Source organism: Periplaneta americana, chromosome 8 (genome assembly GCF_040183065.1).
Source record: "Periplaneta americana isolate PAMFEO1 chromosome 8, P.americana_PAMFEO1_priV1, whole genome shotgun sequence".
Classification (NCBI taxonomy): Eukaryota; Metazoa; Arthropoda; class Insecta; order Blattodea; family Blattidae; genus Periplaneta; species Periplaneta americana.
Window position 1 is genome coordinate 150,859,319 of NC_091124.1, and position 72,089 is coordinate 150,931,407.

The following is a 72,089-nucleotide window of genomic DNA, read 5'->3' on the forward strand; positions in this document are numbered from 1 at the left end:
TCTTGCACGCAACCAGAATACACAACGCAACATGCTATGAATTCGTTCATACTGTGCATACCGGTTTGCGACCACCCTCTTGACCTTCAAATCATGTCTGTAATCCTGTGTACTGTGAGTTGTATGTTAGTGTCTTCTGATGAATCATGTGGTTGTGGTGTTGTGAAAAGATGTGGTTGTATATAATGTATAGTATACAAGTTTTGAAGAATAAAAAAAGTGATAATACACTGAAATTAGTTTTGGAAGCGTCTGTAAGAATTATTATTATGTTTGTGCGCAGTCCTAATTTGGGTATTTGAGAGTATTTGCATTTATTTTCACTATTTTAGTTTCTAAAAATGAGACCTATTAATCCAGTTTATATCATATATGTACATTCTAAAGAATCTAGTCGATTAAAAATACAATGAACTATAGGGAAGATGAAGGGCGAATTTGGTCCTAGAGTAAAGCAATTGATAGAGAGGGAAACTCTTTTAATATTGTAGTAAGTGCTAGCTCATCAGGTAACTCTCTAAACTCCATGTAAAAACTTGGTTGAAGAAAGTTTTCATTCCTGTTGAACAGAAAGATACTTTACTACTTTTAGATTGCTGAGTGGACAAACAGATATAAATATATTTACAAATGAAGAAATAATTCGCTTTGTTAGATGGAAAAACTATAAGTATGGAAATTATCTGTAGTAATGTCACGAGAGGTCTGAGATTTGCCGATAAATCTCAGACCTCGAGTGGCATTTATTAGGACTATTTCGTGAATAAAATAAAAATGTAAATAATATATCCATAAAATTCGATCACAAAATGTTAATAATTGTTTATTAACGAATACTTCACCTATTCAGACATTGTGACGTTGAAATACTAGTAGATGAATATCGATTACTGCAGTAAAGAAATTCGACGTTATTATTCAGTAATGCCAATTGTGAAAAGCGAAATACAGGTTTAACAGTGTTAATTACATGTACTGCACCTTTCTCTCATTATTATAACATAAATACATTTTCATTATCTGCTGAAATCATAATTTAATTTAACAGTAACAGTGGGGACAGCTATATAACAAAGCTTATGTATTCACAGCGAGACATGTTGCTACACAGTGAAGCAATCTCTGCATAGATAGGCCTAATTAAAACACGAATTTTATTACGCCATACGGAAGGCAGTTTGATGAAAAGACCTTATTATTACTATGCAAGGTCATTGGGTTTCATATGCGATGATGTTACATAAATTTGAACATCTGACTTTGTATTAAATGTTTCATTCACAAGATACAATTTTATAGGCTACTTATAGGTTATACAGGGACATCATTTTATTTTTACTAACGTTTTTAATATTAACTTGCCTATACCTCTGGATCAACGCCGTTTGCTATCCCCTTCCACGACTGGAGTTCGATGATACTGACGTAATATACAATCAAATCACTTTACTGGGTATAGGAGGGAAGAAAAGTAGTTCATCCATTTACGTAAACTAGGAAATATTGCGCTTTTGAGTTTAATCATTTTCATTAGGATTTTGTTTAATCAAAATACAGTACAGTATTAACAATGAGTGTTTTTACTCACGAACTGAGCTGTCCGTGTGGACGTATTCATTATGCAGTGTACAGTATATTATACTGTCTACAACACATTAGCGTACAATATAGAGAATGAAGTTAAATTGAAAAATAATCACATTATGGATATTTAAACACATTTCGATACAGGCTTCAGTTCTAATGTGCATATTATCGCACTATAGCATATTGTACTTAATTCCAATTACCAGTTCTTCGTACTAGTAACTCATGTTGAAATAATTCTGTACCTACTCTATAAAAGAGTACCTTACGTAGTGTAAATTCAATCTTCACTTCTGCCAGAAAAGATAAAATTACTCAGACATACTATCTACTGTCCGTCCAAGTGGTTATGTCGTAGGGTCGTAGAAAGGAGGGAAATCACGTGACAGTTAATTACTTAACGAGGCCCTTTTATTTAAGTTATTTTAAACAGTTGTATAATATTAAGTAGACGTCCAATTCCTAACAGAAACTAATGTTCTCAGAAAAGAGCTAAGACAGCCCAGCCACTAGCTGGCGAATAAAAGCTGGTTGGGGAAACCGGGATACGACGTAGGCAAATGGACGACAGTAACTGTGCGAAAATGATTCAATATTGAAAGCTCTTTCGTCACTGGAAAATGCGAACATATTTTTGGAACGTACTGTGGCAACTATGACTGTATATGCGGTCTTAGATCTGTGTGGAAGACGGTTGAAGGGGTGGGAGTGAAGTACATTAAAAAACTCAGGTACAATAAAAATTGAAGTAAAAATAAAATGATGTCCCTGTATTACCTGTAGGAGCGGGGCGAGTGTCAGCTGTGTCTTATTTCGACCGTTACAATCAGTGCTACACGAAAGCATTCTTTTATAGCTCGACAAACGCATTCTCGCTGTAGTGTGTAACGGAACTAAAGCTGCATCTACACAGTTCAATATTCCAAACGCGTTTGCGTGCAATCTGGGAAGCATTTTAAAAGAATCAAGTTTAAAATGTATGTTAAATTAAGATGTATGAAGATTTTGTGTCTACATGGTGCGACGTTTTGAATGTCGTCTTCACTGCGTAAATATATTAATTATAAAATATTAAATATAAATTTTGCATTCATTGCTTTAAAGTTGAAAGAAAAGTTTAACCGTGTTGTTCCATCTTAATGTATTCATGATCATCAATTTACGGGGAAACAGTTGGCGACAACGACTAAACAAAAGAACGACCATGCGATAAATTGATAGCGATAAATCTAGCTGCAAAAATTATCGCAAAGTCTGACTATGATTGGTAGGAATTCAAAATTTCATTACACTTCATTGGTCGAAAATGGAATGACGTCATATAAACGAAATAGTCTCACCCAAATCAACGCGTTTATACAGCCATGAGATGTATGTATATATATATATATATATATATATTTAGACTGTAGACCTATAAGCTTGTGATTCGTAGAGTAAAAGACTATTTTAGGTCAAAACTAATTACTTAGGAATCGGCAAAAAATTTACATGATAGAATCTTTATTATAAAAATGCGCTTGTTGTGTATAATCAGTTCTGTTCGTCCGAACTCCGAGACATGCTGGTATATGCTTGGCAGAAATTTGGATATGTGACAGAAAAGGACATAAACGATTTCAGTAATGTTCTCCAAACAATTCTGCGTACTGGAAATAGTATTTGTGAAAAACCTGAATGTGAGGAACCAGCTGTTGTGACATGTTTGTACTGGAAAAGGACCCTCTGCCCTCACCATTTCGTAACAGAGCCACATTATCACAGAGGACAATGATTCGGGTATGTGTAGATAATAAAATTATACTATTGTATGCGGGGTTGATATGTGTGTGTATATATAACAAACAACGTTTCTTAAAATCGTAGTGATTATTTCGATACTGTTTGTACAAGTAATAGATTTTCGAGTGGCGTTGTGTTGCTAGACAGACGAGCAGTCAGCACGGTGGCAGTGTTAGTTGCGTGTAAGAGCGGCGTTTAAGACGTGTAATTAAACACGTTTTATTTCTTTAATGAGGGAAAAGCTACGTGAGTGACTATTATCAGATTATTTACTGACTCAAACTTAGCAATTGTGAGAATTTTGATTGAAATCGCAGTTCATAGGTAGCGAATGTTCCCTTGTGAGATACATATTTTGAATAATAAACTACACAGCAAATTAATATTAAATATTTGTCAATAAGTATAACTAATACTTTAATTAACTTGAGTGATATTAAACTTAAATAAACCAAGTACAACATTTAGTAATTATGATGTAGGTAGGTTAAACATATATTATTGAAGCACATTTGTAATCTACAATGAAAATAGAAAAAGAACTACGTGATCTCTCGTATTGATAGCTATGAGCAGGGAAAGGATTTATATGTAAATACATATTTACTTATAAAGCTAATATAATTTATATTTTGCATTATCTTTATGTTTCACAATGTGTAGGGTTGAAAAATCCTACTTTTATTTTCCATATTTTTCCATATTTTAGAGTTTAGTACATATTTTCGTTAATTTCCATATATTTTCCATATTTCATATAAAACAGTCCATATTATATTAGGTTTAACAATAAAACAAAACAAAATTCCATTAACTTTTAAAAATACATTTCAACAACAGAGATTTAAACACATGTTCAGTAATCCCTTTAACATCAGAGTTATTTGAAAATTAGCAGTCCTATCAACAATGGGAAAGTAAGTTACAAAACTGTATTAATTTAATTTAAAATTTTTAACAGACTTCAGTTGTGCAGCTCAACAGTTAAATGCCAGTCAGAGTACACATAGGTTCAGTTTTGTAAATCATACTATAAAGACGGTAAATATGCCAAAAGTACGTCATTCAGTCAATTTAAAATCAAAACTAACAAGTTACATTTCAGAATTTAAAGAAGATGGTTTATCAACTGACAATAAAATATTATTTTGTAATTTGTGTCAGTGTGCAGTATCATCTACACAAAAGTTCCTGGTGCAACAACACATTACAACTAGTAAACATCAGGCCAACAAACAACTACATTCCAAGCAGAGACAATTGTTTTTAACACAACCAACAACATCGAATGTAAGATCTGAGTTTAACATCGACCTGTGCCGTTCTCTCATCTCTGCTGATATTCCTCTCTACAAACTAAAGAATAAGATCTTCAGGGAATTCCTTGAAAAATATACTCAACATACAATCCCGGATGAGTCAACACTTAGGAAGACGTATGCTCCATCCATCTACGATGAGACAATACAGAAGATAAGAGATGAAATTAAAGATAGTTCAATTTGGGTTTCCATTGATGAGACTCCCGACAAAGAAGGTAGACTTGTTGGTAATGTAGTTATCGGTTTGTTAAGTGAACAATATTCTGAACGAATTCTTTTACATTGTGATGTTCTAGAAAAGTGCAATAACAAAACTATAGTTAAACTGTTCAACGAAGCTATGGGTATCCTGTGGCCAAAGGGTATTATGTACGATAATGTGTTATTCTTTATTAGCGATGCTGCCCCTTATATGGTCAAAGCTGGACAAGCATTATCTGTTGTATATCCTAAATTGACTCATTTTACTTGTGTGGCGCATGCATTTCATCGTGTGGCAGAAGTGGTCAGAGACAATTTCCCTAAAGTAGATTTGTTGATTTCATCAGTGAAAAAAGTATTTCTCAAAGCTCCCAGTAGAGTTAACGTGTTGAAAGAAATGTACCCTGAAATTCCATTGCCACCAAAGCCAATTTTAACTAGATGGGGTACATGGCTAGAAGCAGTTGAATATTATGCCGAACATATAGACTCTATTAACAATGTTCTCCTTGCATTGGACTCTGAAGATGCAGTCTCAATTGATACTGCGAAAACAGTTACCTGTGACATAAGTGTGAAGAATGACTTAGCTCACATTCAGCATACATTTTCATGCATCATAAAAACGCTCAAAAGTCTCCAAAATAGGCACCTTTCACTATCTGAAAGTTTTGAAATTATAAATAGTACTGTGGAACAACTGAATCGTGGTAGAGGTAAAGTTGCAGATGCAGTAAGAGCTAAGGTGGACACTGTACTTTCAAAAAACCCTGGATATGAAGAACTACAAAAGGTTGTTGCTGTGATGAGTGGTGAATCAACAGTGAAGATTAACTTGGACTTATCCCCAGCAGACATTGTGAAATTGAATTATGTACCAGTTACTTCTTGTGACGTCGAACGCTCTTTTAGTCAGTATAAATCTATCCTCAGAGACAATAGAAGAAGATTCACTTTTCAGCACTTGAAAGAAATGTTTGTAACCTATTGTTATGGTAACAGACAATAAAAATTGTGTTTTGTTGAAACTACATTGGAAGATAAGGTACGTCCATTATATTTTTTGTTTAGTTTGATTAAAATGTACCAATATTTAACGTACATAGTCATTTTTTTATAATTTTAAGTCCATATTTAATTCCATATTTTGGTAAAAATCCATATTTAATTCCATATTTTGGTAAAAATAACTACATATATATTTACATATTTCATATATTTTTAGTCCATATAAATCCGTTCCCTGGCTATGAGGTACAGGCCTACAGGGATGGAAGTGCAAATTTTAATAGCCTATTTCTTGTATAGAGTACAACAAAAATGATAATACTGTATTAATCCCAAATGAATAGTTCTCTCAGAAAAAAAGACTATTTTACTCGATAAGTAGTACTACCCATACGATTCTGAGTTTTATTCTTATCATTAGAGAAACTACGTAAAGATTTACTTTTGGCTCTACAGAATTTAACTGTTATGGTAATAATGGTTATTAGAGGAGAAAAATTCGCTACGGTGCGGTGCCGGAAATTCTTCGCTCAACAGGGTATATACAGTGGAATCTCGGCCACCAAGTCACTCAATTGAGTGCACTATTTGTATAATGGAAGTTGACTTGATATAATAGGCCTATGTCAACATATAATGTCGAACAAAGGGAAAAACACTAGAGGAGAGGGATTCGATCAGATGCTGTAGATTGAAGTTCAGTGCTTAGAGCGCTTGGTACGTAGAACCAAGGACTCGGGTTTGATCCCCGGCGCGAGAGCGAATTTTTCTCCTCTAATAACCATTAGAGAACCTGATAAAGTATAATTTGTCCCTCTGCTGTTTTTCTATGAAATGGACGATTTTCTTGCAAATTAAATAAAAAATATTAACACATGTCGTTATTTCTTGTCATTAGAAAATCTGGCAGCCCTACTGGTTTCACTAAGGGACTGAACTCCGCTGTTCAGGTCGAGGGCGTGTTTGCTTTCATACGTGAACCGGGGCGCACTGTTAAACTACAAAGATTTTCGGCATGATTTTCTAATTAACCATGCACTTAATTACAAAAGCATTATAGTTTTTATTTATTTTAATGAATTCTATTGCCACCTTCGATCTGCGCAGTTATATTACTTCTATCCTGTACCTAGGAGTAACTTACTGACCATTTCAGTCATCCATTGCGTCACGCAGTATTACCTGACTTAATGTGCAAGAAACTATTGGTGTTCAATTTAATTTTGATGACAATAAAATGTTAATACCATCTCCTTGTCACCTTCCAGACAGACAGCTGAATATAGTACTATTTTAGTTGTTTCAATCCTAAAATATTTATTCCTTTTTTATGAATACTTTAAAATAAAACGTAATGTATGGAATTCTATGTCACGATACTGAATGAAATCTATGCAGTGCAGAACATCGATATGTAATTACAGGACCTCTGACATCTACTCGTTATATACGAGTACACGATCAATAACGCATCAAGACAACGTACTGATGCTTGTCTATAGACGAGCCTGTTCCAACTAAATAAACGATCATATTTTATAGCAGTTTATCATAACAAGATATCTTCTACAAGTGTTTCAATCGCTATAATAATATTAAAAAAAAAAAAGACATATTGCTGCAATAGGGTTTTGAATCAATATAGGAAAGACGTCATATAATATTATACCATTTTTTTTAATTTTACAACTAGCATACGCAGACACCGAAAGTACAACTTTTCACAGACATAATATTTTTTTAACCTTTGTATCAGTGAGTAACATTTGTTCTATATAGTAATCGAAAAACAGAATAGAGATTTCAGTACCTTTTCTGAAAATTAAAATTAATGCCAAATAAAGGAAGAACTTCGGGAACCTTAGACAGGAGAGATATTAAGCAATCAAAGGACCAAGTTCCGAAAATACGAGTGCAATAGAGCATCGATTATCCGAAACAATTGGGGACGGGGGGTGTTCGGATAACTGATATTTCGGATAACCGATCATTTACGAAAACAAATTGTACCGGTGTCGTGGGAGCAGTATGAAACAAAGAAACACTGATATTAAATACAAAACTGAACACACATATTTTATATCACACGTCTTAGAAATAACACAGAGAACTGACTGGCCTAGTTGACAAGTTCAAAATGGGCATTAAAGTAGACTTTCAGTTTAGGAAAAGAAATCATTTTGTTTTTTTGCTTCAGATCTGAGACTGATTTTTTGCCGCTAAATCTCACAAACAGAGCTAGCGGAACTTCTACATGGCGCGCGCGCAAATTTGAATTTGCCGACTAGAACGCTTTCGGTTAACCGATGTTTCGGATGATCGGTATTCGAATAATCGATGCTCTACTATATAAATATAATTTTCTACTAATGGATAGGATATGCTGATTCTTGTAGTTTGTCAGATGTATTCAGTCATACATTCATACTTTTCTGCCCAAGGAAAGGTATTTCACTGCAAACTCAACATTCTCCAATCTTTCCTAACTTTTCGCCTTCCTCTTACTTTCCGCATGCGATCCAAGTGTCTTAATGTCGTCTATCATCTGATAACTTTCTTCTGCTCCGAACTTTTCTTCCTTCCAGTACACCTTTCAGCAGGCAGTTTTTTCTTAGCTGTTGAACCAGCGAATTTGTTTTTGTCTTTCCGATCAGTTTCAACATTATTCTTTCTTCATCCATTCTTTCTAGCACAGCTTCATCTCTTATTCTGTCTGTCCATTTCATATGCTCCATTCTTCTCCATATTCACATTTCAGATGTTTCTAATTGTTTCTCTTCACTGCGTCTTAATTATCATGTTTCTGATCCATACATTACCACACTTCACACAAAGTACTAGTTCTCTTCCTTAGTTTGTAAGTTATATGTCCTTTTTTGCAAGGTATCGTCCTGTTTCGTTGTCTGCAATGCCGCAATGGGATCGCATCCATTGTAAGAAAATGTTTTTGCCACACTTCTGAACGCAGGATTTGATTTTATTCTCTATAGTGAGTATTGTATTTGAATTTAAGGTGGTGGCTATATGGTGTTCTCAGCATTATTTTATTAAGTAACTATGTTTGGAAACTAACAGAAATATGTCCATGCCTTCACAATAACTAGCTAATAAAGTAATCAGATACAATAGACTTCACATGTTTTCAACTGTGGTGGGGAAAATAGAAACATCTCAATGACAGCTATTGAAGATTAAAAGTTCACATATTGAAAGGAAGGGATCCGTAAGGGAACTAATAATTAATTACTCAAACTAATCAAACTGTAACTACATTTTTTTTAATTTTTTTGTGTTTACAAATTTTCATACGCGCGAGAGAGTGTGCCTAGACTCCTTGTATTTTAGTGAAACAGTTTTGACTTAATTTAATAAACATATTGAACCGACAAATTAAATATTTGTAGCCTACTCGTAATAAAAAGTTTATTTAAAAGATCCTCCAATAACTTGTCATAAGATAATAGTTACATCATTACATTGATGAACTATAATAAGATAAAAAAAAAAAAAAAAAAAAAAAAAATGACGAGCACTTTCGCACCCTCGGGCATCGTCAGGTCTCTCTATGTGTTATATAAATAATCATACATCAATATTTTGCTAATATACTTCATTATCATATATGTCATTAAATATGACGTGGTAAAAAATATCAGAACTAATTATATTACATTATAACATAATATTATAATAGGATTAATACATGTTTTTTCCCCTTTATAATGGCTGCGTACGTTGAAAATAATTTTATGTAAAATTAACAATTAATAGCATTTCAACGAGTTGTTGTTTACCATTTGCATACAGTATGTCATTATGCTGAGTGATTACATTAATCCATGAAATTTTATCTTATTGGATCAGTATATACTGTAAAATGTGAATGGCTTGAATCAAATTTGAAGAGTATTAGCGTATTATGAAGAAAATACGCAGATAATTAAGGGCTTAGATGTGATTAATATAATTAACATCAATAAAATGTTCTTTTTCATATTATTCAAATAGTGACATAGTATTAAAATTCTATGTGGCTGTTAATAGGCCGTTAATATTGACTGCAATTACACTCAGGGACAAAAGAAACCGGACACTTCTATATTTGCTTGTATTTTGTTGCCAGTTATTTCAAAATGAAACAAAACCCATTTAAACAAAATGTTTCATTTAGCACCTTATACGACAACATTTGAAAAAAAAAAAATCTCTGATGAGAAAATTTACAAAAAATTACAAAGGGCGTATAACTATGGCATCGTTTGGTCTGTTTTTTCATTTTATGGTGCCTTAAACATTAAAAACTCTTTCTGGTAACCGGTATTACTCCCTCTGGCTTGAATAACTGCATCCATACGTCTTGGCATGCTCTCAATTTAGTTAGCAATGTCTTCTTGAGGAATAAGTTCCCATTCTTCGCCAAGTGCTCGCCTCAACTCTTGTAACGATTCTGGTCTCGGTCGTCTATTCTTAACACGCCGTCCCAGCATGACCCACACGTGTTCAATTGGGTTCATGTCTGGACTCCTTGCTGGCCATGGAAGAACATGGATTCCCACTTCTTGGAGATAATCTCCGACCGCATGGGCAATATGCGGCCATGCATTATCATGCATTAAAACAAAATTATCGCCTACAAATTGGCCAAATGGCACAACATGATCAGCCAAACATTCATTTATATACCTATCAGCAGTTAGTCCTCCATTTTCAACAAAAACCAACTCTGTACGAGCATCTGTACACACTCCTGCCCAAACCATCACTCCACCACCTCCATACGGCACATTTTCGGAAATGCAACACTGTGAAAATCGTTCTCCCCTCCTTCTCCAAACTCTTTCACGTCCATCAGGTGAGCACAGATTGAAACGGGACTCATCGGTGAACAGAACACAGCTCCACTGTCCATTTCTCCAATCCCTGTGATCATTTACAAAACGCAGTCGTTCAACTCGATGCATCCTGAGAAGTCTGGGACCAGTTGCAGGTCTACTTGATATCAGTCCACTTGCTTTCAACCTCCTTCTAACTGTTTTGGCCGAAATTGGGCGTCCATGCATGTTAACAAATTGCTGGGCTACACTAGTAGCTGGCAGGTTGCGCTCCCTAAGAACTCTCAACACCATATACCTGTCTTCATTTGGATTTGTAGCTCTTGGACGACCCGAACCTGGTCTTCTGGTATATTCTAGGGTCTCTCGATGCCGTTTTATGGGTTGTGCTTCTAGCCATATTCATAACATTTGCAATGTAACGTACACTGCTTCCATCATCGTAAAGGGCTACAGCTCGAGCCACATCTTCAGGTCGCATCTTGTTTTAAGACAAATGTTACAACCCCACTTAAACACAGAAAATGTAAAAATAAAGAACTAACGAATGATAACGATAATGAAGCACAAAACGGTTGAGACAAAATTGTTATAGCTGAGACTCCGAAAGCAAAATTGTAATATTTGGTTGTAATGGCTTGTTTATAGAGCAAAAAACAATCAACAATGTATACACGTCTCCATAACAACAGATGGCTACCATAATATTGTATGAGAAGATAATGTTTTGCAAAATACCAGCAAATATTAAAGTGTCCGGTTTTTTTTTTTGTCCCTGAATGTATATTGGATTGCATAACAGCAATGCATGACGACATATTCCATTGAGAAGTTAGAAAAATATGGTGCAGTCTCTTGTGCATGGTTTGGAAAAGTTTATTGTATGTTTGCTTTGAGTTGAATCCAGCAACGTCTTCCAGTAAAAAAAAAAGAAAGTTTTCTTATTCAGGGTGATTCACGATGAGTTACCGCCACTTGCAGAACATATTTTCGAATACATTCTGAGCAAATAAAGTCCTCTTTAAATAGTTTCAGAGTTAAGGCTGGTTCACAATAAACCGAGAACGAGAACCAGAATGAAAACGAGAAGCAGAGGACGTGAATATGAAAATTTTTGATTCACAATAAACCGAGAAAGTAGACGACTATGCATATCGATATGCATGTTAATAACGATATGTAAAGTCGATATTACACATTCTGATGTAATTTGTGTATAATTGACCAATGGCGTTCTCTTATGAGTACAAGGCAGCCAATATAAACATAGGTTAACCAACTTCGAAATTTCAACTGAAACATTTCATTAGGTACGGTACTATAATATGCCCATGCATCTTTATTATCACAACCTATTTTAAGTCTACAATAACGTAAAATAATTAGAGAAGAAACATATGTAATAGAACAAAAATGATCACAACAGTAGTTATTGAATTGAAGCATGAATATGTAGTGTGTAATACGACCAATACAGTAATAAAATATGATTCACTTACGATCGGTGTTAAAAGATGCAGCTATTGAAAGCCACGTATTCCCCTTCATTTTCTCATCTTTATATGAGGCGTGCCGCTTATCGTTAACGTGAGGATTTTCCTCAACATTCAATATTAGAATCTCATCAAATAAAACTTGCTCCATGATGCACAGCACAGAACAAAATAATGCATAGGTTATGTCACGGTCTTCTTGCTACAAAATATGACGACAAAATAGCTTTTAGATGGCAATTGAATGAATCTAGTGGGCTGTGATCGGAAACGTGAACGCCAAAGTTGAAACTTGGCCAACTCTCCATTCCCGATCCCGGCCTCCGGCAAGCTTTTCGTTAATAGTGAATGCTCACATTTAAATGTACACATTTGAACAATTTTACCGTTTTCGTTTTCGTTCCGATTCTCGTTTCCGGTTTATTGTGAACCAGCCTTTACACTAATTTGAAGTTGTTTGTAAGATATCTTTTTTTTTTCTTTAGTTTTAAGGGCAAAAGAGTATTACAGATAGAGAATGAACTATTCAGAAATATTATTTATTTAATTTGATAGTATTCTGAAGCTAAAAATATGTTGTGAATTTCAGAGTTGCTTCGTACAGAATCTTTTTCTCGATTTTTAACTATAAAATTACATTTTTCTTACGCACTTATCACAACAATAAAATTGTTGCTAATCATTGCACTCTTGTAAACTCTTGAAGCATGTACATTAGGATGCAAAATTTAACTGTAAATAATCAAGTTGCTAGAAGTCGTGTGATTTGTAACAATTGATGTGATAAGTACGTAAGAATGACGTAATTTTTAGTTAACAAAATGTACAAAGCAACTAAGGAATTAACAACACATTTTTTAGCTTTAGAATACTAGCCAATTAAATAAATTATACTTATGAATAGTTTAAAAACTGAGTTCTGATTACTGTACACGATAGTGTTGACGGACGAAATTTTAAATAGCTGAAGCATGTACGTTTATTACGAGATGCCCCAGCCGACTGCAAAATGTACGTCGCGACGTCTCTGCCAGATGTGACGTGTTATATACGGCTGCTTTAATTTTATTTAGCGAGTAGGTCTATATGTTTGGTGCTACTACAATTTTAACATACATTTTATGTAACTCGACAAAAAATCTTCCCTTTTCGTGCGTTCTCTCCACGCTCGATACATAAATATCAAACTTCTAATTCACCCATTCGCAAAGAGCTTTCCTGTGTTTCTTTTCCATTTTAAATATGTCTCAACGCTTCGTATACTTTTGGACAGACACATGAGTGAGAGATTTCTAGCATGTTGGAAAATTCTTTTAACACTTTATTGAATAGAGTGTATTTTATTATATTACGTGTAAAATTTCAGTAAATGAGGCATTTAGTTGCAAAATCAGATACATCACTGAAACATAATTTTTCAGTATGAAGGAAAAGGTTTTGCAAGGAACCAGTGATTTGCAACCAATACTATTTTTCATCATATAAATCCATATGATGTATCTGGCTTTGGAGCATAACAGTGCTATAGCAGTTGTAGAATCATATGAAGATATAAAATATAACATTAACTCATTTTCGAAGAAAAAAATAATGATGTATCTGATTTTGCAATTACACGCCTCATATATTTTATGTATGTATTTATTCACACTGCAAATGGATAAATACCCGGTGGCAGTAGTAACTAATTACACTAAATAATGACAATTAATAATAAACACAATTAATAAAAATGCAATTAATAATAATACTATTACTACTAAATAATAATAATAATAATAATAATAATAATAATAATAATAATAATAATAATAATAATAATGAAGGGCATCCTAAATTAAATGAAGCACGATCACTTAAAATAACATTTAAAGTAAATCTAATTTGTATCTTCACCCTAAGTTCGAACTAAAATCCACGAGTATGATATGTTCATACATACACTAGTACCTTTCAGCACTACACTCATTTCACTGTCAACTCACTCACTGCACTTGAACTACGGTACATTTCACTGATACTATCCTGATTTCACTAACACTTCAAAAACATTTCACTGTTCAAAAACTTGACACTACCACTATAAACTGTAAAACTTCATTGACACAAAACACTTCTTCACTGATATAACACTTCAAATAACAAAACATCAATTAAAGCCTTTAAATATTGGGAACAATAAATGGAAATCACACAGTAAAATGTCGTTTGGATTGAATTCGTTTTATTGGGTTTGCTGGTTGCATAGAGATAAATAAAAATTGTTGCTCGATAAAATTTGTAACTTCTGCGATAGTGATAGTGTGAAGAATTCTATTTTTGAGGTGAGAGCGCGTATAAGGCAGATGTCGTTATTCCCAGTCATAAGATTGTTGATAAAGATGAGTCGAACTTTCACGTAGGAATAAGTAACCAATAAATATTTTCCAAATCACCGGAAATGTGTGAATGGATATTCTCTTCCTAGCAAAGCTGCAGCTAAGAGAAATTTTACTTATTTCTATTCAAAGCGTTAGTTTTTCATGTTGTAAAGGAGATGTAAAGCGAATAGAACCAGCGTTTAATTGAGTAACAGAATTGAAATACGAACGGTTCTACAACAATAATCTTCTGCTTTCCCGCAATATAAATGTTAAATGTTATATGTTATGTTTTATTAAATGCAGAGGTTATATCAGCGTCGTCGGATGTGCCGGAATTTTGTCCCGCAGGAGTTCTTTTACATGCCAGTAAATCTACTGACATGAGCCTGTCGCACTTAAGCACATTTAAATGCCATCGATCTGGCCAGGGATCGAACCCGCAACCTTAGGCATAGAAGGCCAGCGCTATACCAACTCGCCAATCAGGTCGACCCCGCAATATATGTTAGACTGAAGTGTAGGACTATTCTGTTTGGTTCAGGTTATGTTCTTACTTAATTTCGAAACATATTTCGAATGCATCACAGTGGATACAACAGGCAAACACAGCTGATATAGCTATATGTTCTTGTAACCAAGAACAGCAAATATGTAATTTTTTTAATGTGCAATCTTCAGGTTTTAAGCGGAAACTCTAAATCAGTGGTCGTCAGCACCCGCTGAAATGGGTAGAGTGCATGGAGGGTAAGCAAATATGCTCCTTCGTGCACAAGAGATAGAAAGACAGCATACCCGCCAGCAACCACGAATACACGCTAGACAGTATCTTGTCCGCGAGTAAGGGACGCTAGCCCAAGAGTGCAGTGTTCTGATGACCGCTGCTCTAAACCATCAAGTTGGAAAAAAGAACAATGTTATATTATTAGTTGAACTGATGGTTATCACCAGGGAAAGGATTTATTTGTAAATACATATTTACTTATAAAGCTAATATAATTTATATTTTGCATTATCTTTATGTTTCACAATGTGTAGGGTTGAAAAATCCTACTTTTATTTTCCATATTTTTCCATATTTTAGAGTTTAGTACATATTTTCGTTAATTTCCATATATTTTCCATATTTCATATAAAACAGTCCATATTATATTAGGTTTAACAATAAAACAAAACAAAATTCCATTAACTTTTAAAAATACATTTCAACAATAGAGATTTAAACACATGTTCAGTAATCCCTTTAACATCAGAGTTATTTGAAAATTAGCAGTCCTATCAACAATGGGAAAGTAAGTTACAAAACTGTATTAATTTAATTTAAAATTTTTAACAGACTTCAGTTGTGCAGCTCAACAGTTAAATGCCAGTCAGAGTACACATAGGTTCAGTTTTGTAAATCATACTATAAAGACGGTAAATATGCCAAAAGTACGTCATTCAGTCAATTTAAAATCAAAACTAACAAGTTACATTTCAGAATTTAAAGAAGATGGTTTATCAACTGACAATAAAATATTATTTTGTAATTTGTGTCAGTGTGCAGTATCATCTACACAAAAGTTCCTGGTGCAACAACACATTACAACTAGTAAACATCAGGCCAACAAACAACTAAATTCCAAGCAGAGACAATTGTTTTTAACACAACCAACAACATCGAATGTAAGATCTGAGTTTAACATCGACCTGTGCCGTTCTCTCATCTCTGCTGATATTCCTCTCTACAAACTAAAGAATAAGGTCTTCAGGGAATTCCTTGAAAAATATACTCAACATACAATCCCGGATGAGTCAACACTTAGGAAGACGTATGCTCCATCCATCTACGATGAGACAATACAGAAGATAAGAGATGAAATTAAAGATAGTTCAATTTGGGTTTCCATTGATGAGACTCCCGACAAAGAAGGTAGACTTGTTGGTAATGTAGTTATCGGTTTGTTAAGTGAACAATATTCTGAACGAATTCTTTTACATTGTGATGTTCTAGAAAAGTGCAATAACAAAACTATAGTTAAACTGTTCAACGAAGCTATGGGTATCCTGTGGCCAAAGGGTATTATGTACGATAATGTGTTATTCTTTATTAGCGATGCTGCCCCTTATATGGTCAAAGCTGGACAAGCATTATCTGTTGTATATCCTAAATTGACTCATTTTACTTGTGTGGCGCATGCATTTCATCGTGTGGCAGAAGTGGTCAGAGACTATTTCCCTAAAGTAGATTTGTTGATTTCATCAGTGAAAAAAGTATTTCTCAAAGCTCCCAGTAGAGTTAACGTGTTGAAAGAAATGTACCCTGAAATTCCATTGCCACCAAAGCCAATTTTAACTAGATGGGGTACATGGCTAGAAGCAGTTGAATATTATGCCGAACATATAGACTCTATTAACAATGTTCTCCTTGCATTGGACTCTGAAGATGCAGTCTCAATTGATACTGCGAAAACAGTTACCTGTGACATAAGTGTGAAGAATGACTTAGCTCACATTCAGCATACATTTTCATGCATCATAAAAACGCTCAAAAGTCTCCAAAATAGGCACCTTTCACTATCTGAAAGTTTTGAAATTATAAATAGTACTGTGGAACAACTGAATCGTGGTAGAGGTAAAGTTGCAGATGCAGTAAGAGCTAAGGTGGACACTGTACTTTCAAAAAACCCTGGATATGAAGAACTACAAAAGGTTGTTGCTGTGATGAGTGGTGAATCAACAGTGAAGATTAACTTGGACTTATCCCCAGCAGACATTGTGAAATTGAATTATGTACCAGTTACTTCTTGTGACGTCGAACGCTCTTTTAGTCAGTATAAATCTATCCTCAGAGACAATAGAAGAAGATTCACTTTTCAGCACTTGAAAGAAATGTTTGTAACCTATTGTTATGGTAACAGACAATAAAAATTGTGTTTTGTTGAAACTACATTGGAAGATAAGGTACGTCCATTATATTTTTTGTTTAGTTTGATTAAAATGTACCAATATTTAACGTACATAGTCATTTTTTTTATAATTTTAAGTCCATATTTAATTCCATATTTTGGTAAAAATCCATATTTAATTCCATATTTTGGTAAAAATAACTACATATATATTTACATATTTCATATATTTTTAGTCCATATAAATCCGTTCCCTGGTTATCACTTACTACGCAGATGCTTCTTCTGAACTAGACAGAAAAATGGATATCATTAAGCCAAGTACATTTCATTATGCAAAGCGTTTGCCAGGAAATAGAATTCGTTTAGATAAATGCCGTCGATCTTTTACTTTGATACATCGAACGTAACATCCGAGGAAATAAGTGTGTAGGCTACATCTACCCTGGATCGTGTGTGAGAAGGTTTCATGTTCCATAGAACAAAGTGTTGCCAATTCAGCAGTTTTCCCGCTAGATGCAGCGTTTTTCGGCGTTAGTTCAGCGGGTAAAAAATTATGAAATTTGTATTGCTGGTATAGGGATTTAGCGGATATTTTTAGCACACTCAGCGGCAAAATATATAATTTTACATTGACAATATAGCAATTTAGCGGTTTCTTCACGGCTTCACAGCGGATTTTTAAGAATCGAGTTGGCAACACTGATAGTACAGGCAGATAACAGAGGCTGAAGGTACATCAAGATTACAGCATTAGTGTAGAGTTGACCTCCATTCGACGCATTTCAGCTTAGTTCGTGGTGATGCAGTACACATTAGAACAGTGAATCTTCATTATTTTATGATGAGTATATTACGAAGGAATCGCACAAAAATGTCGTGAGAATATTTTTACGGAAATGTCCTAGCGTTCAACAATAATCTGCTTCAACAATTCACAATTTAATGAAATTAACTCGTTTTTAAGTAAAAATTGAGCACAAGCATAGGGTTCTAACTTAAACACTCAATAATATAGGCCTATACTGTAGGGCCTGTAGACTAGAACAGTCTTCCACGAAACCGTTAAGAAAGTTATCTCAACAGCTTGGAAAGAGATAGAATCGTTAAAACTGAAGACTTATAAGACAACAGTCGTTCATAAATTGAATGAAACGGACCATGTGCCTAGGGTTTAACTGTACTGATAGAGATGAAATCCCTCTGCAGGAAGTTTGGGGCGGATTCGATAATCTTTTATTTAAATCATCAGTATGTTTGGACCGGTAATGGTAACCCGTTTGGGCCAGGTTCGATAATCTTTTATTTAAATCAACAGTATGTTTGCCCCGGTAATGGTAACCCGTTTGGGCCAGGTTCGATAATCTCTTATATTCAAACCAACAGCTTGTTTGGACCAGTAATGGCCCGCCAGATCACTCCCAGTCTCTTTGGTGTATACGTAGGTTACCAGAACGGGCCATCACAGCACAACCAGAAAAGTCTCTTCGGTCTACGTAGATTGCAAGCACACGCCGCTTGACATCCTGCAAGTTGCATCAATTTCAACGAATAAAATTACAACGAAAAGGGGAAAGCTGTGCTTAATAATAGACAACATAAGTTTAGTGAAGTGAATCGATTCTGAAGTGGTTTCGAACACATTTTCATAATACAATTTCTTCCTATCTCATATATTTCGGAATAAGCATTGATTTTCTAAACGTGTTAGTGTGAATAGAGCTCTCAAATAAATCGCACTGTTATTTCTTATGGATGTGCATGAAGGCTCTCGTGTAACAAATTAAGGTAAACACACGTGAAGAAATAATTTTGCGCATTATGGACGCCGCAGCATTCATCAAGAACAACCCTGATAAGTTTAGGAATGCCACACGCGCGATTCATAAGAGTGCGACCAAGTGTGTGGAAACATAAGGAGACACATTTGAAAATCTCTTGTAAAACTAAAAGCTTATGAGAAGAATGAAGTTTGCAACACGAAAGTAGTTACAAGAGTGGGAATTGCATCCATTATTTTGTGTTTTCTGTAGTGATGTTATTAAATTTTGCCTCTACATTCAAATTCTCAGTAACCTGTAGCGAGTAAACTATCAGTTAGATCATATTTTTATGTATATTTTTTGCTCCATTTGAGCTCAGGAAGGTCCTCCCTAAGTGGCGGTAAAACTTTGTGAATCATCCTGTATACAATTCACTAGCAACAGAAAAGTCCACCTCTTCTGAATAATAAACCACTATTTCCTTTAAACAAGACGAAGACCATGATTGCCGCAAGAAAAATGAAGAAGGTAAACTTGCGAATTCGAAATGAGGCAGTAGAGCAAGTGATCAGCTTCAGATACTTGGGATGTTCTATAAGCAGTAACATGAGCTGCAGCCAGGAAGTCAAAAGGAGATTAGCAATTGCCTAGGAAGCTTTTAATAGAAAAAGGATAATCTTATGTGGACTTCTGGAAAAAGAACTATGGAAGAGACTAATGAAGTACTTTGTGTGAAGTGTGGCATTGTATGGGGTAGAAACATTGTCATTGTGATGAAATGAAGAGAAACGAATAGAATCATTTGAAATGTTGATATGCAGAAGAATGGAGCGTGTGAACTGGACAGACAGAATAAGAAATGAAGTTTTGTTGGAAAGAGTTTGTGAAGAAAGAATGATGCTTAAATTGATCAGAAGAGAAAAAGGAATTGGTTTGGTCACTGTCTTCTGAGGGATGCAATGGAAGGAATGGTGAACGGGAGAAGAATTGGAGGCGGAAGAAATCAGATGATAGAGGACATTAAGATATGTGGATCACATGCGGAGACTAAGAGGAAGGGAGAAAATTGGAAAGATTGGAGAATTCTGGATTTGCAGTGAAAGACCTACCCATGGGCAGAACACTTGTATGTATGTATGTATGTATGTACGTACGTACGTATTCATTTATTTAGTGTTCTGTCCAAGGGAAGATACTCCAAACCTGCTTTCTCCAATCTTACCTATTTTCTGCCTTCCATTTCGTTTCCTCATATGACCCATGTATGTATGTATGTATGTATGTATGTATGTATGTATGTATGTATGTATGTATGTATGTATGTATGTATGTATGTATGTATGTATGTATGTATGTATTGTTGTATGTATGTATGTATGTTTCTCATTCAGAACGATACCTAAATTACATTGAAATGTAAACATAGGTAATTTAATTTATTACTATGTAACTATGTGAATAGGTGAATTTATATCTCGCTTACAGCTGGAATGAAGCAAATATGCCAAAGAATATAAATAATGCAATCCATGAGTCCATCAGGACTTATAACGCCATCTCTCATCCACAAATTAGTATGAGTACATACATACAAATAACATTATTTTCTTAAAAGTGGTGAAAGAGTAACTTTATCGTGTTCGCACAATGCTGGCATAAGCTCTTTATGGGTTGACTTGTACTATATTATGATCATCATCATCATCCATTACGCCTTTGACACGGTATTATGTTATAAACAACAGGGCAACAGTCTCTCTTACAAAAAATTATCCTCTCTAAAGGAAAATGATTCTCACACTTCGCTTCAAGGTTTCTATTTTACTTTGCACACTGCAGCGATAATTTGAATTTATTTTCTGCATCATACTGCCGAAAGACATGATAGCTCCTTTTGAAGTACTGGTTATTCCACTCTTTGAGACAGGGCATTGAAGTTTTAACGTTCAATTTTTTTCAAATGAATAATAATCTCGTTTAGATTTTCGCTTTGTTATCCTGCAGCCTTGAACTGCTAACAAAAGTTTAATGCCTGTGGCCAGTATTTCATGCAGTCATTTCTCATTATGACAAGTATTGAGTTACTGTGTGATGCAGTAAAAAATTGATTTACATTTTTCTCTGCAATAACATGTTCCCGTCATCTCTGATATTGAAAAAGTAATTTAGATCAACCTTCTTTCTCTTTTCTCCTGATCTCTTCGATATCTCCGTTCATGTGCAGTATCTACGAGTTAATTATTCCGAGTATTACGCACATAAATATTAGCTATTTCTTCTACAAAACAGGAGGTTACAAATCCTCTATGTCAAATTATATAAAAATGTGATTAGTTTAGATTTTCTTCAACGATTTTCTTTCAGTTAATTTTATTAATTAAGAAACAATTTTTTGTGAAACGCTAAACAATGCAGGTATCCAAAAATATTTGACTATAACAAAATTAAGCAGTAACTATATGTCAGTTGTCATTAAAATCTATTACGCCTGTCAAACATAGACGGCTTCGTAACCTTCTGTCATTTAAGGTAGCATTCTTCGTCATTATATATATTTTTCTGCGTATGATGTTATAAATTCGAAAATAACGTATATATTTGTAAGAAAGTGAATGTGTTTGTTTAATTATGCTATAGTACGTAATGGGTGTATGTCTGGAAACAGGTTTCGCTTACAAGGAGAGGACACGCTCTGTATATCACCGAATTAATTCAGATTTTGTGACATGAAAGTACAAGAAACACTGTTTAAAGTCATACCTGGTATGGGTGGCCAATGACCCCTCGTTTTGGAAATATTGGCTATTGTTTATGACATACTTCCGTTAGGTGCCTAATAGGGAAGCATTAGACTGTGTAAGGGCGTAGCTCATGTGGTTGGATGCTGAGTTCTCATCGAGGCAACCCGAGTTTGAATCCTAATGCCTTCTCATTTTTAAAGCTTATTATTATTATTATTATTATTATTATTATTATTATTATTATTATTATTATTATTATTATTATTATTATTTTAATTCACTTTCAGTTGTCAGTTCCTATATTCAAAGCCATGTTGAAATATGCGTGGTATGCATCAAAATTGATAAACGAACGAGAAGAGTTTGTGAAAGTGAAGGATATCTGTTTCGCAGCAGAAGTGCGGAAAAATGTGTATGACTGTGGACAACCTTCTTTCATTTGCTGTGCATGGTGCAGGAAATATGTATGTTTTGTTTGTTTTTATGACATCATAATGAATCGGGTACAAAATGAAATGGAATAGCTGCTACAGAAATAGAACAGACGCTAGTGACACATCTTACCTTCCTACTTGAGCAGTATTTCATTGTTTATCCTTTACAATATAATGTTAGTTAATTAGTAATTTGTTTAAAACGTGATGAAACATTTAATACATTGAGAAATATGATATAGGTATGTAAGTAGATAACTGTGATCACAATATTAATCATTATTAAAAGAAAAAAATATAGAACCAGTTAAGATTCGAACTCAGGTTGCCTGGATAACAACTCAGCATCCAACCATATGGGCTACGCTGTTACACAGTCTAATGCTTCTCTATTGAGCACCTAACGGAAGTATGTCACAAACAATAGCCAATATTTCCAAAACGAGGGGTCATTGGCCACCCATATCAGGTATGACTTTAAATAGTACGTCTTGTACTTTTATCTCACACAATCTTATTCTATTCGGTGATATACAGAGCATGTCCTCTCCTTGTTAGTACGGTGCCGTTTGAAAAGTGACATGGATGAGTGACAATCCACTTAGCGGTGATTCAGCGCGTCGAGCTTTGGGCAATGAAATCTCGCCATTTATACATTACATTATACATGTAATTTATTGGCTTACTTATAATACAGTGCGTTCGTAGCTCGACCGGACCGTTATAACATAACCTAAATAATATAAACAAGTGTTAGAAAAGTTTTAATTAGGGATGATGATTTAAACAAGAAAACTTTTAATTAAGTATGATGAAATAAAAATTAACATGAATAATTTTAAAAAGGAACAATTATTATTGAAAGTACAATTTTCAAATTTGAATGTTTTAGTGGACCGGCCGAGCTAAGAACGCACTGTACATGCTGGAACTGACAACCAGACTTAACAGGAAGTAGGGTCAGTGGCGTATTACTTTAACATTTCAAATGGGAGTCGTGGTCAAATATGGTACCATTTGATAGAGCTCTTCAAAGCAAACAACTTTCATAGGAATAATGATACGTCGCAAGGAATACTGAAAACAAAAGTTTGGTTGCGGATATGAGCGGGGTTCAGCAGAGTTGGTGTTGTGAATTTTCGTAATCACCAGGGAACGGATTTATATGGACTAAAAATATATGAAATATGTAAATATATATGTAGTTATTTTTACCAAAATATGGAATTAAATATGGATTTTTACCAAAATATGGAATTAAATATGGACTTAAAATTATAAAAAAATGACTATGTACGTTAAATATTGGTACATTTTAATCAAACTAAACAAAAAATATAATGGACGTACCTTATCTTCCAATGTAGTTTCAACAAAACACAATTTTTATTGTCTGTTACCATAACAATAGGTTACAAACATTTCTTTCAAGTGCTGAAAAGTGAATCTTCTTCTATTGTCTCTGAGGATAGATTTATACTGACTAAAAGAGCGTTCGACGTCACAAGAAGTAACTGGTACATAATTCAATTTCACAATGTCTGCTGGGGATAAGTCCAAGTTAATCTTCACTGTTGATTCACCACTCATCACAGCAACAACCTTTTGTAGTTCTTCATATCCAGGGTTTTTTGAAAGTACAGTGTCCACCTTAGCTCTTACTGCATCTGCAACTTTACCTCTACCACGATTCAGTTGTTCCACAGTACTATTTATAATTTCAAAACTTTCAGATAGTGAAAGGTGCCTATTTTGGAGACTTTTGAGCGTTTTTATGATGCATGAAAATGTATGCTGAATGTGAGCTAAGTCATTCTTCACACTTATGTCACAGGTAACTGTTTTCGCAGTATCAATTGAGACTGCATCTTCAGAGTCCAATGCAAGGAGAACATTGTTAATAGAGTCTATATGTTCGGCATAATATTCAACTGCTTCTAGCCATGTACCCCATCTAGTTAAAATTGGCTTTGGTGGCAATGGAATTTCAGGGTACATTTCTTTCAACACGTTAACTCTACTGGGAGCTTTGAGAAATACTTTTTTCACTGATGAAATCAACAAATCTACTTTAGGGAAATAGTCTCTGACCACTTCTGCCACACGATGAAATGCATGCGCCACACAAGTAAAATGAGTCAATTTAGGATATACAACAGATAATGCTTGTCCAGCTTTGACCATATAAGGGGCAGCATCGCTAATAAAGAATAACACATTATCGTACATAATACCCTTTGGCCACAGGATACCCATAGCTTCGTTGAACAGTTTAACTATAGTTTTGTTATTGCACTTTTCTAGAACATCACAATGTAAAAGAATTCGTTCAGAATATTGTTCACTTAACAAACCGATAACTACATTACCAACAAGTCTACCTTCTTTGTCGGGAGTCTCATCAATGGAAACCCAAATTGAACTATCTTTAATTTCATCTCTTATCTTCTGTATTGTCTCATCGTAGATGGATGGAGCATACGTCTTCCTAAGTGTTGACTCATCCGGGATTGTATGTTGAGTATATTTTTCAAGGAATTCCCTGAAGACCTTATTCTTTAGTTTGTAGAGAGGAATATCAGCAGAGATGAGAGAACGGCACAGGTCGATGTTAAACTCAGATCTTACATTCGATGTTGTTGGTTGTGTTAAAAACAATTGTCTCTGCTTGGAATTTAGTTGTTTGTTGGCCTGATGTTTACTAGTTGTAATGTGTTGTTGCACCAGGAACTTTTGTGTAGATGATACTGCACACTGACACAAATTACAAAATAATATTTTATTGTCAGTTGATAAACCATCTTCTTTAAATTCTGAAATGTAACTTGTTAGTTTTGATTTTAAATTGACTGAATGACGTACTTTTGGCATATTTACCGTCTTTATAGTATGATTTACAAAACTGAACCTATGTGTACTCTGACTGGCATTTAACTGTTGAGCTGCACAACTGAAGTCTGTTAAAAATTTTAAATTAAATTAATACAGTTTTGTAACTTACTTTCCCATTGTTGATAGGACTGCTAATTTTCAAATAACTCTGATGTTAAAGGGATTACTGAACATGTGTTTAAATCTCTATTGTTGAAATGTATTTTTAAAAGTTAATGGAATTTTGTTTTGTTTTATTGTTAAACCTAATATAATATGGACTGTTTTATATGAAATATGGAAAATATATGGAAATTAACGAAAATATGTACTAAACTCTAAAATATGGAAAAATATGAAAAATAAAAGTAGGATTTTTCAACCCTACACATTGTGAAACATAAAGATAATGCAAAATATAAATTATATTAGCTTTATAAGTAAATATGTATTTACATATAAATCCTTTCCCTGGTAATCAGCATGTTTGGACTGATGAAAATTGCCATGCAGTTGAAGAAATAAGGCATCAGCGCCGATTCTCAATCAACGTATGGCCAGGCGTTCTTGGCATTAGATTAAGGGCCATACGTTCTACCACAGAGATTAACTGCGGCTCGTTATCAGGACTTCCTTATTAACGTATTGCCTACCTTGCTGGAGTATGTGCCATGTCAGCAAAGACTACAGATGTGGTCCATGCATGATGGCACTTCAGCACATTTTTTCCGCATTGAGCGTGAACACCTGACGCTGACACTTCAGGACCGCTGGAATGATTGTGGAGGCCCCACACCTTGGCCTGCTCGTTCCCCATACCTAGACTTTTGCTTATCAAGAACAACCAGGTCGATTTCAAAGAGTGAGTGATCCCTTACGTCTAAGGACAGAGGAACTGCCATAAATGTATGTCAAATTGAGCATCTCCTACGAACAAGTGTTTAATCATATCTCAGAAAGTATGTGTTGTAGGACCCATGTTTATTCCACTTTTTTTCTTTTCTTGATGCATACTAGCACCTCCTAAAATATTGGATACTTTTTAACACCCCATATATATATATATATATATATATATATATATATATATATATATATATATATATATGTGTGTGTATATTTAAAGACAAGTGCCTAACTGCATTCGAGGAAATTGTAAAAGAGAACAAAATAATTTTTATATCCCAGATAATATCTGCTACGTGCTTATTTATAAAATATAGAGACATTTTCATACTTACAACTCGTGCTAATCCCAACCCGCTCATATCTGGCCTCGGCCAGTATGATCCTAGGTTACGGCGTAGACACCAGACAGGTCCATTAGCTATACTCTTGAGACACGACTCGACTCCATGAGACTCCTTGGATAGTGCAACCGCTTTGAAATGACCTTGTCTTAACTGGGCTAAACAAAATCCCTCCCTGACAATATCTAAATTTGTTGATCGATGGAACTATCATAGAGCCAATTGGCTAGCATATATCCATCGATTCATAGAGTCTCTGAAATTAAGACAACTCATCCTGCCTAAGGTTTTTCCGTGGTTTTCCTAAGGCGCTAAGACAAATGTCGGGATGAGCCCTAAAAGAAGTGGGCCACGGACCTGCACTCATATCCCCATGAACCCCTTAATTATTCAAAATTAATTATTAATTACATCTATCCTAAATTCATAAATCAATCGACCTGTTACCTAAAAGCCAAATTGGCTAGTCTCTTATATTGAGACAACTCATCCTGCCTAAGGTATTTCCGTGGTTTTCCTAAGGCGTTAAGACAAATGTCGGGCTGAGCCCTAAGAGAAATGGGCCACGGATCTATATGTCCTTCCCCATAAGCCCCCCTTTTTCTAACAAACAACTTAAAGCCCTAGTTCAGAGTATATAAATTATGAAATACATGTGCAACGTCACGCATTTCGCAATGCGAAAGGACAGGGAACCTTTCAATTTGCAGATTCAGAATTCACGGCGTCTCTCCTGGCGGTCTTCACCTGCTTAGTCATCGAACAACAGATGAGAGAGTCTTCTCGACTCGTTCTGCACTGCGAAATGACAGTTCATTTCAATATGCAGATCTAAACCAGCTATCTCCTCGTCCCGTCCCGTGATCATTTTGATCACATTTCCATCCCCCTCGCGTATGTGGTACCTAAGAGGTTACGTCTATTTCGGTTTTCCCCTTCAAAATTTTCTAGAGCTCCTTCAGTGGAGCAGCGTATCCTGGAGTGAGACTAGTGGCCAACAGGCTTGGAGCTCACTTATTTAGTTTCTTACAGCCCCCAACCCCTTGCAAGGACGCGTTTTGCGTACCTTTTAAATTTTTTCCTCCATATTCTCCTCTCCTCTCTCTTTTCGTCTCATACTTACAAAGTATTATGATCACACGCATTTTGAAAATATACTCAGTTTTAGACATTCCGTAAAAATTAGATTTAGGGGGTTTTGGAAGTAAGAAGACAATACATTATTTTTATTATAATTACTTTTACCGTTGTACATTCGCTTTACTTCCGTTATTTTCTCTTATCGTATTGTACATATACTTTCTGCTTTATTTTATCTTCTAGTCCATTCTTCATGTACGATGCAATTGTTGGCTTAGAACCTCTTTAAATTTTGTACAGTATGACTTTACTTGCAATACGAATATTTTTCCTCCACTGTGTCGGGTTTCGGGCAGTCACTTTGCATGAGCAATTTACGGCGACTTCAATTGGCAGGATATCCTCACTCTTCTGTTTACCTAAAAGTAAAGATAGATTCAGTCTTCAAAATGTTTTAATCCTTATATGTGTTTCACTGGAAAGAGCCTAAGCTACATATATCCTGAGTGATTTACCTTTCCTAAGATTCGCTTTCAGAAAATAAGTTACGGATGATGCAAAATAAATGAGATGGCTACGTTTTACAATAGAGACGTAATATAACATGACCGTATAAAGTACAACATAGTCAGTCATATGTGCAAAGAAACTAGTCTGTTCAAAGTTTAAAATAGACTAAAAATAATCCAACAATAATTTATGTTCTGTGAGTATTTAAGAGCCGAATTAACCAGCGAGAGAGATCTGTACAACAAGGTTAGAAAACAGAGTATAATATCCCAGATTATAACCTACAACAATGAATACATAACTCGTGAGAACAAAATGAAAGTACATAGAAATAGGACGTGTAGGTCGAGTAAATAGGGAATGAATGTGAGAACGGCGGCGCTTAATGATGTATAATAATTTGATTATTGGTTCCACGTCGGTGAAGGGAGGCAAGGTCAGATGAGAAAGGATGAATTATGTTTTTCGGTACAGTAGAGTTCGGCTGAAGAATAAACACAACATTTTGTCAGCGTATACCCGGTATTTTTGCTAGCTATATTAAACATATTATGGAGCCAAAGGCATATTATACGAAGTATTTGGAAGACCGGTCCTCGGTCCATAAAGGGTCTGAGAGCGAAGGGGAGCAAGGTAATATGAGAAAGGACGAATTATGTTTTCTGGTACAATAGTTTTCGGATCTAGGAGTTTTCGTCACAAATTCTTCGTCAACATAATTATTTTTCATAGTTTGTCGCGGAGCTTTTAGTCACATAAGAACGATACACTGTCGTCAATTTTTTCGCCGTTTGAAGCTTTGATATATATATATACATACAATGAACCGTAAGTAATGTCACTAATTTCAGGGAGTTATTCTTTGAGATATTTCAAACAGAAAAGTTTAATACAATTTTGCTTGTTTTTGCTTCCTTTTTGAGATAAAAATTGTTTTATATGAAAAATTTTATTGCGTGTTTGGGAAAGCCATTGATTTAATTGCCAATATGTTCAGTCAATTTAAGAGAGTTGTGTATTACGATAATAAATAATTCAAAGAATTTCGCTTGTTAGATGCACGCACTTCGTCAACTTAACTCCAGTAATACTTAATCTCGTAGCCTCCTGAGACAATGTACAGTCCCTACCTATTATTATTATTATTATTATTATTATTATTATTATTATTATTATTATTATTATTATTATTTTAGTTAACGAAATAAGCGAAAAATAGATAAATAAATAAGTTCTCTAGAGGTAAGAAACTTTAAGTAAACTCAACCAACAGAAGCTACTGCTGTTTCACATTTGTCTCACTGTAGCTACTTCTTCAAACAGAGAAATCTGAAGTTGACCCATCGCATATAACAGTAATAAAAATGGATGAAGAAGATGTCGAAATGTTCTTTTGCATTAAGAAGATTTTCATATTTGAGTTGTCAGCAATAGTTATTAATTAGGCCTATATTTAGACGTCATAATACGAGTGTTATGTTGAAATTTTGATAATATGCGAAGGTAATATGATAATGAAAAAATAAGTTATCGTATGTTTTTAGTATTCTTAATTGTATTGCTGTATAATTAATTACCTTCAGCGTATGTAGTAGTAATAGTTAACCCCGTATACCCGTGGGGGTACGCGTACAATAGATTGAATACCAAAAGATGATGCTTGGCGATTGCAAGGGACTTGCTCTGTGTGTCACATCTAAGTAGGTGAACATTAACTTACTACTAAATCGACGGAGCAGTGTACATAATTTTCATTAGAATTATCTACATTATTTTTACTATCAGTGTGTTGTTGCCAGAGTTGATGGCTATTACTTTGTCACTGTCGTGCCCGGTCTGCCGCTTCTTTGTTTCTGTCAGTCTCCCGCAGATGAGTCTCATCCTATTTCTGTTCACTGTTCCAGACGAATCTAAGCGACGTAATCGTTTTGAATCACGAACACTTGTAACATTCGATACTAAATGTTTAACTCCGTACTTACTATTACCATCTCTGTTGAAAATTATTTCTTTAAATAATCCCCACCCCCGGAAATATCCTTCTCGATTATTACTGTGTTTCCTATTCGATGAGAAGTTTGCGGGTTCAAACCTGGCCGACAGAATTGTACTTTTATTGACAGTAAACGGGCACACAGTTGGATGTGTTGCGTTCCATAACCATTTATATCTAACTATTCAAACAATCTCAATTTATTTAATGTAAAGTAAAAACTAAAAAATGAATAGCAATATTGCAATTACAATAAAAATTCATGTACAGTAGTGGAAAAAAAAAACCGGATCGACCCTTGTAGCTGATTTCAGAGCCTTGTTCACTCCAGAGCACGATAGACTGAGAACTAAGACTTTCGTGGTTCGAATGCTGTCTGGGAAGGAAACTTTTTTTTGTTCCTTATTCAAATTTATTCCCAATAGTTTTCGATTTTTCTACGTAATTAACTTATTATTCCCAGAACATGAATTTTACCAGCAATCGAACAGTATTGGGAACAAATTTGAATAAGGAACAAAAAAGAATTTCCTTCTCAGGCAAGATTCGAACCACGAAAGTCTTAGTTACCAGTCTATCGTGCTCTGGAGTGATCAAGGCTATGAAATCAGCTACAAGGGTCGGTCAGTTTTTTTTTTTTCTTTTGCTACTACTGTACAGTAGAGCATCTCGTTTAGGCACAGTGAAAAGTGCAGGTAACGTGTGGGGGGAGGACGAGGATTACGATAAACGCGAGGAATACGCAAGGTTTTAGTTATAACATTTATGGCGGAGCATTAATTCAAATTATATTTTCCAAAAACATACAAAACAAAAGAACACAAATTGGTTCACGTTCTCATATATACACATTTTAACAAACAAGCAATTGTAACTTGAAATAATTCAATTTAACAAATCAAATTTTGATACTTATATGATGTTGCTTTCAAGCAGCATTTCTTACTGTCATGAATTTCATTCTCTCTATGACTAACACAATATTATCGTCTTCTGTGGCCGAATTAACAAAACTACAGTATATTGGTGTGAAGTGAAGTCGGTGATATTATGTTAGTCATAGAGAGAATGAAATTCATGACCGTAATAAATGCTGCTTGAAAGCAACATCATATAAGTAGCAACATTTGTTACATTGAATTATTTCAACGTTACAATTGCTTGTTTGTTAAAATGTGTATATGATAACGTTATGCAATTTGTGTTCTTTTGTTTTGTGTGTTTTTGGAAAATATAATTTCAATTAATGGTCCGCCATAAATGTTGTAACTAAAACCTTGTGCATCCCTCATGTTTATCGTACGACTCTTCCTCCCCCACACGTTACTTGCACTTTGTTTACGTTTTCACTGTCGCTAAACGAGACGCTCTACTGTAGATTTGTTATTTATTATTAAACATAATTTTACGATGCATTGTTTCCCACTGTTTTTTTTTAAATAATAGAGAAAGGAAACAAACAAAAAAAAAGCCAATAATATTTTTTTGTATATAACACCTGCCCACAAAAACAAACTGACGAGTTGTTTTTCCACGCATATTAATAACAGCGTGACACCTATCTGGTACGCTTTGGACACAGTTATAAATTTGTTTTTGTGGTATTTCACCCCGCAAGCTCTCTGATGGCAGTATAGTTGGTTGATAATTATCGAATCACCTCTGAAACAAATCCCAAACATATTCAATTACTTTTAGGTATGGAGAGTGCTGTAATACGAGACGATAGTTGATTTGAAGGACTATCAGAGTTCTCATGACTACTGCGGATCGGTTTCATGTGTACTATCATCAAGAAACGTGAAATCCTGTTCAACATTAGTGGCATACCTCTCTCTGATGTACTCCCTAAGATAATCCCGGAACATTCCTTTGACATGTGTGATTCATACTTGACATGTAGTTGGGTTCGCCAACGTAAGGACACACCTGTCCAAACCATAACATCTCTACTACGGAAGGGAGTTACTTACTGAATACGTGTATTGCAGCAATATGAGATTACAAGCAGTACTGCCATCCGCTGTAATTAAAAAGGCAGTGTCTGAACTCATATGCAAACAGAATATGTTTCCATAGAGTACCTCATTCTATTCTCCGGCCAGTTCAATGATAATCTTAACGGCTTGTGGAAGGTTGAACTATTTTCTCACACTTCGTTTTGAATTGTTCGACCTGATATTAAGATGCTAGTGGCATTCTGAAGGTTTTATTGTAAATGTTTGGCTAGAACAAATGGTGTTCTTCCTGCTTGAATGGTGAAGTTGCAGTCCTTTCCAGGAGTGTCTTGGACTTCATCCACTATGAGGTCTTCTGTTTAACAATCCTGTCTCTCGAAGTCGAGATAGTACACCAGAAATCATATAGGCCTACTGGGATTTATAAATCTGCTATATCAACCTAACGTTAACCACGACATTTGAACCTGATTTCTTGAACGATGATGCCTCTGCATGTTAAATGAATGAACGAAAATAAACAAAACAAACAATCTTGCTTTTAAAATATTCCTAAAATTGAGATTTAAACCTAGAAATGTAAAATATAATATAACATTGGCTTGCCGTATAAGTTCATAGTGTTTTTCGTTGTTACGGTAACTGTATCACTATAGATTCACGTAGATTTTTCCCAGTCTGTAATTCCCAGTGACAGTTTTTCCCAATGTCTTTTTCGCAAAGATTTTTTTCTCAAACTGTAATTTCCCAAGACTAACGTTCTCAATTTTTAAACTGACCACCTTCCCGAAAAGTTATTTGCATTTTTATTCCAAAAAAAATTTTAAACAACATATAACTTTCCGAAATTGTTTACTGAGAAATGAAAGATGATCAGTTACAGACAGAAGTTGTGGCCAATGGATCTTAGATAATGCAGAGTTCTGTTATCTTCTTTGTACTGAAAACGTTGTCACCAGTTAGTGTCTTCTTATAAGAGTTTGGGAATTCTCATAAATCATCTACATTAATTGGTTCTGTAGGTAGTTCCCTTCTCCTAACATGGCAGAAAGATTTCTTGAGATTTTCTCGATCTGTAACTGGCTTAAAATTCCCGATTCAACTCTTAGAAGTTCTGTACGAAGAATTTGTACAGACGGTATTTATGAGTGTTCAGTTGCAATTCTTTTCGTTCGTTGAGCCACAATTCTTCATTGATCTTTTCTTGGTTTGGAGCATGAGAATGAATATTTTCTTTCAATATGGTAATTTGTTTTCCAACTCCTTGTGTAATTGCAGAGGCAATGCATTCCTGTCTTCGAGAGCAATGGCAGTGACCTTTATCATTTTTTGTGTCTCTTGTATGGTATATTGTATGTGTCCATCAAGTAGTAATTCCTTTACTCCTACAGGTTACATTATAATCTGTGGCGAAATTATACTGGAATTTCGTATTACACTACACCTAAATAGCATTACCACAATCTAATATATACAGTCACGAAGCTCAATACGTAGTAAATATGCATCCATAGATAGTTGCCAACCACTAGAATCGCTAATATCACCTCATTACAGACAATACGAAATAGTACCGGCACAGTCTATTATTTTTGAGAATAAGGTTCTTAGGAAAATATTTGGGGCTAAGAGGGATGAAGTTACAGGAGAATGGAGAAAGTTACACAACGCAGAACTGCACGCATTGTATCCTTCACCTGACATAATTAGGAACATTAAATCCAGACGTTTGAGATGGGCAGGGCATGTAGCACGTATGGGCGAATACAGAAATGCATATAGAGTGTTAGTTGGGAGGCCAGAGGGGAAAAGATCTTTGGGGAGGCCGAGACGTAGATGGGAGGATAATATTAAAATGGATTTGAGGGCGATGGGATATGATGGTAGAGACTGGATTAATATTGCTCAGGGTAGGGACCAATGGCGGGCTTATGTGAGGGCGGCAATGAAGTAAGTAAGTACAGTCCATTGTTCCTAGCACCCTCACAACTCAAGCTTCGTGACTGTATATACTAGACTGTGGCATTACCATGGATACTCACTACATATGTAAGGCCTACTTGGAAAAAATGGATAATTTAACATTGGGAATATTAGATTGGGAAAATTGACCTTGGTACAAATTTTTTGGGAGAAATGGTCATTGGGATAGTGCGTAACTGGGACTATCAGATTGGGAAAAATGGTTTGGGAAAATTGTCCGGTAACGGTCACAGTAGTACTACTATTAAATGAATTAAAGAACAGAAAAACGCTACGAACTTATACATCAATTCATTACATTTTTATTATTTATAAATAAATAATTTTAGTTCATATTTGGAATGGAATGGAATGAAACTTAATTGAGGGGGGCACGGATAGCCCAGCACTGGGACCTATTGAGATCTATTGCGCTAACCCTCGATATGGAATGAGTTGCATGCCACCGGTTCCTACGGCCGACAGAATCCATATACCCATGGGTGGGTAACTCGTGCTCTCAAAGTGTCAACACAATCTCAGTGCAGATAGAACGGACTCTGTACTAGCTGTACTGCCTGTGTGCGATTCTTTCAAGACACATGTTCGATCGCTTCTGCAGTAAGTGGCGGCTCGTTTTAAGTGAAAAACAATACAATTCCCAGATCATTTCCCTTTAGTTACGAGTAAAAAGATAATTTCTTTTATTAAGAAGAGAGGTAAAGCTTGTATTCTATTACACTTTCTTACGCATGACATTTTATGTTACAAATAAACAGTGAAGGTTTTAGTAAAGAGATACTGTCTGCATCTGCTTTAGAACAGCTAAAGATAAAAATGAGATATCAACAAGATGAGACTGATATCAAATATCACTAGCACGTTGTGCGTGCGAGTTACAGAATTGCACGACATATAATCGACCAGCTAAGAACATTTATGGATAAATTTTAAATGTGGCAGTATCATGTAGAACATTGACATCCTCACTTTCTTTGACTATAAACTATCTTGAAGAGTGATAAGAAAATCTTCTCATCAAATATAAGACCCTACTTCAAGATCTACAGCAGAATTCACTAAGTTTGGAGAAACAGTCACAATTGACAAGGAATCGAAATTTTTCTGAAATCTTGTTGCTTACGCCGATAGAAAATCCTGAAAATTTATAGCTTGAATTAATAAATCTACAGAACAGCACGCCACTCAGATTCCAGCAAAATCAAGAATCGAACTGTTCGTAATGTTGCCTAAGTCAGAATTTCCAAATATACTCTTTGCTTCCATATATACTGTATGTGCTTGAGGCAGAGTTTAATACAAGAAATAAGTGTAAAAGCTCTCAAAGTAAAGAAAGAGCTCAGAAGTAAGCTTATTTCATCTGCCGTAACATGTAAAAAAATACTTCCTTGAATTTGTTACTGTTTGGCAATACAGACTATTACCTTTCCGAGAACAGACGAATACTCTTTAATTTATAAAGTTTTGTAAATTCGATGTTCTATGTTTCAAATGAGACATATAATAAAAACTATTAACAAATAGTGCAATAATAAATAAATGTTGCTGCTATATTTGTTGTATCTTGAAAAGGTTGTATTCAGTTTGTGTTTCCAGTACTAAACTAATTTACGAAGCTAGAAAATAATATAATTTTGTTATGTGTTCAGGTATAGTCTGTCTAAAATTACTATAATTATTGTACCTTGCGTCATTCTGAAATTCAAATCATGGAATAGACATCACGATCACCTGCATGAGCCGCCAAAGTGCATCGTGGCTTTTGCTGTGAAACTACAAACAACTTGTAACTGCTGCGGCTGGCTCCGTCTGCCTTTCTCTCTTTCAAGGTTTTTTAGCACTTTGGGAGCACGAGTTGCCCATCCATGCATACAGTGTCTATCAGTCTTATTCGTACAGGTGAAAATATGTAACAACTTTGGTGATAAAAGACACATAAAATGAAAGTATTACATTTCTCTTTGAAAATTCTGTTCAGTAGCATTATGAAAACAAATAAAACGAAACGTAAACTCCATATATACCATAAACATGTAAATAAACGAAATTTAACAAAACATGTAATTTCTCTACTTGTCATTTGTATTCGTACAGTTAGTAACAAAATTAAATAACTATACATAAATAAGATAAACAATTACGTTCTAATACCTAGTTGCATATCCTCTGGCTTTGATCACTGCCTGACACCTTCTCTGCATGGATTTTACCAATGTTTTACATTGCTGAGGAGTGAAATTTCGCCATTCTTCCAGCACAACAGTTTTGAGGTGTTCTTTGGACGAAATTGTATTTTTATGTATATTTTCCTTAAGTTTGGACCACAAATGCTCGATAGGATTCAGATCGGGTGATTGAGGAGGAGTATGGAGTTGTTTCGGGACGTTCCATATCAGCCTGTTTGTTCATTTCGGCCGTATGTTTGCTGTCGTTGTCTTGTTGGAAAATGTAGACAGACGGCAAATCCATTTTATTGCACTTTCCTTGACATTATTTTTCAAGATGTTTTTATAGACTACATTGTCCATAATTGCATCAATTAAGTCGATGTTACTCACGCCTTTCGAGGACTTATAGCACCAAATCATTATGACGCCACCTCCATGTTTCACAGTGGGAAGATTGTTATCCACTTTATCGGCCTCATTCTTCTTTTTCCACAGTCTATGGGCACCATCGGATCCGAAAAGATTAATCTTGGTCTCATCACTGTCCCAAAATTCTTGCTCCTAATCTACATGAACTTTAGGAAATTTAATTCTTAAAGCTCAATTTTTTCTATTTACAAAGGGCCTTTTTTTTATCCTTCTACCATGAAATCCATATTTATATAGGACACGTCGTACCGTTATTACACTAACAGTCTTCCTTGTGGTTTTTGTCATGAGAGAACGTGGTTTCGGCACACTTAACCGTGGATTTGATTTTATCTGTCTTATTTTAAACCTTTTTTCCCTCTCATTTAGTATTTTTTCTTTTGGTTTTCTCTTCTGATTTGCAGTAAATCTACGGTATTTGAATTTATTAACCACGTATTGTATCGTGGAATGACTTTTGTTTACTATATTGCCTATTTTCCGTAAAGAATAACCTTTAAGAGCCAGTCTAAATATCGTCTTCTTTAGCTCGGCACTGAGTTCCTTCGACTTGCCCATTTTGAACAGAACTGGCTGCTGAAGCAAAACAAACCCTAGAGCACGCGGTAATGCACACTCGCTGTTACTATTAAGGCACGGCACCCCCGAATAAGTCAAAATTACTCAAGTGTACGAATATAAATGACATACAGTTTTACTTTCAAAGTAATTTATTTATTAATATTTTTGTTAATTAGAGCTTAAAATAAAAACTGGTTGTACATTAACGTTCTAAGAAATGGTTTTAAAGCATGGTACACTACTATTAGTATATGAGTATAATTATTTTGTACATAATGTTGTCTTATTAGTTTAAATTAGATATGTACGAATAAGAATGATAGACACTGTATACCATTCCTGCTTCGGAAAATTCTCCCAAGGCCCCTCTGTCAGTCCGAGGCGGAACTCCTCCCCCTAGTAGGTCATGATTACTACAGTCAGTTGCTTTATAAGCAGTGAAAATACAGCAGTGAGTCAATAGTGAAGTCAGTCGCGAGTTTATGGACATTCCTGTTGTGCTTGCTGTACTGTAACGCTCTGCGTGTCTTTGGTCTCGACGGACCCAGTGCAGTTGACGTTGATGCTGCCAAACGTCCGTCGATCCGGTCGATGTATGTGGTCTCTGTGCAGTCTCGGACCGCAGTCTTCTCGTTCTCCATGGACACTATTTGGATCTAGTGACAATATTGCCCCATCTGCTGTTGTACAGTACTCGTATTCGCTGTTTGGGCCGATTTAGACGGCTGTGGTGACACGTTTCGTCGTTCTACAACCCACGAGTCTATAAAAATCGTGCATCTCCGCTCTCTCTGTCTCTCTGCCGTCTCTCGAAATCTTCAGGAGTGATCTTGAGCTTGTTTGATTCATCATAGGATGCCGTTTTTCGTGATGTCCTCGCCTTCACTTCCGCATTCTTTAAAACTTCGACTTTTGAATCATTTTGAAAGTTCAGAAATTTTCACGACTACTCCATAAAAGTTGAAATTGCGACTTACATCTGATCTTAATTTTTATGTTATGTAGTCCAGCTTGTCACGTACTATCGATCGACATATCAAACATCTGAATCGATTCGGATGTTAGGAGTTATGCGCATCAAATGCCAACCGGAACGCAAGTTTCGTTTTGCTATATTTACTTGGTAGAACGTTATAAGCGATTTTAATGTAACTCTTTCTTAACATCGTTAACCATAGTTTAGAGACTTTTCGTGTCGAATACAAAGGTGAATTCTACATCAAAATATATTCTAAATACTCAGTGAAAATATTTAATATAAGTATATAATATCCTTATTCATTTTTAGTGGTTTATTAAGAATTGATAAAATTTTAAATAGAATGTGTTGAAAATGTACTAAGGTTATAAGCAAGAAAAGTCAGTCTGAGGAAAGAAGGAGTATCTCATGGTACATTAGGCCTATTTTTTTCTACTTCTTTAATGTTAAATGATCGTTTTGGCATACTCTATTAAAATTACGAAGGGCTTATGAATTTGCGAAGAGAATATTATTTAGTAGGTAGATACTGCATAGAGTCCGTACAGCAGTTTCATTAGTTACTGTTTAACTTTATGACGAGAAGCTATGTCTCATTTACGCAGCACAGATTTTGTTTAATAATTTATGACTGTTACGTGAGAAACGTCTGTGTAAATTAATGCAGGTTACTCACAGTGGAGAGAGCATGCATGTGCATTTTGTATTTCATGGCATTAATAGCAAAACGTTACTTTCAGTTGAAAGAGTTATAGTGTATCATGTAAACAGGATTATTCATGTGCATAATATGTAAGCACTCACCATGCGCAGTAACTGGAACTTGGAAAATTCATATCGCCCAAATTTTGTTTCTGGTTTTGTACATATAGCCCAAAATAGATCATCCTGATTTTTCGTAGTTAATGAAATGTTGTGCCCTGTGGCGTAATACGTCTGTAATGAAGGGCGTCTAGAGAAATCCAGATGATAGAACCGTGTAACGGAATCAGGGAAAGAACTGTTCAAGTTCTTTGTGTAACATTCTGGGTATCTCGTGGGTTTTCACGAGGTCTCTCTCATTTCATTCTCTATTCATGATGTAACGAAAAAAATGGACAAAATTCATGTATGTGTTCCTCATCACTATACAAGAAAAAATGGTTATATCAACATGGGTCCAGAAATGCTTGGTTTCTGAGTAGGACTTGCAAATATGATCATAGTGCACTCCAGTACATTAGTTTGCTGGAATACTTATCATGCATTCTGTTTACATTTCCTTAGATGAACTTTTCAAAATATCCATATCCTGCCTGAATACAGGCCGATGCTCGTCGTTTTATCGAGATCCAAATATACTTCCAAATTCTTGCGTAGATTTTTATTATCTGACAACCTTCCACAATTCACTAACTGAAAGTTTCTTCACTATCTGCAACAGTCGAATACACCAACGACTTTATGTGCTCCGACAGAAGGAAGTGCAATGGATTGAGATCTGGTGAGCGTGGAGGACAAACTTGTTGACAGACTAATAAAAAAATGACAACTAATACTAAAGACATATTTTAAAATCATCGACAGAAGTTTTAATTATACCTTTTCTCATCATCAAGTTTTTTTAACAGATTCTGAGCAGAATTTACAAATAGCAATTAACGAATTTTATAAAGTAATAGCAAACTATCCTAATTACATATTTCTAAAACCAAATCTAATATGACGGCTTTAAGGGGGAATTTATACTGTACAGCTTAGATGTTAATCAATAATAAGATAATAGAATAAATATCAATATATTACTAATTATTTGGGTTGTAACATTTCCTACATACAAGTCACAGATATAGATATTACAATTAAACAGATTCCAAAATGATAATTAAAGAATTAAACATAGATTGAGGCATGAGTTCTAGGTACTGATAGTGAAAACTGGGCACTAGAAAGTAGGGACTTACGAAGAATTCAGAACAAGGAAAGGAGACTTATAAACCCATTAGCAGGATATACTTTCAGATGTCAAATCAGGAACGTTGTAATGAGAGATGAGCTACAGATATACAGTACAGGATGTTTACTGGGTGGTGTTACAAACTTTCAGGGATGATGGCGAAGGGCACATATATCAATTTGAGATAAGGAACCATAGTCCAGAAATGACTGAGTCGAAAGTTATAAGCAAAAATAGTTGTCTGAAAATGGAATTGTAATTTGGTACCACGTGCCCTCCTTCATTTAACCTTTGGAACAGTCGTGGAAAGATGGTATGGGCCGGATGTCTCCTACGTGGGTACTTGTCCTGATACAATCTGTGACCTTGTCTACTGTTCCCATTGGCTCATCCGTATTGGAAAATCAGGTCTGCTTATTCCGTTCTCGTGCACTCCTCCATTTCACTAGGACTGATCGACTGGACACTGAAACTTGTATACATACACTGCTGTCTACAGACGTGCATATCAGGACCGACCATGTTTGTTACACATTACGCTATCTGCATTGCTTTAGTGTAGTTTCCTGTCCCCATCCCTCACACAGCGCACTGAATGGAATATTGTAAGTCAGGGATGAGACGATATTAGCTCCCAATTACGGTAGAAGAGCTCGACCTTGATCACGAGCGCATGGCGCAATCACTACGTAGCGTCGTAACGTAGACATCAGGGATGTGCATGCACATGCAGCGAGTAAAGGCAGCAATTGTTACAATAACTTGCGTTACTAAATGTCTGCCTATGTAATAGGGGTAATTATTTAGTTATTTAATATATATGTACATATATAAACAAATCGCAAAGGGAAGGGTTTTTAGGAACAAAAAGAGAAATAGGAAAAGTTAATTGTATTCTTGTTAAAAGCAATTATTTATTATGTAAATACTTCACTTCATTGTTTTGGAGAAATTAATAGGGTCTACCTGCTCGACGTGTGTGATTTCTAAGTACTTTTGACTATTTCTTGAAAAAATAATAATGATAATATTGATTGAAATAGAGTATATTGATTGTGTGATTGTGAAAATGTAGTCCTTACTCTCCAGTCGTAATTATGTAATAAGGTTTCTTAGAGTGATTTGTGAGATGCACGTAACACAGAAAAACAAATTGATTAAATTAAGATATTGAGAGCCATCGTAATTTTTTGGGTCAATCATTTAAGGGGATAGGTATGATATTTAAAACTTCCACGATTTTCAGCCAAATTTTGTGAAATTTAAACTATATAAACAGATCTATAATAATATCATCCGTACAAAATTTGATGCAATTAGGTCTAATAGTTTTGAAATTATATTTTTAATTATATTTTATATTCACTTACTGAAAAAAAGCTCCTTGCATGAAAGTTTTCAAAATGTTTAGTTCATATTTGCTCAAAATCTTGAAAATACTCGTAGTTATTGGAATAAAATAGATTTTTGAGCTGAGTAATAGTATAAGTTAAAGTGCAATCAAAGATAAAATATTATTTCTAAATTAAAGAAACACGTAGTCTAATAAAAGTAAATATCCAGAAATAAGCAACAAATAAAACATGAACAATACATTTAAAATAAAGAAATAAAAGTAATCTAGATACAATCTACTGACCCAAATGTAAATTAATTTACTTTCGATGTCAATTCCGAAATCAATTTATTTCTCTATTCTCCTGAATAATTCCTATATATTTTTTTCATGTTGCGTCTCATAATGCCGTTTTCATGTTGCTTTTTTTTGCAAATGATATATATATATTTTTTTTTACACAACAAACACTGGACTTCATCACCATGTTCGAAGCATAAATATTGTATCTTCTACTCTTCCTTGAAAGCTTTAAGCACTTCCGTTCCGTCATGATGCGCTGTATTCTAAAATCTATACATCCTTTAGCAATGTTTACAGGTAAAAGAGCTCCGCGCGCGCGTAACGGTTATAAAAGAGCTCTAGCTCGAAATTACTAGTCACCATCGCAAGGCTGTTGTAAGTAGACAATGTAAACAACATCAGATGAATACAGTATGTGTAAGATGTACAGATAAATACATATAAATAAGATGTACAGAGAAATAAAATTCATTCATTTCCACACAACTATTTTTGCTTGTAACTTTCGACTCGGTCATTTCTGCACCAGGGTTCCTTATCTCAAATTGATACCTGTGCCCATCGCCATCATCCCAGAAAGTTTGTAACACCACGTCGGAAACACTCTGTATAATTTGACTGATAAAATAGACTAATATAGAAGAAACTTACATCACCGTATAATTATGTAGAATGGAAGATGATAGATTAATAAAACAGATAATGAAGTATAAACCCTGAGTATATAGAGAACCTAGACGATCAAACCTCTGTAACCAATCACTATAGAGGTTGGGACAGACATTATCAGTACAAGAAGAAGAAATTTCAATGTGAGAGAAAACAATGACTATTATTTCGATGGTTGAAATTCTTTCTTACTCTAGGGACGTCTGTGATATGTTACGAGGCCCTTTCGGCGGTTTTAAAATTACGAGAGCGTTCCTTCATCCCACGTTTTACTGTTGATTCTGAAAGATTTTTAAATAGGTAGCGAACTCTCCACCATTTTTTTTACTAGAGCAAAACAGTCGATATAAAAAGGCCTCTAACTACGTTCTTGTACATCAGTCTTAGTACCACGTAATAACGAGCATTGTCTAATTACTATGTGGATTTTTTTGTCAGTGTAAACATTGAGAACAAAGCGAATAGGATGGAAAGATTGAAGACCGATGTAGTGCAGGCAACTCTATATGTACCGGTAGTTAAACAGATGATGTCACGGTTAGATTGATAAATGGGCACTCGTTGCGTGGAACCTCGACAATGAAACATAATACTCTCATGCATGGAATGTAGTAATTTTATCCAAATGAATTATTATGAAGTGTAAACATGATGCAATTCACATTTATCATCGCTGTATAAAATTACAGCATTTATCATCATTGTTTCAGAATGTTATAAAAGAAAACAATCAGGCCTACTAAAAATATTGCAGAATTTAATACAATCCACGTTTCAAAATAACTATTCACTTATACAATGTGTATAGAAATACTGAAGGTAATTACGTAAAAAGAGACAAATTAAAACTTGAAAAATAGATGACACATTAATCATAGAAATTAATTAACATAAAGCATACTTTAGCACGCTTGTGAACAAGAAATGTGTATGTTAAAATATGCTATAGTAAAATGAAATACAGTATATCAAGCAAGTTTCCGGATACCGAATACTAAAAAGCTCATTGCGAAATCACATGAAAACTTCAAGTGGCATATTTTTAGGATAATTAAATATTCAGTATTTTATGATTTAACTAATGCAGTTGACAACGTACATAAGCAAATAAAAGTTTTATGATATGAAATATGAGACATTAGTTTGGTTTTAATCTTCCTTACGGTAAAGAAAACAAGATGTATAATAGAAACAATCGTTTAAAATAGTCACTAAATCACTGAGAATTGAGGAATATTAACATGGAGTTCCCTATGATTCATTTTATATCCATTGTTGTTTACGGATTATATTAATGGTTTAGCTTTAGGTATACATAATAATAATTTCTCACAAATAAGCTTATGCTCATCTTGTGGGAAGAAATTTTGTCATTAATTTCGGCCACTGTGTGGGACATGTGCCCATCCTACATCGTGATGAACTTTGAGAGCTATAAAAATAGGTAGTAAAATCCGGTTCCGAAAATCAGTTATAACCGCTGGGTGGAACAACTTGATAACCACGCGATGTCACCGCACTGCTTGAATCATTATTCAACTCTGCTAAGGCATGTGGATACGAGGCAATCAGTTGGATGGTCGGCTTTGGGGCTTTATAGGCTGTCGCGCCCAGGATTATTTTATTATTATTATTATTATTATTACCATTTCTTTCAGATGCTACAAATGTGATTATATAAAAGAAATGTTAACGTATAATAAATACTTGTAATACAGTATTAAAGCTAATGACTAATAAATTAGTTACTAGAAATAGGCAAGTATTTAACGTTGATGAAACCAATGTAATCAAATTTAGTCCACATAATAATGTTCAATTTTCCTTCAATATTTTGTTCAATGTAATTAATTTCAAAGTGCCTGTAAACACAAAGTTTCTAGGTTTGGAATTAGATATTCCTTTTTTTTTAAATTCCTTTCCTTTTTATTAAAATTCATGTAATTCTTTGCATTTTTACACTCACATTTATATAAAAATTATTAATATTACTCTAGACTACATCTCATTACATCATAGCATGTGAATATGAATGTATCCAATATCCATCAAACACCTGAACAGAAAACATGCAATATACAACATATAACATTACCTGATATATCATCTTATATCGTGCCATATATCTCACCTTACATCATATTATTCGTAAGAACTTGCATTATATCACATCATTCTACTTTATTTGCACCGTAGTATATCACATCACTTTACCTAATGTCTCGAATTACAGCACACTAAGCTTGGTACATATACACCACAATGCACCATACTGCATTGTCAGAAACATAACATTACTAAAATCAAAATGCAGTTTCTTAATAGGGCACATTTTGTAGCATCGCAATATTAATCTGAATACTTCCGACTGACATACCTCATATAAATCTAAATGCATCCATATTATCTCATTCACTTTGTTTTAACTGCCTCACGCTATATTAAATAATATTAAACTAAAATAAATCACATTATGTTACATCGAAATAGAAGGAACTTAAATTCAGTACAAATTATTATATTATTACCTCTCATCAAACTAATTAATTAGCTGACACATAAACATCGCATTATCCTAATGACATCACAATATATTACATACAGTTTTCCTAAAGTTGATCTTCTATCTGATCACATGACATTGCTATAAATACAACACAATCTCTCTTAACCTATGTCAACTCATTTAATTCTAATTACAGTACGTTACATAACCTATAATTCAAGTCATTTTGTGTTAACTCAAATACTACTTAAACACCATAATTTCATACCATATTGAACTAAGTACAGCACATATTATTAAGTATTAGCACAGAAATTGCCAAAATATTAATATAACACAATATCTCACGTCACTGTATTCTAATATATCACATCTATTATCTCACATAATTTCTGTCACGTCATATTTTCTTAAATATCGCTCATAGCATAACATCATATGCACCTAGTTACACGATATCCAATAATTGTATCATTGTTAAATTCTCTTTTAAAACAAATATTTTCCCTGTATTTTCTCAATATTAACATTATAATAAGCTAAAATGAATGAGCAATACATTAAATGAACCTGAGTAGTGCACGCAATCCATTACATCAGTCTCCTGTCACAATTGTAAAAAATGTTATATTGTATACAATATTGAGAGTTAATACAACCAAACCAATATAGCTGTTACCATATTATTGTTTACTAATCATACAAATTAATTTTCTTTCCACTCATTTACTATTCAGTTTTAATAGTTTGAGTTCTTTTAAAATTTAGGATGACTTATCGTACTTCGTTTCCAACCTGGCTGCCTCTTCTTTCAACATGTGTAAGAATTCTTCCATTCTGTGCAGGGGTTTTGTCAACTGGTAGTACAGGAATCCTGAAGCAAGCCATACTGTTACAAATTTGTTTTGTTTTGTTGGTGGGTCTAATACCAATAAAGTTTGGAACCAATCATGTAGTTGCGAATCTGACCATATTTCTACTAGTAAAGTTTTTGCTCCTTCCCATATGGTTTTCGCAGCACCACAATTGGTGACACGATGTTTCAGTGTGTCTAACCACCCAAACTTTTTGCATGCAAGGGAATCTGTTAAATTATGGCGATGTCTCTTTTCTTCAGTTGATATAATGTGGTTGAGATAGCAATACACTGTTGTTTTCCATGCAGTAGGGATATTTGCCATATGCAAATTGCTCCATATATTGCCCCATCTTTGGTTTGGCAACTTTTCCACAATACGTGGAGTTTGCACGGCTTTCGTCATGAGGTAAGTGTAGATAATCTTCGTGTTTTGATTCTTGTCATTCGTGACTACCTTGAACGTGAACACGCACTTAAATTTTTTCACTTCTAATTTGAGCTCTGCCTAGTATGCATAAAGATCCTTATAATCCGTTAGTAATATAAGGACCTCAAAATGACATACTTTGCATACTTTTGTTTCATAATCAAATAGAGATTAATTTCCTTTGCAGTCATCTGAAGCTAAATATGTTTTTGTTTTACAAAAAACTAAGAATAGTGAGATTTATGCGTAAAAGTAAACGCTGTTAAAATTTTTATTTAAGAAATCTTGACCTTACATTATGAGTATATTCTTTCTGTGATGATGTTATATGCTAAAAACAAATGATACTTTTAGTACTTATATAACATTACTGCTTTTAATACAAAAGACAATCAGATCTCGATTTATCCTTTGTTAGTCTCAGTTGTCAACATTTCTACGTCAACAGTGATCTTTAAATAATTAATTAGTAATTATTTATTCAATAATTTCTTGTCATTGTTGTGTGCCTGTCTTAAATTTAAACATTTTACTTTGAACTGCCGATTATACAATATGCTCTTTTTTGTGGCAGCCTGTTAATATAGGGAGCTTTTATGGTTTAGATAAATAAATAAAAAGAAAGGTATTCGTTAATCATGTATTACAGTCTTCAGTGCAATGCTATTATCTCAAAGTCTTGAAGGGTCAAGAGAGAAAGTTTAGAAAAAATTTAAGAAAATTTGTTCTCATTCATACTTTGTATATAACTGATGATTTGTTTAAGCTTATAAATTAAATTAAACTACTCACTATATTATAAAAAATAAAGTTATGTACTGTATTATACGCCTAATTGTATTTTTTTTTGCACGATCGGGTTTTTTTGTTGTATGTACAGCTATTGCTGTTAGGCCTTGAAAGTTACAATTCTCACAAAGAAACTTGTTGCTAGGGAAACCATTCTTCATGACATAAAACTACACTGAAATAGACCCATTACAGTACACTTATTGTTACTTAATTATCATTACAGTGTAGTTTTGGGAAGGCTTTGGAATAATATTGCTCTAAATTTTCAGTGCAATGCAATTTTAATAATATGATCTGCAAAAAACATTGTACAATACGCGTTTGTGAATTGCACTACAAAATCTCAGAATTTAAAAAGCTCATTCTGCTCGTTTTTCAATCTTTTCGATTTTGTAAAAAGTACTTCCCAACCTTGTGTTGTAATATACTATGGTTTGATTTTTATTTACTCCATATCTCAAAGCTATAGTACTGATGTAAGATCTATGGAATATAATAATGATTTTAAAATGAACAACATACGTATATGAACATACATTACTACATACTTGGCTAGAGAAACAGGTTTTATAGTTTTAATGAATTACAGATTGGCAAAGAGAACAGACGTGAATGATAAAATCTTGATTGTAATGGTAACAACAAAATTAGGATATTTAATGTTATTATTGATAATAAATTGATAATAATAAAATATGTTATCAGTAGTTAAAAATGCATGATTTCTAAGAAAAGAATGTACATACTAGTATATACCCAAGTCATAAAAGATGAAATTATCTCCTACTTGTAAATAAAAATGAAATGTATCTTGTTGTTAGTAATTTTTAAAGAAAGAATGTCAGATGCACATCTGAGACCCGTGAAATAAGGGGATCATGGCAGAAGGAAACAGAGTTTTGAACTTTATTAATAATATATTGACCCAGATATAATTAAATATATTAGAACTGACAGGATGCATTGGACTGGACTTAATTTATTTGGTGCGAATGCATGATGATCAAACAAATTATTATGTTTATATATACACCAGAAAGGTAACGTAGATGGGAGATTATTGTAGATCGCTGTGCTAAAATTCCACGGAGGACATTTTCTAAAAAGAAAAAAAAAGTGATTGGAAAGGTTACTGAAGATGGGCAGGATCCACGCAGAACCATCGGACATGATGATGAAGATGATGATGATGATAATGATGATGATGACGAGGACGCTTTAGAATTACAACAAACACACATCTAAAATGATCTCTATTTATGACGTCTTCAGAAATGTGATTGAAATAGTTATACAATTAGTGTGGAGTAAAGAATTATGGTCCTCGTATCTGATCAAGCATGCAATATAATGTGCGAAAAATTCGTTTTCAAATGTAATAATCAAAGAACCTATCGCGTACTCCAAAAATAGTAGAATCCGCTAATCTTTCAAATCACTGAAATTAAAATATTGTAACAAAGAATTATTATGATAAATACCACAGAAGAATATAATAGGCCAGCTATATCTCTCATCTCCTTTCCCCTTCCCACCCCTTCCGACCCGATCGTTTACACTCCCCCTCCACTCCCACACCCTCAACCCCGTCCCTTCTCTTCCCTTGTCTCGTGTCATTTCATCTCCTTTCCTCATTTCACCATCCCTTCCCTCCCCTCCCCTTCCCTTCCCTTCCCTTGTCTATTGTCGTCTCATCTCCTTTCCTCATTTCATAATCCCTTTCCTTTCATTTCATAATCCCTTTCCTTTCCTTTCCTTTCCTTTCCTTTCCTTTCCTTTCCTTTCCTTTCCTTTCCTTTCTCGTGTCGCCTCATCTTCTTTCTTCTTTTCACCATTCCATTCTTTTCCTTTCCTTTCCTATCCTGGTCTTTCACTTTATTTCCTTCCCTTCTCTTCCCTTGCCTCGTGTCGTCTTATCTCCTTTCCTCATTTCACCATCATTTTCCTTTCCTTTCCTTTCCTTTCCTTTCCTTTCCTTTCCTTTCCTTTCCTTTCCTTTCCTTTCCTTTCCTTTCCTTTCCTTTCCTTTCCTTTCCTTCCACTGTCTCGTGCCGTCTCATCCCGTTTTCTCATTTCACTATCCCTTTCCTTTTCTTTCATTTCCTGTCGTTCTCTTCCCTTCCCTTTCTTTTCCTTCCCCAGTGTCATGTTGTCTCAATTCCTTTTCTCATTTAACCACACCTTTCCTTTCCTTTCCTTTCCTTTCCTTTCCTTTCCTTTCCTTTCCTTTCCTTTCCTTTCCTTTCCTTCTCATCTTTATCTTGCTATCCTCTCCCTCTCCTCCCTATCGACTTCAGCCCTTGCGGCCCAAAGTTGAACCGACTGTGCTTTATTTGAACAGCCTATATTTCTTCGTCCTCTAGGTTGATACCGAAGGACTCTCTTGGGAAGTCTCTTTTTATGTTGTACGTGGAAACATTTATAATACCAGATAACACTGGGGACGAGAGGATAAAATGGAAGAAGTTGTTACATGAAGTGAAACTACTTTACAATCAACTCCACGTCCGTAATTTTCATTATAATTTCAGAGAAGGCTTCATTCTCCCCAACTTCTCCGAAGCTTAAACACGGGACATGCTCTTGGGAGCCAACATACAAGTATGGAAAGCCTGTCTCTTTAATATGGTCAGAACATTCGTAGAATCCCTTCAGTAAATATGTAAAAGCTATTACACGAATTTAAATAAGATCTCCACTTTTGAATATGGTAGGCCCACGCACACTTCTGTTTCATAAGTGAATTTTGAAGTTCGGTGTGCATCAATTTAATGTTCAGATAAAAGCAAAAAAGTTAGATATAATTTTAATGATAGTAATTGAACATACGGAAACAGTAAAACTACGAAGGAACAACAATATCTTCTACGACAGCCCTTGAAGGACTAAAATCCGTAGAAGTAAGGTGTGGTTAGCATGATAGGCCTAATCTCCTCAGCCGTTTCAGCTGGCTTGCGAACCAGGGCTACATAGTGTAGCTCCCAAAATCCATCATGATACTGAGTGGGCACCAGTCCCATATACTGGCCGAAATATCATGAGAAAATGTCGAACCTGCACTCATTTTTAACTCTACTCCAATGCATGATGGCTTGAGTTATGGCGGAGGATTTCAGTAAAAATAGTGCTAATATTATTATTATTATTATTATTATTATTATTATTATTATTATTATTATGATTATTATTATTATTATTATTATTATTGTGTGAGAGAGAGAGAGAGAGAGAGAGAGAGAGAGAGAAAGGGAGGGAGAGAGAGAGAGTGTGTGTGTATGTGTGCGCGAGCGTCATGCGTGCGCGTGTTTTTTTAATGATTACTTACCAGCAATAGCTAAGCACAATAGTAATACTTTTTCGTTTGAATATTCGCAGTTGCATATGGTCTGCTTGATTTACACAACCTACAACGATCTTCCTTATCGAAAACTATGTTATTAACTTCAGTTATACGAGTCAACAAATGTATCACGTAAACAAATAGCTACAAAAAATACCATTTGTCATACAATACATTAATGAAAGCTAATTTTTCTTCATTGTTTTATTGTTATATTTTAAACAACTTGTCAATAGCAGTAATTATTTTATTTATTTATATGTAACTATTTTAATTAAGACATTGTTTGTATTCTTATCCAGTAATGTGTTCATATATTGTTAAATTTATACCAAAATGATCTGAAGATGGAAAAACATTTGCCGAAAACGTTCATCTATGTAACATTGCCATACACATCCTGCTAATTTAGTGAATACATTTCACTTAGCAATTGATAAGCTTCCTAGACGGCAAACACTCAATAAACTTTTATATTCTCAGCTTATCGGCATTTATATAATATGCCTGTAAAACTTCTTTTTAAAGCTTTATGTTGCTCAGAAAAACCAAAGAATCGCTGAAATTACTCCAAATTCTGCTAATGATGTTTCATATAGGCTACTACTATGAGTTTCACATTATAGTGTGTTAATTGGATTTTTCACAGCAACATAAAGCGTTAAAATTCAGTTTTTCTTAAAATTTTACATTTTGAGTTATTTTCTTTTGAACTGGGCCGTCGAAGTAGTCTGCGCCAAATTAATATAATTAGACAATTTCATAAATTACGTCGTTTTTTATTATTTCTAAATAACGTAATTAAGCTTAAATGCGGCAGGCTCATGTCATGTAAAAGAACTCCTGCGGGACAAAATTCCGACATACCGGTGACGCTGATATAATCTCGGCAGTTGCGAGCGTCGTTAAATAAACCATGATTTTAATTTAACTGTAATTAAAGATTAATGTACAAAACGTTTGTGTCTAATGTCAAATTAACTGTTGTTTCACGACATTGCTTATTTTGTCAATATTTATTTGAATCTGGAAAAAAATATGTTAAAGGGTTTGTATAGTATCTATTCCGGCCCGAAAAATCTGTCAAGTAGGGGTGAAGTTTAGGGTAACTATTACACTTTTGCTACGTCACACTACTTTTGACCAATAAAACGGTACGAAAGGACGTCTTTCAACCAATCATGGATGCTTATCTCACAATTTTATCGCGTCCTTAGCATTTGTTTAATTTTATCGCGTCCCTAGCATTTGTTTATTTTTATCACTACCCTAGCATTTGTTTCTTTAATTGCCAACATTTCAAACTGCACTGGTCTGGACGTCAAAAAAGAGAAAATTACAAACCACTCCAGTCGATGCACAGCACTTTCAAATATGACTCGCATTGGCATTCAAGAACAAGAATTAATAAAGATCATTGGTCACTATGCATCTTCCCTGAAACCCTATTTACAAATAAATGAAGAGCACCATTCGGAAATCCTGAATACACAATGTACATCAACGAGTTCACTTCTTTTACGCACACTTCCAATATAACATCAACTGAACCACCAACCACTAAAACATTCAAATTGGAAAATTGTACCTTCAATAATCGTTTCTTTCAAAATTATTCATGTTTATTTTTTTATTTCATCATCGTTAATTAAAACGTTTCTTTTTTATTTCATCATCCCTAATTAAAACATTTCTAACACTCGTTTATATTACCTAGGTTATGTTATAGCTTCTGCTATATGATATTATGAATAGTCACGTATCAGAGATTGTTTAATACTGAGATTTATAGAAAATCATGTGTCAAGTGACTTTGATTACTGGGATCGGGATAATTGAAGTGGAATGCAACTGTTTTAATAAAAATGAAACTGAATCAACAAAGCCTTCGTAACCAGTAACCGTCCACAGAGTTCAATGAAGATTCCATAGTTGGCACAACTGAATAACTGATAACAAGAAAACAGTTAATCATAACACACCACTGCCATCTACTAGCGTAATATTTATAATGTTGAGATGGTACAAATTTGAAGACCGTTTTGTATTTTCGTAAGTCAATTAATATTTTATTGTATTGAAGTACTTCGTTACTTCTAATATTTATATAGGTACTTTATTCTAATCGTGTAATAGTCAATTAAATCCCACTCGAGTTTTGATTTTCTCTAGATAAATCAAAACCTCTAGTGAGATTACTGTTGATAAACATGTGGAACAATATTTCCTCGGTTTCAACAAATTTTGAAGATTGTCTGCAAACATTACAGGTTCTACCAGAATTTTAAGGACACCTTTTATCCTGAGCGAAGTAATTAAGTATCTACAGGTTCTACCTGAAGTTCAAGGACACCCCTTCGAAAGAGATGTTGCACTCCTGTCATACTTATGTGAAATCCCCCGGTGTTTATAAAGGGAGTAAATGCCTGTGAAAAATGAAGGTTTTTTTTACTGCAAACTCTGCGAAGTTTAAAAAAAGGCCATTTTTCCTAAAGAAAATAAATGAACAAATCTGCATGAACGAGATGTCACATTTGTTTAAACAAAGGTAATATTTGCACAAGTAGCCTTTCAGATATTCTAACTCTATTGCAAAATTCATTGATGTAACTAAATAATTCTGGAGTAATCAATTTCTTTCCTACAAAAATTACAATTTTTCAGTACGAAAGATAGAGAAATTGGATTTACAGCAAAAAAAAAAAAAAAAGGCATTTGGTCCCTACATAAACATCAGGGGATTTGACTTAAGTACCCCAAGGAGAGGAGTACAACATCTCTTTCGAAGGGGTGTCCTTAAACTTCTGATAGAAGCTGTAGATGCTTAATTATCTCGCTCTGGATAACAGCCTATGTAAGACATTGAGAACCCGTTCAGAGTTTTCGGGGAACTCCATCAGCAAGCAAGTACTTGTAGCTTGCCAGATGAATTTGAAATGGGAATCAGAAAAAATTTCGATAAAATGATAAGTAGTAAAATAAAGATGGAACCGAAGTAAAGAATGAAAGATGGTCCTAAACTATACATCGGAATTGTTTGTATTATCAAAATAATAGTTATTTAGATAACTAGTTACAAAAGTGGAACTTTAGTAACGAGAGAGTCAAGTTAAATCACGACCGGAGGGAGTGTTCTAATACCCGCGAGTTACTAAAGCTAGTTTTGTAACGTGTTGACTACAATATTTTATCTACTTTTCGTCTAATTAATAAAAATTATTTTTAAAAGCATAAAATGAATTTATAATAATTTGTAGTTTGAGTCGGTCAGAGCCTACTTGATTGTATACAGAGTCGTTTCCAAGGAATTAAATTGTGTACGTAGAGATCAACAAACATTGTTGGTCAAGTCGACATTTTAACGTGATAATTGCAATTAAATATAGAAAATATGAAGGGAGAGATTGAAGAATTCTAGAAGCTGCTGCTATGGAAATAAAAATGTGTTATAAAAGTATGGTATAAAATACTTCATAACACGTTGCTATGGAATCTTACTATGGAAGATTGGTCGTCAGCACTCTCTGAAATGGGTAGAGTGCAAGGAGTGCAACAAAATATGCTCCGTCGTGCAAAAGGGATAGGGAGACAGCATACCCGCCAGCAGCTACGGGTGCATGTTGGTGCTGTAAAAGACTTGCGGGTAAGAGACGCTAGCCCAAGAGTGCAGTATGCCGATGACCGCTGATGTAGAAGAATAAAATCAAAGTTTTGCACTGTAAATGTGTCAACTGAAGTTCAACTTTTGCAACATTAGTAGATAAAATAATTTGTATGTTTGAGTTTGAATTAAATAAAATAATTATAATAATAATAATAATAATAATAATAATATCAACAGCAATAACAGTACCATACAAAAAATTTAAGTTCTATAACCCTGTCCCGACTACCTTGACACCCAGTTCTTCATCCACTAATATCTCTTGCCCTCCGAATATTTGTTCTGGTCCATTCTGTCTACATGATCTTTATAATTTTGTCTGTATGTATGTATTTATTCTGAATTGAAAATAAGATCTCGTCTGTTTTTCATTGGGGATTCTATCTTTAATTGTGCAATTTTTACCGAACGTAGGAATCTCATTTCAGATGATATAATCATCCTTTCATCTGCCTTCATTACTATCCAAGATTCTGAACCGTAAACAATGTAAACTTTATAGAATTTTTACTGTCTCTCCCTAGTTGCTTTTTATTTAGGCCTAATGTTCTCTTTACTGTTTCACATATATTATTCGGTTAAATTTTGTTACTGTAGTACATATAGAATTTTCATTTGAAAACTTTCCAGTCTCAATATATATTTACTTCAATTAAATTTAATTTACACAGAACACCTAAATTTAGATATTGAGGGGAAATTAATTTCAATGTTAATTTCATTTGAGGTTTCACTCGTCATCCCCCTCCACCCTCTTTTGTAATTTCAAATGTTACCCGTATATTATGATACTGAAATTTGAAAGGGTATTTAGTTGTTTATACGTGTTATTAATTTGTTTCACGTGTTTTGTTTTCTATTGCCGCCTGGCAATCTAGATTGCTGTTATTGTTGATTAAAGATGAGTAGAATAAAACTAAAAAAGTACTCTTATTGAATTCAGGTTATTTCAAATAGACAAACTAATATTAAGGAACGTTATGATTTTGAATTATAAACCTATTCTTTAAGAATTTAAAACAGGATTATAAAAGTGAAGTCTCGTTCAAGCAGCGGTACGAGCAAAACATGCTTATAGTATAGTCTACTGCGGAGCGATCGTGTTTAGTGAACAGTGTTTATTACTAGTTGCACTGTGTTGTGTTTTTGTGTTTTTGCTTTTACAGTGTTTATTTCTTTATTTCATCTAAATCTGCGTGTGTGTAAATAACGTTATTCCCTGATTAATTTATTATGACGACCGGCGTAAATAATGACATGGACATGATCATGGCTTCAAAATTGGAACATGAAATTGATACGGATTCGGAAACATTATCGTTTCTATCATCTAATTCAAGAATGCATACTTTATGTGATGCTGCTCTGAACCTTGAAGAAGCACTACAAGATGTAGATATCGATAGCAGTCTCAAACTTTCATCATTCAAACATTTGATGTGCGAGTTGAAAATAAACAAGTCAATAAAAGAGTGAGAGATGAGTCATCTAACACTGAAGAAGAATTTCAATTTGCAAACTCGCGGAAAAAATCTGAATGCAAATCTACGATGAGTTGTCCCTCGACATCAACATCTGGGAACATTACGTTATCTAATCGGTTTAACACACTCTCAAATCATGATAATCTTCCCGTTAATGACGAAAATCAGCACCAGGAACAGCAGAAACAACAGTAGTATCATCATCATCATCATCATCATCTCATCTTCATCATCATCATCATCAGCATCATCATCAGCAGCAGCAGCAGGAACAATAAGATTACCATCAGCAACAGCAATAGAAACAACAAGATCAGCAGCAGCAGAAACATCATCATCAGCAGCAGCAGCTATATCAGCAGCAGCAGGAATAACAAGATCATCAGCAGCAGCAGGAACAACAAGATCATCAGCAACAGCAGGAACATCATCATCATTATCAGCACCAGGAACAACAATGATTATCAGCAGCAGCAGGAACAACAAGAGCATCAGCAGCAGCAACAGTATCAGCAATATATATATATATAATATCAGAAACTACATCCTAGGTCACCACTCAAAACTCAAGCCCAGACTTCGTCTTCACCACCGATTGTAGTCAAAAAGGTAAACAATCATTTGCCTTTCATTAAAAAGTCTATAAACATTACAAGTGCCCTAGCCTTACATGTACATTTACTATCGATGGATTTAAAATTCATCCAAAAACAGTACAGGCCCGCATCAAATTAATTAAACACTTCATTTCTGGAAACATTCAATTTCATACGTTTATTTCACCACCAAAAAGGCCGTTAAAGTATGTAATTAAACGACTGCCACCGACAATTTCCGAAGAAGAAATTTACCAAGCACTTCTAGTTTTCAAATATCCAGTTCAATCTGTTCGTCTTTTTACATCAAAATCAACTGGTTTCAAAGAAGCTTCGAAACTTCCAATTTGGATTGTAACCTTAGAAAATTCGCCTGCTGGTGAATCATTACGTCAATGTACATGACTATTTCATATTACAATGGCTGTTGAACCATATCAACCTAAACCATCTATACGTTAGTGTTACAATTATCAGGTTTTGGTCATGTGGCTACAGGGTGTCATCACCAAAGTAAATGTGATAAGTGCGCGAGTGAACATGCTATAGGTGATTGTCCTCAGAAAGATCCACAACATGAAGCTCTTTATGCAAATTGTGGAGATGCCCAATAGGTTAACCTCACCACGCCGAAACCAATACTACAAAGTGAACTCAGAATACAATCCCCATCACCTTCGGTCTCAACTTCAACTTGGGCTGAAATAGCGTCTATCAATTATTCTCAATCACCATCTAGACAAACATCTGAACCATTACAGACAGAATTTCATGAACTTCCAAAACTTTCTACTAAAACTTAAGGAAGTTATTAAGCAAGTGTCGTTATTAGTACGTTCAATGCAAGAAGTAATGGCGAAAATTCAGCCTTTTAATAAGCCAACGCAACTCCACCCTGTCGATCATTAAGAATTATTTATTGAAATGTCTACCTATTATGTTGAAGTTTCAGGAGAATTCAAACAATTTCCTTTCAGAAGGCCAAAATTTCACTAGGCAATTAATCTAATCATTTCTGTTGTATTTATATAATATTTGTATTATAATGCTTTTGTATTATTGCAGGCTGGCCTCCTCATGTTTGATCTGGAAACCTGACAAGGCAAACAGTTCTTTTGGTGTGAAAATTGAAAAATAAAATGCATAACTTAGGTTATGCGTCACGTAATGTGATTGGTTGGTTGGATTATAAAAGTGTAAATTTGAATTTACGTTATTGATGTTTGGTTTTGATACTTTGGCAATACTACATAGATAAGTTCTGAAATAGGGTTTTTTTACTCTTACTAGTTATCCAACAATGCAGTACATTTTTATCATTTAATTAATTGAATTTAATGAATTACCTAAAATATATTCTCTTCTTATACTGCACCTAACTAGCAATAACAACAATCCAGGTTGCAAGACGACGATGAAAAAGAAAAGATGTAAAATGAATGAGAATTGTAAACAATAAGACTACTCCTTCAACTTTAAGGCTCGTTGCAGAAACTTCGATCAAATATGATTGACATTCAAGGAGGACTTGATTGGCCATCAGTTCTATTTCTTTTGCAGAAACAATAATCAGTATATGATCGGAGATCAGTCTTCCATCAGATTGCTGGTTAAGTGACTGATCATTGATCAAGTATTTATGTTGTTCTGTTTATAGTCCAATTACTGTAATTTATATAGTAAATTGTTGTAGCATAATAATATTGTTTTCGACATAGGCCTAATGGATTCTTCTGACGAAGAAATTTCCGAACAATATGAAGAAATATTATTAAGAGGAAGGCATTTCCGTGATAGACATGAATTGTTTTTTATGTTTAATAACAGAATTTGAGCAAAGATTTAGGTTAAATAAGGATTCGTGTGTTTTGTTACTTTCAAAAATTGAAAGAAATATATGCAGACTCAATCTTTATTTGCTGAGGTGTTCTTGCAACATCATATGTAGCTTCATAAAATTCTGAAGCAATTTGCTTCCAGGCCTCCTCTTTCTGCTTCACCCAAACACTATCCGGTCTTCTTGTTTTCAATTATATGCATAAAACTATATCTATGATGTTTAATAAAAGATCCCTCCCTCACGTTTTTTGTTTGCTTCATTTCTTTCACGGTATTTTGTATCTATACAAATAGAATCCGCCTGTTTCCTTTCTACAAAAAAAAAACAACAACAAAACAACAAAACAACAAAGCATGCACTTGTTTTCCTAGTCACGGTCCATTTGATGCATTCGCTCCGCGACTCTTAAAGAGCATCAAATTGGCTAAACAGTGCTGTTGTGAAATGCATTTCTTTTTCAAATCAGCAATTAGTAAATCGAGACAAGTTGATTGGAGATTCACGTTCGTGCAACGCAATGAACAATCAAATAAATTAAACATCAACTGATTGGCGATCAGGGACTGATTTGATTTGAGTTTCTGCAACCGGGCCTAAATGTCCTAACATAGGAGAGCAATTTGAAATTTCAAAGTGGCGGTGAAGGGTCGAGAGAGTGAAACCTAAAATGCAGTTAACCCTGGTTTTAAATTTCCCCCCTCAATACCTAAATTCACGTATTTTTTCTTTTAAAATTAATTTAAATAAATAGCTGTTTAGACTGAGAAATTTTGAAATGATAGCCTGTTTGCCTAATTGGTTAGCCTACAGAAATAGATGTTACAACCCAAATAGGTTTACGTGATCAATAATTGCTTTCTTGTTGAATACAATTTTTGATCTTATCTGCACTTTTCCTTGGAATGCTTAGTTTTTTTTCAGACGAAATTTCGAAATTACATTTTGTGCATATCTTATTGAATTTAAATTTTGTATCTGCCGTTTAAATTCAATGTTTGGCATTGTTACTTGGTTATATTAGAATCTGCGATTATACTTTCAATTTGTACACTGTTTATACCAACCACAAACCATGCTGTAACATATTAAAAGATTTCAGACGTAATTAAAGAAACACAAGCGAATGATATTTTGCATTGTGAAGATAGAGACCAATACATGTTGTAGAGAAATGTTTTCTTTCAAAATTCTTGCAAGGTATGCCATTTGAACTGAATACATTGGAATGCTCTCCTTCTCTTAGTGAGAGTTTGTCTGCTTCCTGCGAAATCTCATTAATTAACCAGTAGACCAACTTTGTCATCTTTCTCCACAGGGAACGTTTTAACAATTTCCGTGTTTCAGCATAGTAACAATTTATGCGATTAACCTTTGTAGGTATAATCACCTAATTTTACTGTCCCTCTGACTCCATCTATAAATTACTTACATGGCTCCGGACTCTATTCTTGAGTGTCCGTGCCCTGTTGCTAGCTAAGCTTTCGGCATAGCGAACATACTAGACCAACCAAAAATATATACGTACCAGACTGGACATACTCGAAGCAAAAAGTAAAGAATAATCCAGCTAACGCGAAGAGAGTTTCTGTGAGACCAGAAGTACTAATTCGTGAATTAACTGCACGTTATTAGCAAAAGGGTATCTAAATGTACCGATTCCTGTGAAGTATACTTACTACTCCCAAGTTTGCCATAATGTTTGGACACATGGGAAAGAAGAGGACAAAATGTGATGAGTATCAGGATGAAAATATAGAATAGTGGAGCAAAGAAAGAAGAGATGAGCAAGAGGAGAAAATGATGAAGAAAAAGAGGAAGAGGAGAGATGAAGAAAAGGTAAATAATAGTATGAGATAAAGGTAAGGAAATAGAGGAAAACATGATAAAAATTAGGGACTAAGGGACAATGGGACTAAGGAGTAAAGGGACAAAGGTAGGTTACTGGACGCGATCCGCCACTGAAGTGTCTTAAACGCGATAAAAAGATGACTTTTGTTTTGTAATAGTATATTACAAATACTTAAACCCCGACGCGGGAAGAACGAACACGGGCCTCCCCTCCACTGTTCCTGCGGCGCCGTGCCACCATTTTCATGGAAACATAGCCGTATTTTTGCCTTATTTTTCTTCTCTTTTTATTGGTAAGTTCCTTTACTTGGAAAAGGGAAGGATTAGGATACGTCAGAAAAATGGAAGACAAGTATATGAAGAAGTGAAAGGAAATAGAATGAATAAGACGAGAAGGAAAATAAGAATAATTGAGGAGTAAAACAAGGAATAAGCAAACTATAGTATATACAGTCACGAAGCTTGGGATGATTTTTTGCATTTCTCACGATAGTTGCTAGCCGCTTGGAGTGCTGTGAGTACTACGAAGAATAGACTGTGTCACTGATATCGTGATCTAATACAGGCCGTAAGGCAGACCATGTGATTCGCTTAACCCGATCACGAAGGGCGGCGTTTCAATCATATAAATTAGTTGGAATGCATAATGAGTAACATATATTTCTCTAAAATGTAGTGTAATTCCATTAATAAAATTTAAAACAATGATTATGACACACTTCAGACCTAATTCATTTGCGAGTTACGGTGTAATATTGTTTTTGGTGTGAAAATTGCGTTGTTCGTATGTGTAATACCTGCCTTTATTTCGATTAAATATTGCGAAATTCTTGTACACTCATTTATGCACGATTCAATAATTTTCAGTTGCACTGCACGGTTATTTAGATATGCTGAAATTATAGGTTATGTTTACTGTACCAGTTGCCCCTTTCTGTCTAAATTTAGTGGTCTCCAATGCCCTGCCATTCATATGTAAATTATAGGTCATGTTTACTATATTTAACTTACATTCCTAAATTCGCAATAATACATTATAATTAAGCATAATGTCATGTATGATACCCCGCACATTCAATTTGTCTGTATTTTAATACTACAATTGAGTACTGAATTATTGTATTTATCTACTACCTAAGGGAAGAAGTAAGACAGTCGTAATTAATTTCATAGGAGTGGTATGGTAAATTTTCTGTCTACAGTTAAGGAAAGTAGATGTGCTAAATTAAAATTACAACATAAATTCTTTTTTATTAAAAAATAGCTTCCATCATAAACTTAAAATGTTGATGTGAACAGATAATGTTAACATGTAAAATTCTCTTTACATTAAAATAACACAGTTTTGTAATTATTTCTTGCAACATATTATGCAACAGGAAGCAAACGGAACTTATGGACACATTACACTAAATAAAACTTAGCAATGATACGAATAAAGTTATAATATAATATTTCACTGAGCTCCGTATACTGAAATAGAGAACCCGAACATACATTACGGCCTGGTGTAGATCGAAAAGGCATTGACTGTGCCTTATTTCGCATTTTTGTGAAAAGTTGTGTAAACAATGAAATATTCGTTATCGGTTGTAATAACAGTAAATGGCTAAAATACAATAATTTGAATAATAATATGGAACAAAGAGACATTTAAAGTACTATAAATTGTAAGAAAAAAAGGTCAGAGTTATCCTTCTTCCGAAAGATCCAGGAAGGTGAGTTTATAAAATATAATATATACTTTATGAAAATAATGTATAAACCTTATGTATTTCATATTTCAATAGTGGATGGAAGGTGTTAATTTTTTCAAAAGAACACGATATCTAAAGTACAATACATTTTATCGTCTGCTATCGTCTGTGATGTGGCATTAGTAGCGATCCTGGTGGTTAGCAACTATCTATGGATGCATATTTATTAAGTATTGAGCATCGTGACTGTATATTACTAGACTGTGGAATAAGTATAATTGAAGAGGGAAGGGAAGAGTAACGGAAGAAAAGGACGTGATGGAAGGAAGTAGAAGAGGAAGATAGAAGATAATAAAAAGAGGAGAAGAAGAAGAAAGTAAAAAAGAAAAAAGTGGGTAGAGAATGGAGGAAAAGCAAAGAGAAGAATATGAGGAAATGTTGGAGTGGAAGTGAAACAAATAAAAAGAATAATGTAAAACTATGAGGAAAAGTAGGAGTAAAGAAGAAAATTATAAAGAAACGAAGAGAAAATGAACACGAAAATGATAAAAAAGGGAAAGGAACGAAATAGGAGAGAAGAAGAAGAAGAATTCCTTTGCATATTTATCCAGGTTTTATGACAATTTTGTGTACTAACGATACACGTAAATGTGTGATGAAAATCTCCCAGATAATCATATTGTACTCTCTGACAAGAGTCTAAAGACCGTCCACTTACAGAATCGCGTGCAGACATACGCTTAAAAGAAATTCTACATCATTGTTACACCTTATTTAAAGGCTAGAAATACCCACGCTTGACATGTCTCTACATAGATTTTTCTCTCGCTCTTACATTACTAACTTTACATTAACTTGTTAAAATGCGTTTGCTACCTGAATAGTCGGAGTGTAAAAGTGTATACTAAATATGGCTTGTCAAAGTCGTTCTTCTTATTCTTCTATTTTTATGTAACTTACATGGCTAACTTTAACCTAAATTGATGCCAGGTAATCGATTATACATTTGACATTCTGCAATTTTCGCAGTTCAATGCAGTTGACTTAATCTGGAAGACAAATCTCAACAGAGGCGACTGTCTGACGTCTGGTGGGGTTCTGCGAAGCGTATCGGAAAATCACTATCAAGCACCAGACAGTTGTCAAACGAAACTCGGTTCCTCTCAGTCAACTGTTTTCCGTAACTTGTGGAAACTTCAGCTTATAAGTAACCGACCAAGACAACAGCCAGAAGGTTAATGAGCGCACAGGCAAAAAAAGGATTGAAGTCCGTCACCATCAACTAAAAATTTATATACATAGGTGATAGATTTTTTAAGTAGATCGCCACATCGGTGAAAAGCGGATCTTTTCACGCAGTTACGAGTAAAGAGAACTGTGAGTATGCATTAAAAAACAATCAACAAATGCAAATCGTGCTTTTTAAAAATCGCACAAGTCTTTATTGCGTGTTTGGTAAAATTTTGAACGCTTACTTCACTTCGATTTATTTCTGATGAGCGGGACTGAATTGTACTCCCAAAAACTGGATCGTATGTATACGTTTTTTGCGTAATCCATACCCGCCTTCAGCCAGCCGAAAGCCATTTCTTTACTAAAAAGCAATGCTTCCTGTAGCTAGATCTTCGTTTATGTTTCTACACAACACAAGATTCAAGAACTGGAAGTATCGAAGTTCTACCACATCCAGGTAAGAATAATTCAATTATTGCATCTTCCGGTTAAGGTTTATTTTAATCGATAGTCCATTTTCTCCGAAGACGGCAGTTCAGTAATTGTGGTGTTGTTCTTAAATTATCGCAAGATTTTTTTTCCTTCAAACTGTAATATACTCAACTGTTTGCATAAATTTTACAGACCGTTATCGGAAACGAAAGTGACAGGGAACTTAAGGAAATCCCTATGATTCCGAGTAACGTATATATGAGAATTGAGGTAATGGAATTAGGATAAATAAATACAATTTGCTATAAGATTTCAATGTGTCTAAGGAACGGAATGAAATATGCTATGATTAACATTTAATCAAATAATAATAATAATAATAATAATAATAATAATAATAATAATAATAATAAGAATACATTATGCACTATTAAGAGGACAACTAAAGAATTGTTTTTCAGTCCCAGACATCTTGTTTACTTACAATAAATTGGAATACTGCATAAACTTAGGCCTACAAAGCATTTATGAGAATATTCATAGAAGTTAGGTTATTGTTATTCCTGCAGTGGGCGGTAAAAGGGCATAAGTCAGAAATTGGTGGTTATGAGCAGGGTTTAAAAGTTAGTGCCCGATGCAGGAAAGGGGGTCGATTCCAGTTCCCAATTGGATGAGTATAGGAGTGAGGGTCATTGCCTCGGTTGGTGAACGTACACAAGAACAAACCCGCCGAGTGCTCAGTCGATGTGTCCACAGTTCGTGGTACGGAGATTACAAAATATTTAAACAGTGTAGTTTGTCATTGAGCGTATTTAATTGTGTACAATACGTGTTAAAATGCTAGATAAAAAAGTGTTCTAAAACGCATACATATATTGAAACAATTTTCAGGGATTATTTTGCACGAAAGAAAGAACATATACAGGGTGATTCACGAGGATATACCGTCCTTTACGGAGCTTATTTCTTTTTTATTTTTTTATTTTAGTAGGTTATTTTACGACGCTTTATCAACATCTTAGGTTATTTAGCGTCTGAATGAGTTGAAGGTGATAATGCCGGTGAAATGAGTCCGGGGTCCAACACCGAAAGTTACCCAGCATTTGCTCATATTGAGTTGAGGGAAAACCCCGGAAAAATCTCAACCAAGTAACTTGCCCCGACCGGGAATCGAACCCGGGCCACTTGGTTTCGCGGCTAGACGCACTAACCGTTACTCCACAGGTGTGGACAGCTTATTTCTGAAGACATTTTGAGCAAAAAAAAAAATGTCATATAAACATAGTTCCTATTCTCAATATTTTCAGAGTTACACTAATTTAAAGTTGTTTGTAAAATAATTTTTTCTTTAGTTTAAAGGTAAAAGAATAATACAATAGAGAATGAACCATTCAGAAGCATCATTTCTTTAATTGGCAAGTATTATGAAACTAAAAATGTGTTGTGAACTCTTTAGTTACTTCGTACAGACATCTTTTTCTATTTTTAACTAAAAAATGACATTATTCTTACGCACTTACCATAACAATTATTACATATCACACCACTTCCACCGACTTAATTATTTTCAGTTCAATTTTCCATTCTAATTTACAGTTTTGGAGAGTTTACAACACATTTTAAAAAACATCGCCGTCCGCTTGAGTACACTTGGCCGCACACTTGTGAACGACATTCGTCGCTCTACATATAACTGCATACGGCTAACTTTGATTTTCGTAGCGCTCGCGCTGGTTGCTAACTGCAAGCTGACCAAGATCACGCTTTCACAGCAGTGCTTTCCAATAACGAAACGTAACTCTGTAAATATTGAGAATAGGACCCATATTTATATGACATTTTTGCTTAGAATGTCTTCGAAAATAAGCTCCGTAAAGGATGGTAAATCGTTGTGTATCACCCTGTATTATGTTAATTGTATAATATTGTATTACGTGGGGATAAAACACAATTATAAAGAATCATCGTACAATCAAATTACACACTTCCCATCTTAGGATTTTGACCAAGGACAGAGACTTCCTATCAATATCTAATAGTTCACACCTGTGGAGTAACGGTTATCGCGTCTAGCCGCGAAACCAGATGGCCCGGGTTCGATTCCCGGTCGGGGCACGTTACCTGGTTGAGGTTTTTCCGGGGTTTTCCCTCAACTCAATATGAGCAAATGCTGGGTAACTTTCGGTGTTGGACCCCGGACTCATTTCACCTGCATTATCACCTTCATCTCATTAAGACTAAATAACCTAAGATGTTGATAAAGCGTCATAAAATAACCAACTAAATAAAAAATTTAAAAAATATCTAATGAACTTACTAGCAAGTAATCTGACTTTTATTTAGATATTTATGAAATGATGGTTTCTGCGAATATCCGTTTATCAACGTGAATAATTCCAAATTTAATATCTTGGATGAGAATATTTGTATTTGGGTCTGAAATGTAAAATTTCTAGATTTGACTGAAGCGAAAAACAATTCGATTTCATACAGCAGAATTTTGAGGGTGTGTCCAAGACATTTCATTGTTTACAAACCTCAGATGTAGAGCTGACTAAATCTCTAAAAGTAATTATTTGATAAGATGGGTGAAGGATTGAATCAGGCACCAACATCACCGGAACGCGTAAAGCAAAAGTTGAACGCTGTCCTGGATAAAAATAGTGGTTATTCAACATTATGTAAAATAAACTAAGTGTTAGGCCTATTAGGTAACCGGAACTCCAAAACAGCTGGAGTGTCTAATTTGGTCATTAATGATTTTATGTATTTTCGATTTGCTCCTATCACGTCGTGTGTTGTGGAACAGGCGTTTCCACAATTCAAACAATGTTTAGATAGCAGCAGACGGAGATTTGCCTTTGAGACATTGCGCATGTTCTGTTGTAATGCACTGTAACAAGTCTAAAACAAATAGGACCTACGGAAGAGGAGGACATGGAGCAGTCAACATGAGCTAAGTACTGAAACATTGGTGTTGCCATAAATCGTTAAATATAGTCTGTATCTTCCTATAGGTTACTTGCATTCCAATTTGTTCTGGTGTAGGCCCTACCTATCATCCCCAATACTCCTAAGATTAACCTTGACTCGTGTCCCATACAGTGTCTCTATACTATCGTTGCAGTTAACTTATTCTATCGGGCACTAACTTTAAAACCCTGGTTATGATTCATGACCTCCATGTGAATACAAAAATTGTACTTCTGCAGATGATGTAAAGCAGCGGTGTCAAGGTTAAAACTGCACTGGGCAAAGCAGCTGTAGTCATTGCGGAACCGAAGGAACCCGATCGTAGATCGTAGAATGATATACACCCGTATGAGGCACCGGCAAATCAAACAAGACTCACGCCCGTAACTGCCTGCCGTCAGGCTTGGGTTCCAGTGAAGCTACAAAGCAAGTTAAGACAAGAGTTAAGACTGGCCCATTCAGCCCGGGTTTTATAAGCTCAGTCCAGGCGGGACCCGAGAAAGCCTGCCTGTGTGCTCGTATTGTAGAGTGACTTGCATTCACGGAAGCCAGTCTACGCTGGTTAAGATGAAACAGTACTAGTTTGAAATCTAAGTTCCTTGGCTATTTAGTCACTTCAAAAAATCTTTATTCTCAGGTCAAATACGCCGGAAAATTCTTAATTAAAGAAACGCAGTTTTATAATTTATTGCACTATAGAATTTCATAAAATAATAACACAATATTATACATTTCATATTCCTGCAAAGTTTATCTGACTCAAAATAGTAATATTTCGTAACTTGTAACTAGTTGTGGAGAGGAGAGGAGAGGAGAGGAGAGGAGAGGAGAGGAGAGGAGAGGAGAGGAGAGGAGAGGAGCGAGAAGGAAATATATTGAAAAGATATTGATAACAATTAATATGAATATTAACAACTATTATAAAAAATAATCCATTTTAACTCTTCCCTTATCAATAATTAAAAGCTTCATGAAGACCTGTAAAATGTATAAAAGTTTTTCGTTCTTCAGAATATTGATTTGGTATTTAACTTCTGAAGGACAGATTTCTTTTTATTTATGAAGCTGAAAGTTTGAATGGTTTGCATTACATTTATATTACTACGATGAAAAGGAAGGTGCAAGTAATTTATAATAATTGTTGGCATTTAATGGATATTATGTTGACGAGAAATACTTGTCTTTGTCTTTATTAACGGTACGTTTCAGAACACAACAAATTAAGTTTTCAGTAGTTTGTCTAGATCTGTATGCTTCCTATCAGGTTTGAATGATTTGGTTGATATTTATCGTCCATCTGAAAGCAGCATAGTCTGGCGCAAACACAACAGCCCTTTCGGGTCACTATTAGAACTTTTTGACGTCACGTGCAACGACACTGCCTTTCTGCTCGTGAGGGAAGGTTGAAGGCAGGCTAGCGATTCCATGCGTTAGCCTATTCACGAAGTAAAACGGGTAAGGGCAGGCCTGAAAGAGATTTTGCCGGCCTCTGACCCATATCTCCTTTGATTCATACGAGGGCGAAGATGTTATTAACATATTATATTTCACGTTAGGCATATACAATGGTTTATAATGGTATATTACTTCCACTCTCTCTAAACAAGTAATCTTTTTCCAAACTTTTTCGTAACGCATATACAGGGTGTTAAAAAGTATCCATTATTTTAGGAAGTGCTAGTATGCACCAAAACAAGAAAATAATGTCTAATAAACATGGGTCCTAAAACACATATTTTCTGAGATCTGAACACTTGTTCATAGGATGTACTCAATGTGACGTCCATTCATGGCAATGCATTCCTCTGCCCTTTGGCGTAAAGAATCATGCATTGTTTGAAATTTGTTTTAATACGTTAATAAGAATGTCCTGATAAAGATCCCCAGTTAATCTCTGTGGTAGCACGTATGGCCCTATTAATCTATCACCAAGAACACCTGACCATACGTTGATTGAGAATCGGTGCTGATGTCTTGTTTCTTCAATTTCATGAAGATTTTCATCAGACTACACATGCTGATTACCAAAATTCACTACACCATCTCTGCTTAACCCCGCTCATATCCGCAACCAGACTTTTGTTTTCAGTATTCCTTGCGACGTATAAGTATTCCATGCCAGGGGTGTCAATTACGGTATGATTATCTGGTATTCTGCTTTATTGTAGGGCAGAAAAATGCATTGCCATGAATGGACGTTACAATGAGAACCTCCAATGAACAAGTGTTCAGATCTCAAAGTATGTTCGTAGGACCCTTGTTTATTATACATTATTTCCTTCTTTTGATGCATACTATTATCTCATAAAATATTGGATACCTTTTTTAACACTCTATATAAATTCTGCGGAAGGATTTTTTTATGTTTCTTCGGTGTAGTCAAAGTCCATATATTCTATCTTTTGAATCTACACTATAAAATACCTTTGGACTCCCGTTATGAGGTCAGGAAGAGGCTGTATTTGCACTCCGGACAAGAAAAGTGCCATACCAAAAGCAGACGAACGTTCATGCTGTCAGCGAGATTGGAACCGACCACTGTGGCTTCCACGAAATTTTAAGGCTGCGCTCGTTGGCTGTTATATTGGCTCCGACATTACGCAATTTAATAATGAAATATAAAAAATTGAATATAACGATTGCATGTGAACAAAACCTAAACAAAGGGAGATATAAAATTCAGAGTGGGAATGGAGATAGATGGGAAGATTACTGAACAAGTTTTTCAATTATAATATCTTAGAAGTGTTATTCGTGGAACGAGGAAACTTCCCTAAATCCAAGTCAATTGCAGCGAAAGCATAGCACTCAGATTTATAGAGAAACATGATGTTAGATGAAACAGATAACAGCGTTTCGAAGCAACGGAAATGAGATTTGTAAGATCTTTACTTAGTTAAAGAGGATTGTATCACGAAAATGAGGAAATCAGAAGAGAATTAACTGAGCTCAAGAGATTGAAATCTACCAGAAGAACTGGAGCAAGAACGTCTATAGATTGCAGCACAACCACTTATGGAAATTAATATTTAATTAAAAAACATATTTCGAAACAAAGAATAGTCCGTTCCATTGATAATTGTAAAGATAAGTCCCTAAAAGAACGTTTATAATTCAATTTAGATTTCAATTACATTTGCAGTGGAAGTGAGCATCTATGTATGATATCATATAGAACATTCCTGTAGCCATGTATACCTAGTTTCGTGCCTTCTGAAAGGTTTACTAATCTTGTTGATGTCTTTCAGAATCGATGAAACAAATTTAGAATCCAATTACAATTTAAAGCATCGGAAACAGCTTCATTTCCATACTCATAAACTTGCACAGTACACAAATCTTCGCTTGGAACATGAAATACAGAAGAGAAACGGCTCCATTTGCATACGAAATGAGATCATTAATTATTTTTGTCCCCTTAAAAGCCCATTAGTGGTTCGAACTCGCGATTCCATTAGCAAATTTGCTAATTACTGGAACACTGTGGCCATCTTGGAAATAGCCATAGGTGTCATTCTAGTTATAAGTTGTTGGTATAATAACCACTTCTGTTCTCTAATAACCGCAAATTTCATTATTTTAATGTCAAAATATTAAATAAATTAATAAGCGGCTATAAATAAAGAAATATTGTAATGAAATATGTTCTTGCAGAATTACGTATAATGTAATTTAAAAACTCGCGTCACAAAGATATGGGAGAAGAGAATATTGACAACATTATCTAGCCAGCTTTGAATATTTGTTCACACCACCATATTTTTTAAATATTCGAAGATGCATCTGCACATATACTTACTGTATACCATCTGATATTACTTGGGGACGGATTCTTATGTACTAAAAATCGGCAAAATATGCCTGCATGTATGCACTTTGAAAACCAGGATATGCACACTAGAAATAAAATAAGCACTATGAAAAAAAAACAATTTAACTCTTACTGATGATTTTTCTGTTATACATAAGAATATTGAGACATCATCAGTTGCTAAATTTGCGTGTCTTTCAACGCAATGCTTAAGAGTACACTTCTAGCACATTTTTTTGTTAACTAATTGAAAATTAAAACTAACATGCAGCTAAGCCGTTCTACAATACAATGAACTCTACACAAAGTCGAAGTTTCTAAGTCCTGTCACTATAATAAAATGAAATAATGTTATGATTTGCCACGTTGGTAAGTAAGAAACACAAAATTGCATTCATTCATAGTGTTCTGCTCAAGAGAAGATCTTTCACTGCAAACCAACATTCTCCAGTCATTCCTATTTTCTGCCTTCCTCTTTGTCTCTTCATAAAAATTGCATTATCGTGCCCAAATTATTGTCGACAGGTGGCGAATTTCGAGTTTAGCGAGTGTAAAGACGCCTCTGAACACTTCCTGTGACTTCTGTTCCAATAATATTGTAGAAACGAAAGTATAGTAATTCAGAAATCTTCTCACCATTTCAGTTTCCGCATTGCACGCAAGAAGTTTATAATAACAAAATAAGCTATGTTACTTAATTTGTTCATGTGACGTTTTAAGTAGTTGCATGTAATTATTTTTTTAATTCACATATCTTAATTATCCTTATAGAATCACCCGTGGCCGAGTTGTTAGCCTCTGTGCCAGGGCTGGGCACAGGGAGCGATTCCAAACTCTAAACGAGGACGTTTAATATTCATCCGTTACGGAATCAATGCTGCGCGGTGTTCGGCGGGGAAGAAAGGAGTTTAAGAGAAGTGATATGGCTCCCCGTGAGAGAGCAGAATTCGCTCTTGGTGCCCAGCCCTGGCCTATGCTTTCCATCGTGGCGATCCGAGTTCCCTTCCCGTCTGGGTCACGAAAGAATTTGTGGTGGACAAAGCAAACGCAAGGGGTTCTTATCAGGGATTCTCCGCTTCCCGTCACTACTATGATTATCATTTCATCAATATTCCACAATTACCTTCACTCTGCGAGGTTCCGATCCAATTCTTCAGAACAAGTAATAATTTGGTTAAAGATGTACACATTCGTGTTTAATGATATTATTAATTATTCATATGCTGTATTTGCTTCCAATATTACTTTACAATTTTCAAAACTGGGATATTCGCTATTCGTTAATGACGTGTGAGAACAAAGTAATTCTGTTAAAAAAGATCAACACCATATGGCCTTGAATAAATTGAGAATACACTATTTCTGTATCTCTATCAACATCTAGGTTATTTAGCTTCTGAATGATATGAAGGTGATAATGTCGGTGAAATGAGTCCGGGGTCCAGCACCTAAAGTTACTCAGCATTTGCTCGTATTGGGTTGAGGGAAACCCCCGGAAAAAATCTCAACCAGGTAACTTGCCCCGACCGGGATTCGAACCCGGGCCACCTGGTTTTGTAGCCAGACGCGCTGACCGTTACTCCACAGGTGTGGACCTGAAAATAGTTAAAATATAGGCCTATATTACGGGAAAATAAGTTCTTTTTAACTTACCAAATATTTTCAGTGATTTAATTGAGATTTTAAAAGTAATTTATCTGTAAATATTTTCATATTCTAATGCTTTTGTCGTTAAAGTGTACTGGTAGAGTGACAATTACAGTTCCATGAGTATATTATTATAATCATTTTTAATTGTGTGTCCTTATTTGTATTATATTTCAATTCTTGAAAAACAAAACACATATTTCAGATTGTTTGAAGTTAATCTAATCGCTTCTATAATGTTATTTTCTGAATTAAGGCATTTCTAAATTTTCGTAAAAGTTTCTGTAAGCAGTAGGTTCTTCTTTCTGCTTGAATTATTCTATTCCGCAGCCTTCCAATTCAGGGGAATACAGTATATTACCTCCTGAACTCCATTGTTGTGATTCCAGACCTACGCTAACCTTTGAATGAATTGTACCTTGGTAATTGTGACTTCTTTTTCCAACTCTCTATCCGAGCCAAACTTTTTCAATTGGATTCAAGTCTGGAAAGTTTCCTGTCCA